A 72,089-nucleotide genomic window follows, 5' to 3' on the forward strand; every position below is an offset into this window, starting at 1 on the left:
TCTCCCGGAGGTGGGAGTTGAATATATCCCTGGCAGAGAGCTCCACCAGACGTTCCCAGCAGACCCTCACTATACGCTTGGGCTCGCCAAGTCTGTCCAGCTTTCTCCTCTTCCAGCAAATCCAACTCACCATCAGGTAGTGATCAGTGAACAACTCAGCCCCTGTCGTCACCCGAGTGTCTAAAACATGCAGTCTGAAGACACGACAACAAAGTCAATCATCGACCTCCTGACTAGGGTGTCCTGGTGCCAAGTGCACTGATGAATATCTTATGGTTGAACACGGTGTTCATTATGGACAATCTCTGGCTAGCACAGAAGTCCAATAATGAAACACCACTCGGATTTAGATTGGGGAGGCCATTCTTCCCTATCACGCCTCTCCAGGTGTCACTGTCGTTTCCCACAAAGGCTTTGAAGTCTCCATCAGAATAACGAAGTCTCCGGGAGGGGTACTATGCAGCACCCCCAACAGGGACGCCATGACGGTAAGACAGCTTCAAATTACCTCAATTTCAGTTAAAACAAGACTGAAGTAATTATGTTTGGACAAAGTGGTAATTGCAGTGCTTTTCATTCGGATCTTAATAGCCTGAAGCCTTTTATTAAGTTGCACCTTAAAACTTTGGGGATTGTATTAGACTAAAATGGTAAACCTGGTGACTCTAGTGAGAGCAACAATTACGGAGGCAGAGTTGTAGTTAAACAGATTTATTGATAAACATGAAAATGCAACAAGGTTGTCTAGGAATCCGTGTTCTGTTGGTCGGAGCACTGAGGAGGAGAAGTAAGTGATTACAGGTTGTTAACTAATGACAAGAGGACAAGAGGAGGAATAGGGAAAAGAAACTAATAAACTAGAAGAATGCAGCAAGAAACAAATAACCTAACCATAAACAAACACAGAAACACTAAATGGGAACCTAAACTAGAAAACCCAAAGAAGCAAGAGAACTGTAATAATAATAATAATAGTAAAAATAATAATAAGAGGAGAAAACCATTCTAAGTAATAAATAAATGAGAAAGCAACTACCAAGGGAACTATGGGCGAGGGGAGAAAGAACTACTAAAACTAGGAGGCAGGAGAGAGAACAAAACTAACATCAGGGTAACAGAAGGAATAAACAAACATAACTACTAAACCCAAAGAAATAGAAACACCTAACTGAAGAGTAAATAAACACAAAACCAAAACAAAGTCCACAATGGCAGATCCTGACAGTACCAAGGATCATAAACTTTAACTTGAACATAAGACCAAATAAAAACCTCTAAAGGAGTACTTTTTTCATGAAAATGATTTTTTTTTTTTTCTTTTTTATTGCTGCATGTATTCAGTTGTAACGAAAAGCACAAAAGATATAAAACTGTTCCAGATAGGCTGGTAGAAGTAAATTGTCAGTGCAGTCTACACTCAGTATGAATATTGCTGTTGGTCTTGTTACAACAACACTCTGTCATTTATTATAACAGTTCTTGTATTGTAATAAACAAAAATTATGGTTATAATGTTTTATGGTATTCATGAACACCAGTAAAAGTGTAGTCTATGTAAAATATGGCCAAAAATAAAATATTTTTATAATAAAGCAAAAACTGTAATTGCACTAAAAAGTATTCATTACTCTGTATCAGTAAGTACTGAAATGTGCTTACCAGTACTTGTACTCAGTTTGAAAAAAATGTGGTATCGGTGCATCCCTTTTAATAAATATAAACAAACATTTTGCATAATTTGTGAATGCCAAATTTTACTGTAAAATCAATGTTGATGCACAATGGGCCACAATTTCCCACCCTTTCTTTGAACTTATCAAAAGTTGTTAGCATGCCAACATCTCTACAGGGAATAATCTCTGAAATCCATGGTGGATAAAGAAATCTCTTTAAATACTTTGTCTCAAACACTTTCTGACCTGACTGGTGTCTGTGCGAAGGAGAGGTAGACTTTTTTTAAGACTACTTTTCTCACGTGTAGCACTTTAAAATAACTTGCTATTTCATTTATTCATTTCTGTTTTTATAATTATCTTGCTTACTGAAATGAATGCAACATACATCACTTTTGATGGCCATGTAGAGGTTGAAAAATACAGATATGTTTACTTTATTTTAATGTTTACAAGTTATATTTTGATCCTGTTCAGCAATACTACAGTTGTTAGTATGATTGTGATTCACAAGAATCTCCATGAGCCTATGTATATTTTTATTGCTGCTTTGTTAATGAACTCCATGCTTTTCAGCACTGCGATCTACCCAAAGCTTTTGATAGACTTTTTATCTGAAAAACAGATTATAACTTATAATGTGTGTCTCCTCCAGAGTTTTCTATATTATTCTTTAAGTGGTTCTGAATTCTTGCTTTTGGCAGCCATGTCTTATGACAGATATGTGTCCATATGTAAACCTCTGCAATATCCAACTATTATGAGAAAAACTAAAGTGAGTATTTTCCTTGTCTTAGCTTGGCTTGTACCTGCTTGTCATGTTGTTATACTGATCATTATATTTGTTCATTTAAAACTCTGTAGCTTCACTTTGAAAGGCATTTTCTGCAACAATTCTCTGAATTATCTTCTCTGTGTGGCTTCAAGAGCAATAATGATATTTGGCTTAGTGGGCCTTTTCAATATTAGTATTCTTCCAATGCTTTTCGTACTATTCACTTACACAATGATACTTAGAATAGCCTATAGAAGTTGTGGGGAAGTCAGGAAAAAAGCTGCACAGACATGTGTACCTCACCTGCTGGTTTTAATCAACTATTCTTGTTTGTTTACTTATGAAATGATTATTGTTAGACTGGAATCTGATATTTCAAAGATTGTACGCTTTGCAATAAAACTGCAAATAATAATCTATAATCCTCTTTTCAATCCAATCATATATGGACTGAAAATGAAAGAAATTTCTAAACACCTAAGACAGTTGTTCTATCATGCTAGAGGAAAGTAACTTTTTTTAAGCTGATGTCATTTTTGGCTTTTGATGGAAATGTTTTGTTTGTTCTGGTGGTATTTCATTTGGGAACGTTTTAAAAAAAAGTATAATGATAATTATGTGAGTGGCTATGTCTCAAATAAAAAACAATAATGAATACAAGGTGCGGGTGATTAAAAGATTTCAAAATCCTGTACTTTTGAGCATGTTGGAGGGGTGGGGCCAGGCCTCAGTTTAGCTTCAAGTCATTATCAAAAGCTTTTTTCTGCATCAAAGTGTGTAGACGTGACCTAACCTAAAAAAAAATGAAACTGCTATAGCTCCTACAAGGAAGGGCACATAAACACATAATCTTCTGGGACTGATCTACATTGGCCCCTGAACAATATTCAATGGTTGAATGGTGACATCATCACAGCCCTACCCCCCGAGAATAGGAAGGTCCATATTTGATACCCTTCACCTAATCAACATAAAACTGACACCAGTGACATAACATGATGGTCTAAGTTGGTCTCTAGTACTGAAAGGTTTTGACTGGTAGGTTTTGGCCGTGGTGGCGTGGCAAAGTCTGAACCTCACGCCACGGCCTTACGCTTGGCTCTAAATTACACAAGCACGGTCCAATTTACTCCAAACTGAATATGTTTGTTCTTTGTCAACTCACAAACAGCTCTATTCAATTACATTGGAATTTGGACCTAGGAAATCATATTAATCTCCCTCATACATCATCGGATCCACACCAAATTTTGCGTGCATCATGGAGGACAAATGTTGGCACGGTCAATTGCAGACATCACTTTAGTCCTGCCCACTGACCACCAAATGACAGGTTTCTTAGCTGATTAACCTTCCCACTTACAATAGGCAGTCATATGTTTCACTGTTGGATGGCCTCCTTAAACTCTCACTCATACAACCTTCATACAACCTTCAAGGTGTCTAATTACACAGTACAAGATGATGTTGAATTCTACTCTGAACGGTGACTGTTGGCTCCACAGTGTGGGGTTGGCAGATCGGTCAATTTTATGCCTTGCTGTTTCCATACAGTGAGGTCTAAAACACATATGATGGTCCTATTTACTCCACACTGAATATGGTTGATCTTTGTCAACCCCTAAACAGCTCTATGGGATCACATTGTAATTTGGATCAACAGCGACCCCTAGCAAATTTTAAATACTTTATCTCCCTCATACATCGTCGTATCAACACTAAATTTTCTCTACATCATCGTGGCCGAATGCTGAACATGTTATCAGTTGATGACATCACTTTAGCCCTGCCGACTGACAACCAAATGACAGGTTTCTTAGCTGATTAACCTTCCTTGACAGTCTCCAGAACTTTCATACTGTCTCTGATAAGGCATAATAATTTTAGGGTTAGGGTTAGGGTTAGCAATACCAGATCCTACACAGGTCGAGGGACATTAAGCTGTGAGGGCCGCTGCTTGCAGTCTCTCCTGCTCTGCTCCTGTTCATTACTCACCTCCCACAGTTCTCTCTGCCTTCATTGGCCTCAGCTGTTCCCCATTTTTTAGCTGATTGGGTTAGGTGTATTGTATCACGTCTTGTTTCCTCTGTTGCACTCTTTGAATTGTTAGGTGTGTCAGGCTTTCTATTTGATCTGAATTCTCTTTCATGCGACATTTCTGACTTATTCTAACACATTTGCATAAACACATATTTTCTGTTGCTGCACATGATGTATGGGGACCCTCAGAATTCGAATTAGAAAACACTTTATTGCCAAGTAGAGTTTCAAACAGACAAGGAATTTGCTTTGGTTAAAAGGTGCTACACATAGACAAAAATACAGCTGACGTACATAAATGTAGAAATATATACGTTAAAAGAAAAACATGTTTTATATGAATGTTATGAAAATTGAGAAAAATAGTGCAACTTTTTATTTAAAATATATAATACAATACACTAATATACAATAACAACAATATAAAATTAAATGTATTTGTATTTACATATGCAGAGATATTTTAATTATTTGCAAGAGGAAAGTGTCAGTAGAGGACCAGGGCCTTGTTAATGAGGCCAGCTGCACACGGAAAGAAGCTGTTTTTGTGGTGAGAGGTTTTGGTCTTGATGGGCCGCAGCCTCCTGCCAGACAGGAATGTCTCAAACAGTTTGTGTCCAGGGTGGGAGGGGTCATCTGTAATCTTTCCTGCTCACCTCAGAGTCCAGGAGACATGCAGTTCCTGAAGACAAGGAAGACTGTAGCCAATCACCCTCTCTGCAGAGCGAATGATACGCTGCAGCCTGCCCTTGTCCCTGATGGTGGCAGCAGCAGCATACCAGATGGTGATGGAGGAGTAGAGGCTGGACTCAGTGATGGCACAGAAGTGTGCCCTCACCAGATGATCAATCTTCCCCCTTGTAGGCAGACTCATCCCCCCAGAGATGAGCCGAATGAGGGTGGTGTCATCCGAAAACTTCAGGAGCTGAACAGACTGGTGACTGAAGGTACAGCTGTTGTGTACAGGGAGAAGAGCAGAGGGGAAAGAACAGGGGAACCGGTGCTGGTGGTCCTGGCATCAGAAACATGTTTTCCTTGCTTCACGTGCTGCTTCCTGTGTATCAGGAAGTCTGTGATCCACCTACAAGTGGAGTCAGGCACGCTCAGCTGGGAGCTGAGCATGTATCACACAGTTTTTCTCACAGGGGTAAGGGGTTGCTAGCTTAGCATTAGATTCAGCTCTACTATGGTTAGCCGTTCTGTCTCTGTTGCTGTTTCTCAATCTCTTTCTGAGTCTCCTTCTCTTTCCTGCTCTGTGTGTCAGATATCCAGTACCCCTCTGCCTTCTTTATTGATAATGGTACATGTAATAAATGTATCATTTTTGTAGCTTTGGAGGTGAGGGTGTTGTGTTGGAATTGGAGGCCTGGCTCCGTGCTGTTGAAAAATCAGCAAAGTAGCTCCCTGTAGCAGTTCCCCAGAAGATACAGTAAGATTGTTATTTACACTGGCAGTAATAAAACCTGGTTACGTCTAGAAGAGATCACTAAATTTGGTGTCGCTTCAGTGTACAAACATTGTACACTGTACACAATGTTGCCAAAACATTATTGCCCATGTTTTGGCAACATTGTCTGCCAAACAATGTTGGACTACAATATGATTTTCTCTGGTCCCCTCCCTGATCTGACCTGTGACGACATGTTTAGCCGCATGCTGTCATTCATCCACTGGTTGTCTAGGTGGTGTCCTGAAAACAATGTGGGCTACACTGATAATTGGTGAACATTTTGGGAAAAACCTGTTCTGATCTGAAAAGACGGCTTTCAGATGGAGCTGCTCTTCTTTGTAGGAATCTGGATTATTAATTCTCCGAAACTCTGAAAATCCAGGTTCCAGAACAGGAAGAGTTCAGGTTTAACATTTCTCTCTGCCTTTTCCAAAAGGTCTTTATCTTTATTTTCACATTAGTTGGTGTCTGAAAGTGGTATTTCAAGTACTGTACGGCTTGTAATGACACTGGAAATAATAATGTATAATCCTCTTTGCAATGTACAGCTTTAAAATAAAATTTTATTCTTAACACCTCAAATAGTTTTAAAAAGCTATAGAAAGGCTTTCTGTCATTTGTGCTATTGTTGTTTGGCCTTTTATTTTAAATCGTATTTATGAAAATTCCTACATATTTTTATTATCAATCCTTATCTTTGGTGGGATTTTATTGAAGCAGAAATATGGTTTTGACCATAAATATTTATGGTCAAAAACAACAATATTAGAAATTGCAGATTTCTCAGTTTGATGAATATATTTGCTGAACAACATTCATATAAGACACTTTGTTGAAAAGTCAAATAGCCATTTTTAACAATAAAAAGTATCTTGCAAAATTTGTAAAACTTGAATGTTTTTATGTTTTATCATGTTACAGCTACAAACATAAGTGTAATTTAAAGTATGATGGGCCAACACAAATTAGTGCATATTTGTGAGTTTGAAGGAAAATAATCCATCCTTGACAATAAATGTGAAAAAATTCAGCCTGGTTTAAATCTCACCATAGCACACAATCAGCACTTCCAGGAGTAGACTGGACTACTGCAACTCTCTCTATAGTGAGAGTGACCAGTCTCTTATTCGCCATATTCAGCTGGTAAAAAATTCAACTGTCCATCTACTAATGAGGACAAGACAAATAACCCAGATTTTATATTCCCTCCACTGGTTGCCTGTTTCTTTTAGATTTGTTTTAAAGATTTTACTTTTAGTTTTTAAATGTCTAAATGGTCTGGCACCTCTTTATCTCAACAAGTTTTTAATCCTCATATTCCCAGTGAAACTCAAAGATCTCCAGACCAGAAGCTTTTAGTTGTTCCCTGGACTCGGCTCGTGACCAGGAGAGACAGAGGAATTTCAGCCGCAGGTTCTAGGCTACGGAACTCTCTCCCTCATTCTGTAAAGTCTGCTGGAAGATGATTTTAAATCTTAAACAAACTAATCTTTTTAAACTGGCTTTTAGTTTCAGAGAACATGACCATTAGGCCAGTCCTTGTTTCTTCTATGCTTTTTATTGCAGCTTGTATTGCTTATATTTTTAACCTTGTATGTTATTGTTTATAGGTTTTTTATTAGTGTTATTTTTATCTTCCTTTTCAGTTTTTTTATTTACATATACAGCACTTTGGTTTCCCTTTGGCTTGTAAAGCACTTTATAAATTAAGAGGATGAAACTCTGCTATTTTAGTCCTTCTAAATCTTATTTCTGCTTTTGTTTTGTAGACCACAATGGTCATAGTTTTATAATAGCTATGACCCACATGCAGAGGAACATTCAGGAGACGGAGAAAAGTTTAACAAGTTTATTTAAGGTTTAGTTAATGGATCTGGAACCAGAACTGGAGTCGTCACTGAACAGAAACAGAGGACTGGTGAACAGGTGGCAATTGTAAATGGACAGGTCTGTGATAGAACGTAGGGTGATGCTTACAGGTAGTGGAGAGGAGTCCAGCTTAAACATGCATATATTCAGAGCCTGGAGAAGGTGGTTGAGAAGCCGCCACCTGGTTCCTAGTGGAACTTCTTGGTGAAAAGCCTGAAGGCTGGGTCAGTTTGAGGAAATTCAGTAATTCAAACCACTACATGCTTTACCCTGAGCAAGCCTTGATAATGCCGGTGCCAATGAGGTTTGTTGGAGGGTGGGAAGGATTCGTAGAGGCTGGCCCAGGGATTGAGAACCCGGGGGCAGTCAGCTGGAGCTTGATCAAGAGAATCTTTCAGGTTTCTAGTACATATTTCTGTTGGATGGGTGCGAGGACTTGTTATCACTCATGTAAAAAGGCACCTGCACTCTGCTTTGTATCATACTTTTGTATGCCTTCCTCCCTGTGTGTGTGAGATCACCGTTATCTATTTCACACACTAGGCCGTGAGAACCAGCCTCCTTTCGGCCTCACACACACACACATACACGCTGTCTGAACTGTCTGTTGAACTGTGTATATTAATAAAGAGATAGGGTGTCAAAACTTTGTAGTTGCACTGCAAAGTGGGCTACCCTTGCTACAAGTAACTCTGACTGTATCGTTCTTGCCTCTGAGTTGACTAAATAATACCTAACATTTATTGGTCCTTCGAGCCGGATTAATTCAATAACCTTATTTATCTTTGCTTTAACAATGACTCTGGGATCCGTGGGGGAAGCCTGACGTCGAGCGAAGCACTGCTGCACAGCCTCCATTAGCCGGAGTGGCTGAAAGTCCCGGTGTGTGTGAATTCACACCTGGCCAGTGGGTTATCGCCTTCCTCAGCGCGTGGTGACTCTCACCAGATCCAGAGAGTCACCAAGAAGTCAACTCCGAGGTGAGACAGTTTTAAAATACAGTTCATAAGAAAAGTACTTAACAGTACTTGGTAGTGTGTCGCCGGTAAAGGACACTGCATTGGTATGGTTTTATTCCACCATGAAAGGAATAGTGACAAATTAAGGTAAGGCCCCACCAAGAAGGGGGCCAAATAAAACGACTAAGGGTTATTCCCCTGCAAGGGAATAGAATAAGCGCTATAAAAGTAAAAAGAATGGAGTAAATTGAGCTCATAAAATAACACCAAGTTAACTTAGAAAAAATTACAAGGTACCTGAAACTAACTGTGTGACTGTGTTGTGTGTGTATGGAGGACTAAGCATTTTAATAGAATCAGCAGGATTCTGCTAGTCCTGTGTTTTCTTTTGCCCAGATTAAAACTACCTACTGGTGACTTTGGAGATTAAGGTCGGATTTCATTCCAGAAAATTAACACCGCTGCGAATTAGTCGCAGTAGAAGGCCGTGTTAATGTCCTCTCCATAAGTCTCAAGCCAGTGACCTTTGATCTGGGACATTCATACTACAATTAAACTAACACGAAAAATAATGGGAAAAAAACTGAAAAATAATTTGGAGCGAGATGTAAAATTTATGGAGAATTATGTGGAAGGAGCAGGCATGATCTGCCGTAGGTGGAATAAAAAACATGGGTTTTTGGGCAAATTAGATACAAAGGATGTCTTAAAATTACAAGGGGATCTAAAATTAGAAATAATAAAAACTAAAAAGAGACAAAAGGAAGGTTGAATATAAACTCTCAGAAAAATGGTTGGAACAGAGCAAGTTGAGAGACATACAGAGACAGGATAAGAGGGAGAAGCGAAAAGAAAAGTTAACAGCCGCAGTTATGGTGCGGCAAGAGGAGGAGACTACAGCTGCCTTCAGACAGCAAAGGCGGCAGCCTCCAGGAGAGCAGCCGCCTGCTACACAGGCAGTGGTACAGCGTGAGGAGGAGGAAGAAGGCGCAGCAGCACCTCCTCAAACCCCCGAGAAAAAGCCAGATAAATCAAACAACCCTTTTAAAACAGAAGAACAGAGCTCCTGGTCTCCTAATTTCTGGGGGAGCACAGGCGTACAAACTAGGAGTAAAAAAATGAAAACCACTACTGACCCCGGCTTATACCCAAATGAAGCCTTAAAGGCTCACGAACAGAAATTTCATCCATCTGGAAAAAATATAGAGGAAGACACATTTCCTCTTGTTGAAGTGGCCAATCCAAACATAGGTAACGCTAATAATCCACAGCCGCCAACCATTCTAGTATATAGGCCATGGACGCAGGAAGACAGAACTGCCGCTTTAAAAGGTATTCCAAACATACAGGAAGGTGTACAGGAGTTTTTAGCAGCTATCACAGAACTCAGAGGAAGTTTCCATCTTAATGGCAGAGAAATGCACCAGTGTCTTTCTCGGCTCTTCGGCCATCGCTGGTGTAGAGTAGCCGGAGATTTCACTGGAAATGATGCCCAGGGAAATTCAATGGCGCACAATTCAGCGGATTTAAGAGATGCCTTACGCATCCTTCACGACAGAATCAGAACAGAATACACACAGACAGCAGATTACGGCAAAATCTCACAATGTAAACAGAAGGATGAGGAAGACCCACAAGATTTTTTGGATAGAATGAGACGTGTTTTCATAGCAAACTCTGCTTTACCATACAATGAGGTAGAATGCGGGGCATATCAACAGCAGCTGAAGAGAGCGTTTTTGCAAGGATTAAAACCTGAGCTCAGACGGTACATAGATAAACATTGGGTACACCAGAATACAGGCACTGTCAACCAGGCGTTGGAATATGCAGAACATGCACACAAAACGCAACAACACAGGAAAACAGACACATTCACAATGCAAGATGGTTTAATAACATTGCAACAAGTGTCAGCACACTCATCAAGGGGGAGGGGAAGATTTAGAGGCGGGGGGAGCAGAGGAGGAGGAGAATTCAGAAACACACAAAGCATTGTGTGTCGGAGGTGTGGCAAAACAGGGCATTACGCAAGAGGATGCAAAACAAACTGTTGGCTTTGCAACAAGCAAGGACATTTTGCAAGAGATTGTCAGGAGAAACTGGTATACAACCCCAACTCCAACCAAAATTGACAATTACAGCCTCAGCCCCCTGCAGGGGAAGAAGATAACTCTGATATGGAGGAAGTTGACATACAAGCAGCCTTAGAACTGATAGCGTTAAGCAAATCACAAGATTTACCCTATAAGAACATAATAATAAATGAAAAAGTGTACAACTGCTTTTGTGACACGGGGGCATGTAGGACAGTATTAAACTGAACCCCCACCTGGAGTAAAATATTCTAACACTGCAGTACATGTTAGATCTGCAGCCGGTACATCAGAGATCCATTATCTAAGCACACCGGTGATCATAAAAGAGCCTGAAACAGGATCCACATGCCAGGCTCCCGTTCTAATTAGTCAGAAATGTCCAGTAAATCTGCTAGGGAGAGACATTATGCAGAAGTTACACATAAACATCGTGTCTACAGAAACAGGCATGAAAGCTATTGTTGAGGAGGGAGCTGCACACGGGTCCTCACAACCACACTATTACTGGTCTCTAGATCTAGGACCCACCCCAACAGCTCGAGAGCTGCTAAGAAAAACAAACTTTTCAACAAACTCAGTACATGCCAGACACTGAACTCCATGTGACTATGAGATACAAAAACACTCCAGGGCCAGATTATCAATATGACACTGTTTTTCATAGAGAGAATAATCAAACCGTTACCATACAGCATCTGTATGTTGACCCCAAAACAGGGAAATCCTCTGCCTCAGTCCTACTGTCGGAAAAACAACTACAACTGTTTAAAGACCACACCCCTCATCTATCACTGACTAAACCTGTAGGGGGTCAATGGAAGAATTCAGAACATTTTCTACAAAGAGCTGAGAGAGGGAGATATGAGGCATCAACAAACTGACTGGAAAATAGATCATAATACAGGGATCTGGAAACTCACTCTAGGGTGGGTGATCAAAGTACATCCAAAAACGCATATGGATGAAGCTGACTGAAAGCTACAGTGTCTGGCTGAAGAAAAACGAAATCTAAAACACTCTGCCTTGAAAGCTGTCCCACCTGAACTGTGGTCCCAATCATCAACTGATGTAGGGCTAATAAAGGGGTTCCCACCATACAAGGTTAAACTAATATCTGAAAAAAGGCCATTAGTCCATCAATATCCCTTAAAGCCAGAAGCTGAGGAAGGTATTGAGCCAGTAATACAGGACATGTTAAAATCAGGAATATTAAGAGAAGCCCCTGAAGCTACATGTAACACACCTATTTTTCCAGTGCAGAAAGCCAGCACAGGAAAGTGGAGAATGGTCCAAGATCTCTGACAAATAAATGATATTGTACAGCATGCAGCTCCAGATGTTTCAAATCCACACACATTGCTGCATTCACTGACCCCAGATAAAAAGTATTTCTCAGTAGTAGATCTTAGCAATGCTTTCTTCACAGTACCACTGCATGAAGAATCACAGCATTTGTTTGGTTTTCAGTTTAAAGGAAAGAAATACACCTATACTAGGCTTCCACAAGGTTTCAGTGAAAGCCCACATGTATATACACAAGCATTAAGGTACTCAATGAGCACCTGCATAATACCAGAACAGTCAAGTTCTGCTATATGTGGATGACATTTTAGTAGCATCAGACACAGAAAAACACTGTGAAGAGGCCACAATTACTGTGTTAAAGCACCTACACCAAACAGGCCACAAGGCTTCAAGAGACAAGCTGCAGTTTTGTAAAAATGAAGTGGTTTAGAACGGACGCTCTCTACTGGATAGTAGAAAAACAGCCATACAGGAAGCCCCAAAACCAATAACAAAGCAGCAAATGATGTCCTTTTTAGGACTTTGTAATTTCTGCAGAGAGTGGCTTCCCGACTATGCAGCCATAGTGCAACCATTACAATCTATGATTTATGGAACAAACATGACATTAAGGGACAAAATTATTTGGACAGAAGAGGGGGAAAAAGCATTTATTAACTTAAAGAACTTACTGCAAACCACAGTTACATTAGCCTTACCAGACTACAGCCAACCATTCACGCTGTGCGTGGACTCATGTCAGAATCAGAATCAGAATCAGAAAAGCTTTATTGCCAAGTACGTTTTTGGACATACAAGGAATTTGTTTTGGCGTAGTCGGTGCAATACAGTACAAATTAAACAGTATAAACATATCTACACTATAATATAAATATATGTGCACAGTTTTAAGTGAGTGAGAGTAAATATAGAGCAGTATAAGATGCAAGAGCAATACAACAGTGCAGGTGATCATTGTGCAAGTAAAGCAGGAGTCCAAGCTGAGCGTTAATGTAACGCATAAAGTTACAGGTTACAGGTGTCCTGTCAGCAAAAAAAGGGGGGGTATGGGGGAAAGGGAGAGTGTCAAGGTGGTTTCCGGGCTTTGTTAACCAGGCTGGTGGCAGATGGGAAAAAACTGTTCTTGTGGCGTGAGGTTTTGGTCCGGATGGACCGCAGCCTCCTGCCAGAGGGGAGAGTCTCAAAGAGTCTGTGACCGGGGTGGGAGGGATCAGCCAGAATCTTCCCGGCCCGCTTCAGGGTCCTGGAGGTGTACAGTTCCTGGAGCGACAGTAGACTGCAGCCAATCACCTTCTCAGCAGACCGAATGACACGCTGCAGCCTGCCCTTATCCTTGGCTGTAGCAGCGGCGTACCAGATGGTGATGGAGGAGGTGAGGATGGACTCAATGATGGCTGTGTAGAAGTGCACCATCATAGTCTTTGGCAGGTTGAATTGCTTCAGCTGCCGCAGGAAGAATATCCTCTGCTGGGCTTTCTTGATGAGGGAGCTGATGTTTGGCTCCCACTTGAGATCCTGGGAGATGATGGTTCCCAGGAAGCGGAAAGATTCCACAGTGTCAATTGTGGAGTCACAGAGGGTGATGGGGGCAGGTGGGGCTGGGTTCTGCCTGAAGTCCACAACCATCTCCACTGTCTTTAGAGCGTTGAGCTCAAGGTTGTTCTGGCTGCACCAGTCCAACAGATGGTCCACCTCCCATCTGTACGCAGACTCGTCACCATCAGAGATGAGTCCGATCAGGGTGGTGTCGTCCGCAAACTTCAGAAGCTTGACAGACTGGTGACTGGAGGTGCAGCTGTTGGTGTACAGGGAGAAGAGCAGAGGAGAGAGAACACAGCCTTGGGGGGAACCGGTGCTGATGGTCAGGGAGTCAGAGACGTGCTTCCCCAGCCTCACGCGCTGCTTCCTGTCAGACAGGAAGTCAGTGATCCACCTGCAGGTGGAGTCGGGCACACTCAGCTGGGAGAGCTTCTCCTGTAGCAGAACTGGGACGATGGTGTTGAAGGCAGAGCTGAAATCCACAAACAGGATCCTGGCGTAGGTTCCTGTGGAGTCCAGGTGCCGGAGGATGAAGTGAAGGGCTAGGTTGACTGCATCGTCTACAGACCTGTTGGCTCTGTAGGCAAACTGCAGGGGGTCAAGGAGGGGGTCGGTGATGTCTTTTAGGTGTGAGAGCACAAGGCGCTCAAAGGACTTCATTACCACAGAGGTCAGGGCGACGGGTCTGAAGTCATTAAGCCCTGTGGTCCTTGGCTTCTTGGGAACAGGGACGATGGTGGAGGACTTGAAGCAGGCTGGCACATGACATGTCTCCAGTGAGGTGTTAAAAATGTCTGTGAAGACTGGAGACAGCTGATCAGCGCAGTGCTTCAGGCTGGCTGGTGAGACAGAATCCGGACCAGTAGCTTTCCGGGGGTTCTGTCTCCTGAAGAGTTTGTTGACGTCCCTCTCCTGGATGGAAAGAGCCGTCCTCGGCGTGGGTAGGGGGCTGGTGGGGGGGAACTTCAGGGTGGGGGTTGGAGGTGCCAAGGCCCCTCTTGAGGTTGGGGAGGTGGGGGTGGTGGATTGTGGCTGCAGCTGTTGGGGGGCGTCGTGGGAGATGGTTGCAGGACTGTCCCTTTGTCTTTCAAAGCGGCAGTAGAACTCGTTCAGGTCGTTGGCGAGGCGTCGGTCGTTGATGGAGTGGGGGGCTTTTGGCTTGTAGTTGGTGATTTGCTTGAGCCCTTTCCAGACAGACGCAGAGTCGTTGGCTGAGAACTGGTTTTGGAGCTTCTCAGAGTACAGTCGTTTGGCCTCTTTCACTGCCTTGCCAAACTTGTACTTAGCCTCTCTGTATATGTCTTTGTCCCCACTCCTGAAGGCCTCTTCCTTATCCAGTCTTAACCTTCTGAGTTTAGCTGTGAACCAGGGTTTGTCGTTGTTGTAACTCACCCTGGTGCATGATGGTACACAGCTGTCCTCACAGAAGCTGATGTAGGAAGTCACAGCCTCTGTGTACTCGTCCAGACTGTTGGTAGTAGTCCTGAACACATCCCAGTCTGTACAGCCTAAACACGCCTGGAGATTCTCCACAGCCTCACTGCTCCACTTCCTTGTCGTCCTCACAACAGGTTTGCAGAGCTTTAGTTTCTGCCTGTATGCAGGAATCAGGTGGACCATGATGTGGTCGGATTGGCCCAGTGCAGCACGTGGGACGGCGTGATAAGCGTCTCTAATGGTGGTGTAACAGTGATCCAGAATGTTGTCCTCTCTGGTCGGACATTTTATAAACTGTCTATATTTGGGGAGTTCGTGGGTCAGATTACCTTTGTTAAAGTCGCCAGCGACGATTACTAAGGAGTCCGGGTTGGTCCGCTCCACACTCAGTATCTGGTCGGCGAGCATGCGCTGTGCGACCTGCACGTTAGCTTGCGGCGGGATGTAAACACCGACCAGGATGAACGAAGCGAACTCACGGGGGGAATAGAAAGGCTTACAGTTTATGATGAAGGATTCCAGGTCTGGAGAACAGTGCTGCTGAATCACTGTCACGTCGTTGCACCAACCACTGTTGAGGTAAAAACAGATTCCTCCACCTTTCGCTTTGCCGGAGAGTTCCGTGTCTCTGTCCGCTCTGTAGAGCTGGAATCCTGCCAGCTGCAGCGCAGAGTCCGGTATTAATCCACACAGCCACGTCTCCGTGAAGCACAAAACTGCCGATGAATAAAAGTCCCTGTTTTTCCCCAACAGCAGTTGTAGTTCCTCCATTTTGTTGGGAAGTGAGCGCACGTTAGAGAGAAATATTCCAGGTAACGGTGTTCGTAGTCCACGCTGGCGAAGTCGTACCAGCACCCCAGCCCGTTTCCCTCTCTTCCGGCGTTTCACCGCGTGAACAAAGGTGAGCGCACCTTTGACCAGAATGTCCAAAAATTCCAGAGCAGTAGGCAGAAAAGTGGGAAATAACTCCTCTGGTGTAGTAGCCCTGATGTTCATGAGTTCTTCTCTGGTGAGAGAGCTCCGGGTACCATCACAGAAGACCGTTTTAAAGCAAAAAACAAAACAAAACAATGCGCACCAACACGCCGAGGCGACCATCTGCGGCGCCATCTTGTTCTTCCACAGAGGGCTATATGAAAGCTGTACTGACACAACCCTTTGGGTCTAAAGATAGACCCCTAGCCTTTTACTAAAAGAAACTCGACGCGGTGGCCAGGGGTTTTCCTGCTTGTTTGCAAGCATGCTCAGCTGCGGCTGAAGTAGTGAAGCAAACAGCTGAAATAGTTTTATGCCACCCGCTGCTGTTAAACGTTCCCCATTCTGTCTCACTTGTTTTACTACAGACCTCACTTCCCTTTTTGACACATGCAAGACATATTGCATTAACTTCTCTACTACTCTCACAACCAAATATCACCTTGCAAAGATGTGGCCCATTAAATCCAAGTACCTTAATACCTACGGAAGAGGACGGACAGCCACATTCATGTAAAGCAAAAGTAGAAGAGGACACCAAACCCAGACAGGACATTTCCCAAACGCCACTGCCTAACTCACAAACTGTGTTTGTAGATGGGTCAGCATCAAAAGATGAATATGGGAAAAATAGAGTTGGTTACGCAATGACAACCATTGACAGCGTAATAGAAGCTAAATCCTTGCCCAAAACATGCTCAGCCCAGACTGCAGAGTTGTATGCTGTAGTGAGAGCATGTGAACTACATGAGGGACAGATACTTACTATATACACAGACAGCCAATACGTTTTTGGATCAGTACATCACCATGCTAAAATCATCAGGAACAGAGTTAACACATTTTAATCTTTTGAAAAGATTATTATCAGCAATACAGCTACTTGGTAAAATAGCACTCTGTAAATGTAAGGCTCACCAAACAGATTCTAGCACGGAAACAAAGGGGAATACTTTTGCTGACATAACTGCAAAGAAAGCTGCAGCAGAACCCCTAAAACTAAAAATGACTGACCTGCTATTTATAGACATGTCCTTACTAAAAGATGCGCAACAGACAGCACCCAGTACTGAAATAAAGGCCTGGCTGAAAAGAGGAGCTGAGAAAAAAGATGATATATACCACATAGAAAACAAACCCGTTTTACCAAAAAATCTATATAAAACGGCGGCGGTGGTGACTCATGGCAAATGCCACGTGTCACAGAGAAATATGTCACATCTGGTGAAACATCAATTCTACGCTTTAAATTTTTCTGACTATGCAAAGAATTTTTGTAGATCATGTATTATCTGCTGCAAACATAATCCACAGGGAAATATGAGACCCAAAAGAGGCCAGTTCCCAGCAGCAATTCATCCCTTTCACACGATACACATGGATTTCATAGTTATCATGGTCAGGGGGAAAGAAATATTGTTTAGTGGTTATAGATGCATTTTCAAAGTGGGTTGAGATGTACCCTACAAAACACTGTGATGCGCTCACGGTGGCAAAAAGTTTAGTGACACATTTCTTCCCCACATATGGTATCCCACAAATTATAAGATCAGATAATGGGACTCATTTTGTAAATAATGTAATAGAACTGTGCTCTAAAGCATTAGGGTTTCAGTTAAAAAAACCATTGTTCTTACCACCCAAAATCTGCTGGGCTGGTTGAACGAACAAATGGGACAATAAAAAACAGACTGAGAAAAACAGTTGAGGAGACAGGCAGACCGTGGCCAGACTGTCTGTCTCTGGTCAAACTATGGATGAGAATAACTCCAAATCAAACTGGCCTCACTCCATTTGAAATAGTACATGGCAGACCGTTTCCTCTGCCTTCTGACATGAATGAAATAGAGAAAGCACAACAGGAAACTTCATTAGCTGAGTGGATGAATAAAATGTTGCAGACAAAAGAAGCACAGATGTCCAGTGGTCTGCCGATAACCTCTGCTCCTATCCTACAGAACGAGCTGAGGCCTGGAGACCTAGTCCTGATTAAGACACTCCACAGGAAGAATTGGAGCACTCCTCGGTGGAAAGGGCCGTTTCAAGTGCTCCTGACAACGCCCACAGCTCTGAAAATAGCAGAGAGGCCTTCCTGGATCCATAAAAGCCGCTGTAAGCCAGTTTTGCCGTTACAGGAGCCAGATCAACCGACGGGGTAAGCAGAAGGAAGTCCGGCTACAAAGGAGTTGGAGGACCCATATGGCCCAGCGTCTCAAACCGGTGAAGAAAACAGCTGATCTGCGCCCAGTTATAAAATGGCTCTCTGTAACATGTGGACAGGACTGATAATCCTGAGCTTAATTCTGGTAGCAGGACTCTTTCTCTGTCTAAAGCAGGATCCACAGGAGGCGATACCGCACCAGAAGAGATGGACATCAGACGGGACCCATCTCAGACCACTGACGGAAGGACATGACACACACCCATTTCTGCAAAATTACTGGTATCGTTATGTGTATGACACAGCTAAAACTCAAAATAAAACTGATTGTTATGTGTGTTCCATAATGCCCGTGCATTCCCAAGGCCCCACCATATATGTCAAAGCTATGAACCTCACCGAGACAAGTTGCGCCATATCAATGGGCCTGATAGGATATACAAATAAAAAGTTATTTCTTATGCCAGACCAATCTTTCAGTAACCAGAGATTAAATTATAGTTGTGACCCAGAAAACTGCACCTGCGACAGAAAACAATGGCAACCTCTCAACATTACAGGGAAATCAGAGCCATTCAAAGCACATGTAACAGACCCCGGAAACAATCGACACTGCATAAGGGAATCATACTCATTTTGTAGGGAATACTACGAAATGTAACTACTTCTATACTTACCGGAATAATCCTGGAAACGGCACATACTGGATAGAAGGGGTGGCATGGTTATGTGATAATAACGCTTATATTGTACTTCCACCCAGCTGGTATGGTGTATGTGCCCCAGTTTTCACATCAGATCACACTGTGGTACTTAGTAAGCAGACTATAGTTATACCACATAGGAGGTCCAAAAGGGAAATAGATGTTAAACCACATGACCCCATTTGGGGAACAAATGTAACCAGATGAATTTAAACTTTGGTCTAAAGATGATAAAACATTATTATCTCTCGTACCCTGGTTAGGTGTGGGCAAATTAATGCTGCGCGTGGAAACTTTAAGTTATCGATTTGGATTGTTTCTAAATAACTCTATAATAGTAGAAGAGGGTCAAAACACAGAAATGAGCGCTATGCGAGCCATGATAATTCAGAACCGCATGGCTTTGGATATTCTAACAGCATCAACGGGGGGCGTTTGTGTTCTATTGAATAACACCTGTTGCACATATATCCCAGATAATATACACTCTGCAGACCTTTACCCACTTCCACATCTAGGTGGGAGTTAATATTTCATTTGTGCTTTGTTCAGTGTAACGCAAAGCCATTGATGCACAGAGGACCCAGTTCAAGTGAATTGATTTTAGACTGCAGTAGAGCTACTTCCTAAGGCTTCTCAGAATCCAGGGGGAACTCCTGAAGACCCTTTTCTGGCTGTGGTTGCATAGGCCATCTTCTATTGTGTAGTCTCTTGGAGCAGCAGTTTATTGACAGCTGATTTAAAACAGCTGGATGAGATCACCAGGAAGACCAGCTCTCTCCTAGAATGCCACCTCAACCCACCGCAGGTGTTGGGGGACAAGAGAACTTTACTAATTAAAGCATCACTGTTGGTACTGATACTGTAACAGCACCTCCTTTAGTGGCAAGCTCCCAAATGCAAGACTTAGACTTTGTCTGGTCTTTATTGTCACTGAGATTTGCATTGCCAAATACATATCTGGACTAGATTTTATTGCAATGGTTCAGGAAAACGGTGCGGGAACAAAACAGCAGCTTCATTTTATATATCAAATATACAATACAAGAAAAATCCAACTAAACTACCAAGCAAAATAAAAAAATAAGGAAGACCAACTGTATACAATATGAACAAAGGAATCAAAGATGGTAAAAAAAAAGATGCAACATTACCATTCAATCTGAAAATGAGGTTAAGTTAGTCTTGGAACTAACTTAGAAAATTGGTATACTTTCAAACAACCATTCATAATGCAAGATTGGATAAAACATTATTTTAATAAAATAATATTTCAAAGAATGATTTTCTGAATAAAACCAATCTTCTGGATGACTAATTATTAATTGCCTTTCATTAAATGCCTTTATTTAGTACAATAATTATTTATGGAAATATTATTCTTTTAGATTGGAAACTAACAACCTTTCTGGATAAATTATTCTTAATGGATTCATAAGATGGCTGTGAGTTACTTTCCACCTTAGCCATTAGCGGTTAGGGGGGATTATGTGGGGATAATCACCAGTAGGGATTATGTTTGAAACTTCTCTACCTGGCTATAATTTTATATACTGTAGGTACATGATTCAGTTATCACTGCAGAGTATACCAAGTGAAAGTTCTTGAACTGAATAGTCAAAACAAAAACTGTTTTCAAACAAGCCTTGGTAATGGAAGCTCAGTTCAACAACAGACTACACATCCATGTAAAATTATTGCAGCAAAAACTGCTGAAAAACGGAATCTATTTTGTCTATTAGCATCAATCTGTCTAGAATCTATCCAAATGGTCCTAAAAGTGTTATTTTGATCATTAACCTAAGACAATCTCATGTTCTAGCAAATGGTTCTCTAATTTAGCAGCCCTGTCTTGAAGCTTATTCAGTTTCATGCTTCTGACTCATATTTAATTAGCACCAAAACCTCCTACTAACTGTACCTAAGTCTGTAGGTGGAGTTCATCCTTTCCACCTGCTAAACCGAAATGACTAATAGATTCATAGCTGAAAAACATCATATGCTATGCAAACTTATGAAAAACACGTACAAGTATTAATCCACAGCAAGTTTGTATGCTCCCGATGGCAGTTTTCATGTCCATGATCACATATGACCAGCATCAGGTCTGTCTATTATGATAACCATCATTTTTAGTCCAACTAGAATACCTCATACAAGTTAAGAAAACACCCACATACTGCAAATAAAATTCCGATTCAGTGATCAAATCGGCAATTAGAATTTATGCTGCTATTCAGTTTAACACTGAAGGTTTTTAGACAGGGAAGTGGAAAACCCCCGAAGTAGAGAAACGTTTTAGTGATTGCAGACAAGTAACTGTGATTGGTTTATTTTTTCCCTAACACAAAATTACTGCAAGACACATCTTGAACATAGAACCTATAATCTAGTTAATTTTACATAATTAATTAAAGAGAAGCCATCCTCTGATCATTTTAGATTTATTTTTAATAAGTGGCATCATAAATTATAAGTTTTTTATTTATCTTTTTTAATTTATTTATTATTATTTCTTTTGTGGTTTGAACCATTCAGGGCCTTCTCTTGACACCCTGAAGACCCCGAAGGCCCTGAAAGCTTGCCACTGTCCTATACATGTAGGGACTTGAAGTTCTGAATTATGGTTTAGGAGAACTTAAAAGCTGTATTTCTGGTCTTTACTGATTGCAATTATGTATTCCTGAGGTATAATTGTATGAGCATTTATGTAGTGAGGCATCTAATACGGACTGTCCAGCATCTTCTGAAAGGTTAACGCTTACATAAGGTGGGCTCTTCACTGGTCATTTTCACAAATAATTTGTCTTTTTAGTAAATTGTGGTACAATATTTAGTATGAAAGTCTTGTGAGACACAAATTGTTATTCTTTAACAATTCTGTAAAGCATTTATTCCCATCTCCCCCGTCTATCAAAAATAAGCTTGCACCCTATCAAGAAATCCTATAATGAACGGCAGAAATCAGAATACCAGGGAGTAAGAAAGTTACCACAAAGTTGCTCATAAAGTGATGAAATTTGGTGTTTTGAACTGTGAGTGTGTCTGTAAGATGAAAGAAAAATGCCAGTTCCACTTAGTATGATGCAATGTGTTTAGAAAACTTCAGCATGGTCCTGTGAGACAGATTTGTGATTTGGAAAAAGAGACTACGAGCTAAACAGTGTCTCTCGACCTGTCGTGGAGGTTCAGTAATGGCTTTCATTCGTGTCATTTGCTCTGACCTCCCATGTGTTTTAACAGCACTGAGGTAAACAGGACAGGCCTCAGAGGACCGGCCTGACTACAGCCAGGCAGAAAACAGTTAATTGTCCCCCAGTGACCATAATGAGATGGACCATTGGGCTGTTATTACAACTGCCTCTGTCATCAGAAAGTGTTTTTAAACTAGTCCAGAATGTTTGATTATGAGAAACTTTTTGCCCCTGGCAAAAAAAGAATTTGTTCTTTACCCTGTTCATGGTTTGTATTGGTTCCTTTGCACTCTCCAATTTATTAGTTTCTTTTCTGTTACTCCTCTCATCATTAGTTTTCCTCTTTTAGTTATTAATTTCTCGGTTTTAGTCCCCTTTACATTCATTGTCCCTCTTAGCTTTGTTTCCTCTAGTTTATCTTTATTCTGCAGTCCCTCCTTTATAGATTAGCTTTAGTTATTGTTTACTTTTATTCTTGTCCTCATTTCCTCTGCTTCATTCTTAGTTTGTTCTATCAGTGTTGGTCTAGGTTTGTTTACTTTTGTAGTCAGGGTTTCTATTTTGCTAAGTTCTTAGGTTGTTGTGTTCCCTCCAGTTTCTCAGTTTCCTTCAGTTCATGTTTATTCTTGATTCTTATGCTTTAATTTATCTTGGTCTATAGTTTTATTTAGGTTTGCTCACTGTCTTGTCATTTAGTCCCTTTCCTCATACTTTAGTTTTATTAGATTCACCTGTTCCTTCTGCCTCCCTGCCTCTTATCACACCTGTTCCCTGTTCCTTTGATTACCTACGCGTTGTATTCCCTTTGTATATTAGTTAGTCTGGTTCATGTGTTCTTTGCTGGTTCCTCATTTCACACCCAATCGCAACCCTCTGATTATGTCCGATCCTTTCTACGTTTCCTGCAGCGTGACTTCTAGTAAGTTATTGGCTCTGAACTCTGTTTATGTACCTGCAGTGATTTTTTTGTGACGCTTTTGACGGATTTGGAATAAAGCTCAAGAGCTATTCAAGATTCTGCTACCGAACTCTTGTCTGCACTTTGTTCCACACCAAAACCACACCGTGACATGTACAAACAACAACAAAAATAAATAAATCATTGGGTTTATTTTTACAACATCCCTCAAAGAATAATTATTCCAGCTGATCAGAGTCCAAACTGAATGTGTCAAAGAAAAACATTTTTGCCATTATTTTGGTAAAGAAAAGGACATGGCAAATACAGCTGGCTTTTAGTGCCCAATATTATCATTGCTGGTCATGGGGCTAAAATTAACATTTAATTAAATTAACATTTACGTTTGTTACTAAAAGCAGTGAGGATAATATGGCTGAAATATGAACAGACTTTCCCTTGACACTTGGAAACCATCAGTGTGCAAAATGTTAATTTTACATCTTTCATTAACATTGCTTTAGGTAACTTAGATAACCTATAAATGAAAATTGTGACATAAAACTAAACCATACAAAATGCCTTTGTACAAAGTAGCCCCCACATGTAGACAAAGCTTCAAGGTCGAGCATGTTAACACATTTTTTGTAACCATGCTGCTCATCAGTACAGCAAAAACCTTAAAGCATGAAGTGAAAGCAGGGCCTTACACAAAGAATAGAAAAACATAAACATGGACAAAGACAACAACTTGGGAACCGTTTTAGAAACCAGCACTTATTTGTACGCAATATGTATCTATGTATTTATACGCAATCATGCATATATGTGTATGTTGTACGCAAGGCAGATACGACAATCAAAAACTACAACAAAGTGTATAGATGCATAAAAATAGCACAGAGTATGAAATAAAACCGATAAGCTCATTGGCATAATTCAAACTAAGGACCACAAGAATTAACAATATATTGAGAATATAGATTTCCAAGATTTTCAAAATATTTGCCAAAATAACACCAACAATTTGTTTTTATATATATATTTTTTTTTACATTGAAGGTTTCACTTTGCTGTAACTGCCTCTATATCCCAGACAGCATCAAAACAAATGAATTAAAATTATGATTTACATAGTTTGTTGAGCTGTTTGGCAAATTAAAACTTGGTTGAAGCTGCTGCAACATTATCACTTATGTATGATTGAGGAATAATCACTTGGCATCCTTACTGGCCAGCTCAGTTTCTCAACACACTTCAGGCAGTGCATAGATTCACATTCTCTGTGTGGATGAGTGTTGTATTGCCGAAGGACTCAACCAAGATGGTCTTAATATTGGTAAGATGTGCGGATGTAGAGCATCACTAATGTAGCTCTGTGCTTTAAGATTTTTCCAATCTCTTACTGAGGTGACCTGAGAAACCTGTAGCACTTTGACCCATAATCCAAATGCCATTTATTGAGGCACATTGCAGGATGACACTAGATACTGCACAAAGTCCAATCCCTGTATGCTCATGACAGCAGCATTGGGTGACTATAACACCTTCATGCCTTAGATGCCAGGCATTTGCATTATGTCATCACCAGGCCTCATGCAATCAGTTAATCCATCCCCTATAAAACTCAATTAAGAGTTGGTAATGTTGTCTAATACATGTACAAAGAATCTTGTGACCTGTGACCTTTCCTCACTAGTTTGACTGACTCTTGGATGTTCTGGTAGCCGTTTGTAACGTATGGTTCCACACCTGATACCACCACTTATGTTATCAGGTGCTCATTCCAGATGTTTCAGCTTCTATTAACATGAAATAATTTCAATAACCATTGCTAGTGTGTACAAGTACCAACTTATGACAAAATTATGCCATTCTGTCTGGGTTTTTAAACTTTTTTCCCTTGAGTGTAACTTACTTTTTTTCCTAAAATTAAATAATATAAGCTCCTTTAAGAGAACTCTTTAAAGCCAGGATGTGAATGTGTTTTTGAATTTGTTATAATTTTAAAGGTTTTTATTGGGTTTTATTGACTATACTAGTAATGATATCAATAATAATCTCAAACACTGGAAAAGTGAAATCCTTCATATATTATTCCAGACTCTACTTCTATGGGCAGTTTGTTTACAAAGGACCAACATCCCTTGAAGCAAGTGTGTGAAACAAAGTAATAGTTACATATTGACATTCTGGAAACTTCATGGCTGTCATTAATGTCCTCTGTGGGCACTTTGGTAAACAGGAAGCCATCCCTCAGGAGTGGGATGTCTACAGCCCATCTTTAAACAGCTAATGAGGACCCAGATGGCCACTGTCAGATGGACTCTTAGGATGTTCTTGCATACGTCTACGTGATCAGAACTGACCTAATTTGATAGGTCATTACAAATCCCCTAGATGATACCCAACCACTTTGTCCTTAATTACTTCTTTAATCACCCACAAAGTTAATTGTCACAGTAAGAGCTGTTCAACAGGTCAATGTCTCATGAGATTCTTAGCAGGCCAATAATTCAAGCAAAACTGGAGCCTACACTGTTGACCAGAAGTTATTTATATGCCAATAGTATATAGTATAGCATAGTACAGTATAAACCTATAGTATTTACTCAAGCATCAGTTTGAGAAAATACTATTTAATAAAAAATTGTTTTGTTGCAGTACCTAAACAGTTTGAGTAAATGAAGAGCCATTGGACAGTTATTGGGTCCACTCATTTTTAGTTTTTTTTTAGTTTAACAAACTTAAAAAAAGTCAAGTTTACATCAGGCAAAGTGCTGCCCTGTTGTGATTGGCTAAAACCTCAAGAGAAGTTTCAGGCCTCTGCATTTTGCATGCTACTTGGACAATAAGTTTTCATCTGCCAGCTATTTTACAGTTTTTCACAAGTTTGCACTCTTTTAAACAACATTTGCCTGCAGTTCATTTACAAAAAATGTGACCACTGTGGGGAGGATGAAACAATAGAACATGTTATATTGGAATGTCATAAAAATGAGCAAGAAAGAAGATATATGAGGAGAAAATTTGAAAGGATTAAAGAAAGGTTTTATATAATAGATACATAGCAAAGGAACTTAGGTAGCAAACATACACATTATTATGCAATTTAAAAAGACAAAATTATTTAATAGAATTTGATTATACAGTAAATATAGACATACAATTTGGATATTAATCCACAATGAACCAAAATCCATACCAGTTGGTGGCAGTAATGCACACCTTCAGTTATTTTGACAACCACCAATAAACACCAGAAGAAGTTCATACAGTTTTCTGCCTGGATGAGGTGAGTTGTTTTCTTTATTTAATTTTAGTAATGAGAAATGTCTGCAAATGTCCTAGTTTAAAGTTTTGAGGTGGACATTGATGGTTATTTCATTCATTTTACAAAACTATCTCTCTCTCCTCATGTAGTGTTTCTCTAATTGGACAAATAAAGTGATATAATACACTGCTCAAAAAATAAAGGGAACACTTAAACACAATATAACTCCAAGTAAATCAAACTTCTGTTAAATCAAACTGTCCACTTAGGAAGAAACACTGATTGACGATCAATTTCACATTCTGTTGTGCAAATGGAAAAGACAACAGGGGGAAATCTTTGGCGATTAGCAAGACACTCAATAAAGGAGTGGTTCTGCAGGTGGGGACCACAGACCACTTCTCAGTACCTATGCTTTCTGGATGATGTTTTGGTCACTTTTGAATGTTGGTGGTGCTTTCACACTCATGGTAGCATGAGACGGACTCTACAACCCACACAAGTGGCTCAGGTAGTGCAGTTCATCCAGGATGGCACATCAATGCTAGCTGTGGCAAGAAGGTTTGCTGTGTCTGTCAGTGTAGTGTCCAGAGCCTGGAGGAGCTACTAGGAGACAGGCCAGTACACCAGGAGACGTGGAGGAGGCCGTAGGAGGGCAACAATCCAGCAGCAGGACCGCTACCTCCACCTTTGTGCAAGGAGGAACAGGAGGAGCACTGCCAGAGCCCTGAAAAATGACCTCCAGCAGGCCACAAATGTGCATGTGTCTGCACAAACGGTTAGAAACTGACTCCATGAGGATGGTATGAGGGCCCGACGTCCACAAATGGGGGTTGTGCTCACAGCTAAACACCGTGCAAGACGCTTGGCATTTGCCAGAGAACACCAGGATTGGCAAATTTGCCACTGTTGCCCTGTGCTCTTCACAGATGAAAGCAGGTCCACACTGAGCACATGTGACAGACGTGACAGAGTCTGGAGACACCGTGGAGAGCAATCTGCTGCCTGCAACATCCTTCAGCATGACTGGTTTGGCAGTGGGTCAGTAATGGCGTGGGGTGGCATTTCTTTGGAGGGCTGCATGGCCCTCCATGTGCTCGCCAGAGGTAGCCTGACTGTCATTAGGTGCCGAGATGAGATCCTCAGACTCCTTGTGAGACCATATGCTGGTGCGGTTGGCCCTGGGTTCCTCCTAATGCAGGACAATGCTAGACCTCATGTGGCTGGAGTGTGTCAGCAGTTCCTGCAAGATGAAGACATTGAAGCTATGGACTGGCCCGCCCGTTCCCCAGACCTGAATCCGATTGAGCACATCTGGGACATCATGTCTTGCTCCATCCACCAACGTCATGTTACACCACAGACTGTCCAGGAGTTGGCGGATGCTTTAGTCCAGGTCTGGGAGGAGATCCCTCAAGAGACCATCCGCCGTCTCATCAGGAGCATGTCCAGGCGTTGTAGGGAGGTCATAGAGACACGTGGAGGCCACACACAATACTGAGCCTCATTTTGACTTGTTTTAAGGACATTACATCAAAGTTGGATCAGCCTGTAGTGTGTTTTTCCACTTTAATTTTGTGTGTGACTCCAAATCCAGGCCTCCATTGGTTAATAAATCTGATTTCCATTGATGATTTTTGTGTGATTTTGTTGTCAACACATTCAACTTTGTACAGAACAAAGTATTCAATGAGAATATTTCATTCATTCAGATCTAGGATGTGTTATTTGAGTGTTTCCTTTATTTTTTTGAGCAGTGTATATGTTTCTTTCTTGACATTCATGTGTGTATTATACCTTCATTGCAGATCACTCAACCAACAGTCATTAGTGTCATTATGTTCGAAATAGCTCGGATATGTGACATCTATTTACTACCACACTTGCTCAATGACCACTGAAGATAGGCAGAGATAGGCTGTTGATGTCGCTAAAAGTGAATCAAAAATAGGTCCATATTTTCAATGCATGTATTATGCGTGGTCCTTAGGTTACAGTCTGGATATATGACTCATATTGGTGCATTGACACACATATCACATAGTGTCAAAGCAGTTTAGAAGTGTCGCTTCCCCTGTGAAAGCCATGTTTTCTTACATCTATCTCTGTGCTTTTGCCTCGCTGCCTCTGTTTCTGTGATTGTGGGATCAGTCGTAATCTCCGAGAAGGCGAGCCACTGACATTTGCACGGGAATAACCCCAAACACACATACACTTAAGCACACAGCTGTGAGCAGCTGGCCTCTTCAGTACCCAGATGTTCCAATGAGATCAAATGTAACGTAGCTATACAGTTATTGCATTTAGCCAGTGTCACATGTTAGTGCTTACTGCTGCTGTTTGTGTACTTGCTAAGTTTGCATTGTGAGGGAAAGTGGGAGATATGTATTCTACCAAGTAGAGACACTGGAAAAGTGAGAGTGTTTTTAGTTATTACTTTCAGAAAGATAAAGGAACGTTTGCTTATAGTTTAAGTATTGGTTTTGGGGATTAAGCTTTAATCTCGTATCAGGTTAGGTTAATGGATTATGTAAACAAAGGTCCTCACAGAGAACAGGCTTTTGTGCTGTGTGGGTTTATGTGTCTGTGGCTAAAAGCGGTGACCGACTAAGAAGCTTTGTGATCCACTGAGCTACATAGAACAAGTGAGACAGGAAGGGAAGGGAACAACATATGAAAACCATTCCTTGACAACAGGAAATTGTAAAAGAAAGAGTTAGAAAAATTGATTGAGTTGTTTAGAAAATAAAACAAGGGAATAATTTGTGAATCTCAGAGAGAAAGAGGAATGCAGTGGAGGCGGAGAGGGAAATGTTGGTAGATTAAGCTGGGTTAGAGAGGATTAGTGTCAGGTTTGGTTTGGTTATAAACTCACATCCATGTCAGTCACTTTTGGTTGTGGCTGAAATGCTCACACTGCTGATTCACTCCATCTCAGAGATCAAATTCAGAATCAGCACTCTCAGGAAAACTGGACCACAAGGAGAGAAGGTACATTGGTTTTGATGCTGTTGGCTGTGAGTTGACTGGATGTGAGCATATATTTTTGCTTAAATGTGTTTCAATGTACAGATGAGAAAATACAGGCTCAACTGATTAACGTAAGACCCAGTGTCTTCTGTTGGTGTGATTATTCTGTAAGGTGTTCACAAATGCAAGTTTTTTTTAAGTATAGTTATCTTTGTCAATATACAAAAGGCCAATAAATTGTTTATTTGTATTTTGTTTATTTTACACAAATGTGATCTTAAGGCACAAAACAAATAGATCCAACTTATAGACAGAAGTAAATAATCAGATCAATGCAATCAAATAGACATTTAAATTCAATTACATTAGTTAGAATGCAATGCAGTAAAAATCAGTTCCTAATAATAACTGATGAAACATGTTTCAAGGAAGCAAAATTAGGTTGATTTTTATACTGGTCAGAGGTTCCCACACTCTCACCATGGGCAAAAATGTCATATTCATTGGTAGTTTATTGGTAGATTTATTATAACCTTTTTTTTTTTCTTTTTTGGGATTGCTTTTGAATTTTAATGATTTTCAAAAGCAAGAATTGGATTTATGGTTTAATTAAGTGTGGATTTACTCTAATCCTCACATAGTCAAAATGATACATACCGGTTCAAATACAAGCTTGTGCTCTAATTTTGTATAGGTATTTGACAACTCTTCTTAGCTGAATTGGTAACATTCTTTTAAATTGGTTGGTGTAGTCCCTACATTTTCAGTTGTATTGATATCAAGACTGTTCCAGAAACTAAATGTTAGCCTGCTTTACTCATTCTAAAATCAATCTAAATCTGTCTTTGGGATTAATGCCCTGCTGGAATACCCAATTTTGTCCAAGTTCTGATTATCAAACACATCAGATGAAGGTGAAGAATTTTTAAAGGTTGCTGCCTTTCTTTATTATTTCATCCACTACTACATCAGCACTACTAACCGGAAACCTTCCCCTCAGCATGATGCCACCAACATCATGCTTGACAGTTGGTACATGGTTCTTCAGCTAGATGTCTTACTGGCATTTGATTTTTAATTGAAGCCTCCTGTAGTTTCAAGGGAAATAAAATGTGAGCCAAAAAAACACTAAAGAATTGATGTGCCATTAAATCCATTTGTTCCAAGTAACCTATGTCAAAAATAGTATGAAGCACAAAAGCAACATAAAATCAATTAAAAGAAAAAATGTTTCACTGTCTTAGTTTTGCTACTTTTGTTTCACACCTCACCTTAAATGCATTTGGGCATGTTATACATTTTAAATAAAAGTAACATTTCTGGGAAAAACAAAGTTTTCATACCTATCAATACAGTCAGCAAAAACCATCACTCATTTTGTAGAACCCTGTCTAGCAGCAATAAGCTGAAATAGTAATTTTCTGTCTGACTTTACTGGTCTCTGACATGGTTGTGGATTAATTTCAGCACTCTTTTACATTAACGAATCTAATAACCGTACTAAATGGAATCGTACTGCCATGACCTTTAACATACTAACGGAGGCCTTAAAATGGGGCTACTGTTTTGTTTTTCAGTTTTTTTCTTGCTATGGTCACTGTTTGATATGTTGAATTTGCAACTAACTGTCTTAAGTGTTTTATTGTGTTTGTGATTATTTTTCTCAGTGTAAAATGAAAGACTTCAAATTGTTTGCTAATGATCCTCTAGTCCTCCCAGAGTGAACGTTTTAGAGATTAAAAGGCAGTTAAATATTTTAAGATATAGAAAGGTCTTAGAGAGTGTTAGGGCATTGTGCAGAACATCATTATACTGCAGATACTTGTTCTTACACAGACGTATTGAAGCCAGCAGCTGCAGTCAGTCTTTCCACCTCAATTTAATCTGGCAAAAACAGCTGCTTTAGACTATTAAAAAAAGCTGATGCGCCATCTGTCAGCAGCTCCTGCCAAAAACTGAAATCAAAACCAGGAACCAGGGTGTCAATAGAGTAACAAGAAAAATCTGATTACACTGGAGGACTTTCAGACCATCTTATTGTGATTTACTTCAATCTCCTGACCTCACAGAAAACCTTTGAAAACATGTCTGAAACTAAATTTAGGTCCAGAACTACAAAGCAGAACTGTTGTGTTTGAGGATGCTGAGGTTTTATTACATTATTTGATGTCCATGTGTTGCTTACATTTGCTTCACTTGTTTTTTACTTCAGGCAATATCATGGCTCTATTTGGCACCAGCTGACCTGTGAAAACATGCATACATAAATGACGTGTGTTAATGTGTAAATACAAAGTTTTAAGTTTGTATTATACACAAATATGCTAACCAAATAGGGCATAGGCTACTTGTTCTGTAACATTTCTCTGTAAAGATGTCTGGTAAAATTTGTGTGATTTCTCTATAGGGGAAATAGCAATTTCTTCCTCTAAGGTGGCTCTGGATGATAACCATAAGACAAACTATGGAAGAAGGTGAGAAAACTAGCACACATTTGTGGCTTATCTTCTATAGACCCTGATATAGTTGCCCGCTTTTGTCTGCTGTCACTATATCATAGCTTTAGTTTTGCTTTGATTGTAAACTCAGGCCTGGGTTCGATTACAGTACCCTCTACACTTAATACACCTGGCAAAGATGTGTTAAAATCTTTAAAATAAATAAATATTGTTGTTTTTTTGACATAATGACTCTTACTGTTGGTACTTTGTACAACCCTCTTGCAGAGAGAGATCTTTGACCATTCCTCTTTGACCTTTTTCTAGATAGCTTAGGATCCTGGGTCCTCATTCTTTTCTTCAGCTCAGCCCACAGGCATGTCAAAGGATTTATTTATGGGAAGTGACATGGCAATGAAATGAGGTTATTTTTGTTCAATAATCAATCGCTTTGTTGATTTGGCCTTATGTTTTCCATCATTGTTGTGCTGATTTTCGGTTTTTATCCACTGGCTTTGTATTCAAAACTCTCCTGATATTTCAGAGAGTTCATGGTGCCATGGACTGTATAAAGTGTCCCAGGACGTTTGGAAGAAAAACAGTCCCACAGCATTGTATGCCCTCTACCTATGTATACTTAACAGAGGGTATGAGGTGCTCTGCATCCTTTGTTTCATGCCTATACACTGCTTTGTGTGTGTCTTCTGCTGCTACATGTTAAGGGCCAAGACTTATTAGAATAATGTGTAGGTGTCTGACTACAAAGCCTTCTGTGTGCTAATGATCAATTAAGAGGCTTCATTACAATATAACGTAAGCTGGACATTAGACTAAGAAAAACTAGAAAGATCATAGAACATTGGCGTACTGATGCACGCAAATCTTTTACATAGGTCTGCTTCGACATCCTGATGTAAAAATGTCTTCTCGCTTATGGAGGTGAATTTCTCAGGGAAGCTAATTATGTCTTTTTTAACTTTTCTTCTTTTAACTCAAACAGTAACTAGTAGTGTTATGATGCTTTTAAGGTCTCTGTTATGCTATGTTTGCAGGGGTCAGTGAGGTGTTATCTAGCGTAGTGGAGGATGTCAGTGAAGCCGTCAGTAGAAACATTGATGGTGCTCAGCTTCTGCATGAACTACTCAGTGCTCCATGGTTGCACGCCTTACTAAAGGTAATAGTTTTGCAATGCATCCAACCCGCTATCTAGCTGGATATTGCTTATATGATTTATTTTTTTGCCTCTTCAGATTTATGAGTGCCTGTTGCAGTTTCAGAGATCGACACTGAGCCCACTTCTACCGTGTGCCTCTGGACTGTCACTTGAGGTGAGTATCAACAACATTAAAGTTCAAAAGATGGCTAAAGCAGTGTTTTCAGATATTACCATTTTCTCTCAATCATTAATTTTTTCCACAAGTTTTTCACATTTGAATCTTAATGGAATAAGATAAGATAAAATAAGACTTTGTGGAAAGAAAGCAATACAAGGTCCATTACAATTTACTCAGGTACAGTTTTCCAAAGCCAGGTAGGGACATACCATAGATCTAAAAGCAGGTGCTCATGATTAGGGGAGGCCAAAATGTGACTTTTTGTCCTACATGCAAAATGCTATGGTTAGAGGAAAACTAATACTGTACATAACTCTGAGCTATATATGGGATAATACTAGAAGAAATCCTGTTAAGTCGCAAAAGATCTGAAACAGGGGCAGACGTTCACCTTTTAGCAGGACAATCTTTCAGAAACAGCCAGAATTAAAGTGAAATATTTAAGATCAAAACATATTCATATTTGCCCTAATTCAATTAAAGACTTTTTTTCAGACTTTTGTCTGTAATCAAATGATAATCTTTGGCAACATTTACAGATGTTCTCCATCCAATCTGGCTTTTCTTGAACTATTTTGAAATGAAGAATGGTCATAAATCGGAACACAGATGCACAGCGCACATTTTAAATTTCTGTTTGGAAAAAATATGATCCTTTTTCTTTTATTATGTGATGGTCTATCACACAAAATCCTAATAAATACACTGAGTGTTTGCAGTTTCAAAATGAGGGGTAAGTTTGCGATGCGCTCTTTTCCTTGTTATAATAATTGAGTTGTTGTTGTCAGAATGTTGGGGAAATGTATGATTCACTATCCATCTTGCTTGTTCATCAGATCATGGCCATAATACAAAGAGCACACCGCCCTTCAGCCGAAGCTTGTGAGCTCTACAACCTCCTCAGCTCACCACATGTCCAGGTTTGAACTTAGATTCAACCAAAACCTTCATCTAACTCAAATTTGATGTCAATTAAAGATATTTGAATAATATTTGTGTCCACTAGGCCTTCCTATCATCTCATGACAGTGTGGCACAGTCTGACTATTTACCTCTCCTTCCTCCGCTGCCTGATGAGTTACCTGAGGATGAGGAAGCCATGAGGATTGTTTGTCTTGTGAAGAACAACCAGCCTCTAGTGAGATATGAGTTTTGCTTTTTTTTTTTTTACTCTGGAATTAAGCCTAATGGAGGGCAAATAAAATGTTTTAATGTTTATTAGCTGACATACTGCCTTTTTTAATTTAGCCCTTCATGATCCAAATGAATTAGAATGTTTCTGTTGTACCGCTAATTCTTCAAGCAAAAAAAAATCTTAATTCTTTGTTACATAACCTTTATTCTGTTGAGATTGGGATGAAGTTGTTTGGAGTTTATCATGTGACCAGATTTAGACACAAACATTGAGTCTAACAGGGATCTCTTCAAACCCTAAAAAACTGAGTTTTTTGTTCTTCAAGAGTGGAAAGGGTTGTGGAAGTGTAGAAGATGGAGTTGGAGTGATCCATAGCCGACCCAAGTTGGAGTGCTTCGTCCCCACAAGGAAGGCATGGTCAGGGGAGGAGCTCAGAATGACTGAGAATAAAGCCATGCCTCTGCCCCCCCTCGGAAATCTTCCATGCCACTTTCTTCCGTGGTACAAGTTGACAGGAAGTTGTCATTTATGTTCACAAAACACAGAACTTTGGAAGCAAGGGCTCAACCACTCAGCTCCGGCTGTCCTTAATCCAGACACATGTTCCGGTAAGAGAAGGATGGGGAACCAATCATTCTTTTGTCTGTAACCAAGCTTAATTGTCACCAAAGTCACAATGGTGAAAATTCAGCCCATCACTCATCATACAGATCATCATTACATTCATCCAACCTTTTTGGCATTAACTTTTTACTGTTATTCCATCTTTATCATTTCTACATCAAAAAGGAACATCATTGGTGCATCAGACATGCATTTTCATGTCAAGCGCATTCTCATTCTTTTCTTTATTACGGTTTTGCCACCATGTAAACTTGGAAAAAATTATTTCAGTGCTGTGGGAACGAAACTTCATTTGTTTTGTTGTATTTTCTAAACTTCTGTACTTTTCTTCTTTTGCTCTCACCTGCTGGTTTGCTTCAGAGAGACCCAGACCCAACAAAGAAGACGATGCTTCTAGCAGAGGAAGCAGTGATGACTATTCTTACCCTCCCCCTCCTATCCCAGCCTACAGTGTCAGTCTTCCCAACTCTCCCCTCGTGTACAAAAAGGGAGCTCCGGGAACAGAATCAAGGAGCATTCCTACTTCTGATCGGGCCCCTGTTAGAGTCCACACAGCACCAGCTATTCTTGCAAGGCAGCACTCTAGTTGGCAGCAAGGAGTCAGCACTCTCCCAAATCCTGTCCGGCATCGGCAAAAAGAGCCTTCAAAGAGTTCATATATACTTAACCCTTCTGTGTTGCATCCCAACCAACCACAACAGCTGCAGAATACCTCTCAACAGCACCAACATGAACATTATCAACCTCCTTCGGCTCCTGGGTTCAACAAAACCTGCAGCTTGGGAGAGCTCAGGTCTACTGTTCACACCGTGGCCAACAGTATTGAGCACAGTAGTCAGGATGCACGCCACCTAGGACAGAAAATGGTGGCAGCAACAGAAATGATAACGGATCACATGGAAGAGAATGTCCAGGCCCTTAACCTCCTCGCTGAAGTGGTAGATAAGCTCCAGGGGATTGTTGTAACCAGAAACCACTCGGAAGCATCTCCTCCATACAGGCCCAAATCAAATTGTCACCCCACACCACCTCCAAGAGTCTCTTCGTTATCTCCAAAAGTGATTCACAAACCTCCCACACCTTCTCTATGGCCACATTTGCACTCCCCTGCTTCCTCCAGCTCCACCTCTTCTTCTTCTTCATCCGCCGGTTCCTGCGCAGATGGTTTTAAGGGATACCACTGCCCAAAAGGACTGCATGGAGGAAACAAAACCAGCAAGCATTTGGAAGATGCAGACAATTATAGACATTTTCAATTCAACAATGGAACAGTTACAAGAGCTCAACAGGAACACAAACAGGACTGCAACATCACGGGCTACTTAACAACGAACAAAAAAAGGAAGAAAAATAAGCAGCCAAATTGAAAACATGTTCTACATCTGCTGTCTGCTTTGATAGAAACAGACTAAAATTGATTTAGCAGGTCTTGTAAACCAGCTTTGTTCTTAGCAAGTTTTTCATATGTCATAAGTGAAACAAATTCATAATGAATTTTTCTTGCCATGAATTGAGATGGGTTTTTTTTCTTTCACTGGATCAGCTGAAGGAAGCAAAAGGAAAATAAATTAAAAGGTACACAAAACTTTTATTTTCCCTAATTTACTGTAATTGCAATGATTGTTATTAAAATCTTTGCACCTTCATGTTGGCTCCATTTTACAAGTTCTACTTATACTAAAACTGCAAATGCTCTTAGAGTGGAAACTAGCTTTCAAAAACTTGGGATTGTTTTAACAATTGGCTGACGATGTTATAATTACAATATATTGAAAATGTATACAAACAAGCTGTTCCTGACCATTTTTTTATTATGTTAAATATATTTATTCCTCCTACTTTTCTGACGCAAGGTCCAAACAAATTGTTTAAAGATCCCCAGAGGTGTACCTTCCCAGATACCTCTTCCAGCTCATCTGAAGGAGTCCTAGGTGCTCCCAAGCAAGCTGTGGGATATAACCTTAAAAGAACTGTAAAGACGGGCTCCCCCATAAGGTTTAAAGCAAGTGTTGCACACTTTATTGCTGTGAACCAGCTGCAAAAAGGTGTAGCTAAAAAGGAGGTCTAAGATGTCAGCAACTTCTAGTAGTACCAACACAGTCCTCCACCTGTCACTACAATCTATATGGCAAAAGCATTCTCTCATAGCAGCAACCAAACGCCCAGAAGGACTAACATGGGTTCTGTAAAAACTCCCTACTAATGACTTCCACTTCACATATTTCAAGCTCATCGGATACAAATGATATATTCAGCATGACTAGGAAGCATATTCCACAGAAACCCCACCCTGAAGCAAAATGTTCTTTTTCAGGCCTGAATGAAAGTTGTTTGATGATAAAAGAAGAACCAACTTAATGCCAGGCAGGTGCTGACCATGTTTACTGATCATAGGAAATATTTGACATTATAATGTGAGACATGGTGAGCTTTGAGATGACCCAAAAAACCTACAGACGAAAATGCTTCGAATTGGACATTCCTTCTTTTTAATGGTATTTGTTGGTTGGTTGCACACTTTAACCAACGCCCAAACTTTTGGTAAAAAGTATCACACTCTTTTAAATTCCTTCCTTCCTTACTCTTCCTTCAGAAGCCATTCTGACTGTCATCATTTTCTCAATAAGTGTCTCTTTTCTCCCACTACACTATTGCCTTTCTGCTTGTTTTTTACTTTCCTTTGCTACAAGCTTTACAGTAGCTTCTGAAGATATGACAGTTAATTAATTTCAGTCTGTCTGTCAGGGGGCGACCATAAGGAGGGATGCAGTAACGGGAGACATCTACATTGCCCGAGTGATTCATGGAGGACTGGCAGACCGAAGTGGTGAGACAAAACTCTTCATAGCTGTCTGAGAAAGAAATGAAAAAGCAAAAATTTCTATGAATTACCTCTGATTTGTGTTTCAGGACTCCTTCATCCCAGTGATCTGTTAGTGGAGGTGAATGGTAACTCAGTGGTGGGGCTGGAGCCAGAAAAGGTCATACAGATACTGGTAGGTTTGTCTAAATGTTAATAAATCTGCCTATTCATGGTTGTAGCCAATTGAAATCGACTGGAACTTTAGGAGCTTCACACTTTTACAAAGCAGCCAACCCACTGATCACAACTAAAAACATTGTGTAGCCTGTAAGACACTGTGTGAACTAAGAAGCCACTTTGACTGGTTAGCAAAAGAAGAAAAGGACAAATAAAAGCACAGCATAATTTACAGAAAATTGCTATTTTGCTTGAACATAAAGACTGCATCACATTAATTCCATTTCATCATTTTTGGTTTTTGCCACTCTAACACTCAATTTATCTTAAAAACTGGATTTTTGATGTGTTGTAAAATTCATTCAGTTTTGCGAAATAAATCAGAAAATTATTTGGCAAAATGAAAATTAGATTTTTTATTTACTAAAGCATTGCGTCATTTACTCCTACTGATCAATTAACCTTATTTTAAAAATGAGGCTACATGTTGACCGTATTTAGACACGATTCAATGTTGGGTCCATACACAGCCCTGATATATACCTATATATTTGAGTTCAGACCACATTTAGACTGAACAGTTTTGGCAGGATATGTTAATTTATATGTCTAAACCACTTGGTTATAATTTTCATAAGTACCACAACTGAAGTGTGTCAATTATACAGAAATGCCAGCAAGCACTCACCAAAACTAAAATAAATCTTTGTTTTATGTAGTATAATTTCATCCTGTTTCAATTTGGGATGGTATCAGTGTGCGGAAGACTGTAATTATGTTTCTGAGAGACACAGAGTTGAGGGAATTGTAAATATAAAGACAAATCTGCATATTTAAACTGTGCTGGTGGCTGGAGAGCTTTAAGAAGTCACAAAAGCACCAAAAACAATATTTAAAGTACTGCCGGCCTCAGTTGCTGTCGGTAAAGCTGCGGTAGGTACAGTTGAGGACAAAATTATTAGCCCCTCTTAGAAATTGTAAATGTTTTTTCAATAATTTCTCAAGTGCTGTTAAAAAGATAAAAACATTTTTAACACAGCTTTTCTTAGTTTCTTAGTTTTATTTTGGATGCTTTACTTGGAAACAAAACTATGTCACAAAACCAAAAAACTATTAGGGTCAAAATTACCAGCCCCCTAAGAACTGACCTTTTTATTGAGCCAAAGCAAAAACCACTGTTGTCCAGTCATGTGCTTTGACTCTGTAATGCTCACTTTTAAATAAAAGACACCTTCAAGCCAGACTGAAGTACGCTAAGGAGAATCTGGAAAAAGATTGTGCATACTGGAGGCGTGTTCTTTGGTCAGATGAGACCAAACCAGAGCTCTTTGCCCATAGAGAGAAAGAAAGGAGAGGCGTATAACCCAAAGAACACCATACCCAGAGTAGAACATGGTGATGGGAGCATCATGCTGTGGGGATGCTTCAGTGCGGGAAGTTTGGGTATCTCGTTAAGGTCGGAGGAATTCTGAAGAAGGAAGGATATGTGAATATTTTGAAAGAAAATCTTAAGCAGTAAGCAGCAAAGCTTGGTCAGGGTCGTTGCTTTGTCTTCCAACATGACGACCCGAAACATATGTCACACCTGGTGAAGAGCTACCACTAGACAACCAAAGTAAACGTTATTGACTGGCCAGCATAAAGCTCTGACTTGATTCCCATTGAAAATCTGTGGGGTGCACTGAAGACCAGGGTCCAAGCAAGAAGACCATCAAATCTGGAGGAGTTTGAAAGATTTGTGAAAGAATGGTCTGAGATTCTTCTGGAGATGTGTCAGAGACTTGTCACAAACTACAACAAATGACTACATGCTGCAATTCAGGAAAAACGATTTCTAAAGGACTATTGGCATCAGGGGGGCTGACAATTTTGACCGTGGTAGAGTTTCGTTTTTTGTGGAATAATTTTGTTTTGGTTGTAGGTTCAAAGTAAAATACAGGTCCTTCTCAAAATATTAGCTTATTGTGATAAAGTTAATTATTTTCCATAATGTCATGATGAAAATTTAACATTCATATATTTTAGATTCATTGCACACTAACTGAAATATTTCAGGTCTTTTATTGTCTTAATACGGATGATTTTGGCATACAGCTCATGAAAACCCAAAATTCCTATCTCACAAAATTAGCATATTTCATCCCACCAATAAAAGAAAAGTGTTTTTAATACAAAAAACGTCAACCTTCAAATAATCATGTACAGTTATGCACTCAATACTTGGTCGGGAATCCTTTTGCAGAAATGACTGCTTCAATGCGGCGTGGCATGGAGGCAATCAGCCTGTGGCACTGCTGAGGTCTTATGGAGGCCCAGGATGCTTCGATAGCGGCATTTAGCTCATCCAGTGTTGGGTCTTGAGTCTCTCAACGTTCTCTTCACAATATCCCACAGATTCTCTATGGGGTTCAGGTCAGGAGAGTTGGCAGGCCAATTGAGCACAGTGATACCATGGTCAGTAAACCATTTACCAGTGGTTTTGGCACTGTGAGCAGGTGCCAGGTCGTGCTGAAAAATGAAATCTTCATCTTCATAAAGCTTTTCAGCAGATGGAAGCATGAAGTGCTCCAAAATCTCCTGATAGCTAGCTGCATTGACCCTGCCCTTGATAAAACACAGTGGACCAACACCAGCAGCTGACACGGCACCCCAGACCATCACTGACTGTGGGTACTTGACACTGGACTTTTGGCATTTCGGCATTTCCTTCTCCTCAGTCTTCCTCCAGACTCTGGCACCTTGATTTCCGAATGACATGCAGAATTTGCTTTCATCCGAAAAAAAGTACTTTGGACCACTGAGCAACAGTCCAGTGCTGCTTCTCTGTAGCCCGGGTCAGGCGCTTCTGCCGCTGTTTCTGGTTCAAAAGTGGCTTGACCTGGGGAATGCGGCACCTGTAGCCCATTTCCTGCACACGCCTGTGCACGGTGGCTCTGGATGTTTCTACTCCAGACTCAGTCCACTGCTATGCCAAAATCATCCGTATTAAGACAATAAAAGACCTGAAATATTTCAGTTAGTGTGCAATGAATCTAAAATATATGAATGTTAAATTTTCATCATGACATTATGGAAAATAATTAACTTTATCACAATATGCTAATATTTTGAGAAGGACCTGTAATGTAAGGATCCTAAATAAAACAGAGATTTTTGTAAAAGCTATGTTAAAACTTCATTGATCTGTTTACCGGAACTTGGGAAATAAAAAATAAAAACCTTTTTACATTCTTGTTATTACTGTGACTATGACCAACAGTACTTCAATCCTGTAAGACTCACAATGAAAAGACACATAGGTAGCGATTAGAGAAGTTTATTTACAAATATTTATTTCTTTGGTGCTCGGACCCCGGAGGAAGATACGAACACTGAGAATGACGTGAGCTTGAATAAACAACTTATGAATAGAATTAGAGATGTCTTCCCCTGTGATCCGACTGATGGTGGAGTAGAGGCCTGAGGAGGTAGGGAAATCGGGAGGAGCTAGGAAGCCAGATGGTGGAGATGGGTAAGAGTAGAGTCGCAGCTCAGCTTGAAGAGCGAGGAAGTCCGTGAGTGAAGATCTTTAAAGCGGAGTTTGAATGGTGATTGGCTGAAGAGGAAATGCGGACTCGATGCTGATTGGCTGGAGCGGGGACGCACGGTGGAGTCATTGGACGGCGCAGAGAAGGGGTGAGTTTTCCAGATTGAATTTTCGTCAAAACTCCATAATATGAGACAGATGATCTGTGCAAAAATCTCCTCTGGTTCCTTCAAGTGGTCCTGCTGCCATTTGCAGAAATATACTGCTCCCGGTCAGAACCAATCAATCAGAACCAGCAGGAATGTCTTAGCAGTGTCAGTCACGCTCCTGTACGCGCTGCTCACACCTCCACCACCCCGCACAGCGCATACCGTCTTTCAAGCTCAAGATTGAGGGTGTGCTGCACCTTTGCTAATGGAGTTGTGCTGATGATTTGAGGCCAACATTGTAGTCAAAATATGGGCCAGCTATAGTCAATGTAAAGCATATCGTCGATGTTTTGACCATTGAATGTGCCATAGCTGTTTATCTGCCATCATAGGTGGCGCTGCTTATTAGCCTGTGCGTTCACGGCAGGCTCTGCTGTGGGGAAGGGCTGTAGAGGGAGGGCTGTAGCACAGCAGTGAGCAAGGGGGATGGACCTGTAAGGTGTGCTTGTTCAAATTGTCAGGCTAAGTCCACCGTTTCCTCAGAAATCTCTACTGCAGGTTTAGGGTCAGTTTTCATGGCTGGGCAATAACATTCATGGGAGTTCTAAGCAGAAAACAAAGACCCATCACACATTTGCCAGAAAACATCTTGATGATCAGCATTTGTGGAAGATATTTAATGAAGTGACAGGACAAAAGTGGAGCTTTCTGAAATGTGTGTGCTTGGATACAAGTAGAGTAAAACCAACAGGGTGCCACAACCTGTTATTAGGTTCATCTTTTCATATAGGGCCAGGGAGGTTTGGTTAGCCCTATTTTCCCTTAATAAATAAAATCCTCATTTGAAAGATGCTTTCTGGATTTACTGAGGTTATGTTTATCTGTAAATGGGGCAATTACTTTTTCACATGGAGCTCATGTTAGCCAAGATACATTTTTGTGTCCTATCCTGTCAAACTCAGCTAAAACATCACCAATCAACACATAAGGCTGATTTAGATGTTTACAGTTCTTTTACTGTTGATGATTTGGATGATTTAGACATTGTTTGATTGTATATTAAAACAAAGAATTTCCAATTGCATCTGTTGTAGATATTATCTCAGCACAATTGTCAAATTGTCTTCTAAACGACAAGGTCACAATAATTGCTGAATTCATCGCAGCTAAAACGATATTCATTGGACAGTAGCGGCAGAACTGTAATAACGTAACATTTTTCATTGGAGGCCAAATTGAAGCATAATTTTGACCCGCCAGGCTGTGCAACAACACATCAAAACATATGTGTCCAGTAAAAAGTGATTAGTTAGGTCAAATTTAATTGATTTTTGAGAAATTCCATTTGGTTTTTCACTTTGCTGCTGTTAAATTTTAAATTGTGGCTGGCTTTTATTATTTTGGTGATGGATTTAATTATGTATTAATTATGTCATAAATAACATATGTTATTAATAATTTCATTTAAAAATCAGGTCGGATAATTATTTTTCTGTTGTAAATTTGATGTCTCTAAATGTAACCTTCTGCTGGATAAAGGTGTGCATATTTTGTCATTTTTCACATATATTTATTGTTCTGTGTTTCTCCCTGTCAGAACAGTTCGATTGGAACTATTCTGTTTAAAGTTATTCCAAGGTCCACTCACATCACCAGCAACCAGAAGCCGGTAAGAAAAACCCACTGCACCACCTTGTTTCAGCTATAAACTCAGTCTAAAGAAAGTATTTAAAATAAATCTGTAAATTGTTGACAAATTTAATTGATTCAAGCTGCACAGGGCTCCTTGACATTTAATATGCATGTTGGTGTGTATTAATGTGGCCCGTTGGTAACACAAGGAATATATGCCTGTAGTCTCACACATAATTATTCATCTATACAACATGTCAAGATCGGTTTTTCTATTTGTTTCGCCCTTTTGTTGGACGTTTTTGTATCACTCAGAGCCAAAAAGTCTCAATTTTCAAGATAATTTAATAATGAGTAAAACTGCTGCTCCTCTGCATCAAAAGCAGCCTGCTAAGGTGGGTTGTGCATTTGACCATAATGCCTCCTGGACACCTTTCTTTAGAGGTTTTCTGGACACTCTGAGATAAGTGGTTTTGCCACCTCTACCAGCAACCAGCAGATTTGGCTGTATACTTTGAGTCATTGTCATGCTGAAAGTTAAAGCTCCTCTTTATCTTCCTTCTGTAAGCGGAAACCTGAAAGTTTTGTGCAGTTGATAATCAGCAAGACCTATTGTTTTTTGGGCTTGTTTTTGGACATGAATTGCTTATTTGGGCTTAGCTTTGTTTCCCCTTGCTTATCTCCAAGCTCTACACAATAAAGCGAAACACTAGTGGTAGGTAGTTTGTCCTTTCCACGCCCCAGTTTCCCGGTTATCGCACCCGCCCAAACACAGAGCCACGCCGAAAGAGCCACGCCAGATTCCAGAGTGACAGGGAAACAAGTGACGAGACAGCATGAAAATGAGTTGCAGTAAATGGGGAAAATATGTGAAAAATATAAAATCTGTGTCTTTTTTTCTAAAAGAGAGTTTAAAGAAAGTTTGTTGTTGACTGTTTACTATCATTTTGCTGTTACACATCCAAAATGCACTTTTCTTTCAGTTTCTTTTTCTTTCAACAGTCATCAGTTTAAAAGTATTGAAGTTATTTAAATAATTCAATGTATTTGAAATTTGTATGCTGAGAGTAATTACAGTAATATTGCTGTTGCTTTTGTATAATGCCATAATAAATGTTTAGATTTATACTGTTTACAAGCAGCTGCTATTTTACATAATGTGATGGGTTGCTCATTGGGCCTTTATTGGGCTTGTTTCATAGAGCTGGTTGCTTGTTTCTCTTGGGAGATCTGGCAAGACTAGAGGCTTCATCTGGCTATCTGACTACTGAGAGACAGATGAGGCAATCTTCAGATAGGCAGAGCAAGGGTTAATCTCTAGATATCCAACGGGCAGTAACAATCCTTCCTGGGCAAGGCAAAAGGGAATAATCCGTGGTCATTGAACAAGTTCGATAAGTAGAGCACAAGAGAGCAGGAAAAAGAACACCAGATTACTACTGGCACAGGGCGGTCGATAATCTGGCGAGGAGACAGAGGCTGAGAGGCGCTTAAGTAGTGCAGTGCACAGGTGAAACGGAGACAATCAGGCATGGCAAAGGTTGTCTAGATGAGGCTGAGTATGGTGGCACAAAAACATGACATGAAAAAACATTACTACAATAACATTACAACCTTGCATTATAACACCCAACCTCTTCTTGTAATTGGTAAACAGCTTTTTGCCTGTTTCTACCACTACTTTGATGATTTATTTTTGTGGATGAGATCCAAGTGGAAAGACCTCCTTGTCATCACCCTAATTTTTAGCTCCCTCCATAGATTTTCTATCAGACTCAAGTCAGGAACTTTTCTAGGCCACTCCAAAATATTAACATTACTTCCAGTCTTAAGAAACATATTGGTGAAATTAAAATATTACATTGTATTCAATAAATTCAAATTTGACCAACACTGTGTGTGATTTTATTTATTTTTTTAACCAACTTTAAGGAGGTTGAGATCCAATAATGGGCATCCACTTTAAACATGTAACCTCAGGAGATAATAGATTTGAAGTTAAAAATGTTTCACGTCATGTGTGTTGGTAAAGCTTTAAGCCAATCAGGAAATCGCTGTGCCATCATACAGGAGGGTGAAAGGCAACAAATCTGGGGTAGAGCAGCAGTTGACCTCGGGTTAAGGTTACTTTATTTATAACCAAGCTACCACACACAGCTCAGCTCTAGTTTTATTGAAAAAATGTTAACATAATCAACATGTGATAAATTACCTAAAGTATCATCAACAAATATGTTAACAATATAAAAACAAAGTAATATAGATGGCTAAGTCTGTCCTGTCAATCATGTCATGATTTCTTTTCCCCTTTTATATTTGATTGTTTTACAGCTTCAATAAAACTCTGGGTGGCTGACCAACAAGCATACTGCAAAGCCAATTACATAAAATCAACATAATACGTATTCAGTACAACCCTGCAAAGACAAGCAGGCATAGATATTTAATGGATGGACAAATGTTCTCTAAATTTGCATATTACTTTGTAATCTAATACAGAAAAGCATGAGATATGATTGAGTAGAAACATTGGTACAGATGAGACATTGTATCATGATGACTACCTCATCAGATACAAGGTATGATCACTACCTCACACATGTAAAAAAGGATCGTAGGAGTTTTTGTGTAAACTGGCGACTAAAACATTTGAAAGTAAAACAAAAGTGTATTTACTATATGATTCCACAGGAGAATTTGTCAATGTGTCAATATAGGGTTGTATTTATCCTGCCTAAAGTATTTTTAAATGAGCAGATTATATCCCTCGGTAAAACCTTTAAAATCAAATTCAAAAATCACCCTGACTCTAGAATTGTTAATCATTTTATATTTTCGGTAGCTGTCAAGGTTGATACTATGTAAAACTAGAAAGTTAAAGTTCTATATTGATTAAATGGGCTCTTCACAAAGCTGCTAATCATAAACTTTTGTTTATTACAAAAAAGTCACCCTAACCAATCATATGTTGGGGCAAAGTATTAGTTTGTTATTTCATAAGCATGTTCTTTGATTTTCTTTCTGATAAAATAGAAAAATATTGTGCATTTATCATTTTTAAAATGTTAGTTTCTTACCTCTGATCATTTTTCTAAACAAGTTTTCATCAACTGCTGTCAAGTTTGTGTTTTTTTTTTTTTTTTTAAACAACTTTTATTCATTCCTAATCATCCATAGACATTTTGAACATTTAACATGAAAATGGCAGTGTTGACTTTTGGACAAAAAGAAAAAATCCTAGCTACATTTATTTAAGTATCTTGATCTTTGTCTCTAAGGTGTACATGAGGGCGATGGTGGACTACTACCCCCTGCAGGATGCCTCCATCCCATGTCCAGATGCAGGGATGGCATTTAACAGAGGGGATCTGCTGGAGGTGGTTGACCAATCAGATGCACTGTGGTGGCAGGCCAGAAAGCTGCCCTGTGGGGCTTCCTTCGCTGGTCTAATTCCCTCTGCTAACATGCTGAGGAGGTGATACACACGCACACACACACACACACACTCTCTTGTTTTGCTATATGTAGTGAGGACCATGTGTTGACTCCCATTGACTTCCACTGATTTTCAGTCATTGTCAACCCTTTCTATGCCCTAGCCCTGACAATAACCCTAAACCTGACAATTACCAGTGCATGCCTAACCCTCACCTTAACCTAAACTCAATTCACACCTTAGTCCTAAACCTAACCGTTAGCAAAATAGGTTGTGAGGACCAGCAAAATGTCCTCACTTTGGTACAAATGGTCCTCAATTTGATGGTGATACGGGAAAATTGGTTCTCACTGTGATACCAATACAGGAACACACACAAACACACACACACGTATCTGCAAGCAGTTCAGTCTGCCACCAGAGGGAGCAATTGCTTTACAAAATGTTTTGAGCAGCTTATAGAAAAACAAAACCTTTCAACTTCATATTATCCACATTTCAAAATAGGCCATTGTTGGATTTCTAAATACTTCAAAAAGAGTCAAGAGGCATTCAGTATTATTTCTTCTAGCACACAACTTCTACTTTTAAACTTTTTCACATAACTTCTTTTATACTTTTTTATATTGCTTTAGAAGCTGATGGTAAAACATGTTCATTGATAGTTCTGCAATTAGCTAGTCATACTTTTAGAAACTCTATTACTGCTCTTTGGGCATCTGTGAAGTAGAAACAAATGTCCATTAACTCATATCTGCATAAATCTAAAATTACTTTAATAGCGTATTTCGGCTCCTAACAATCTTTCACTGAAGTATTTTTGTTTCTTTGAATAATTCAATTCTTTGACTGAAATTACATGTGCCTTAACTCTTGCATGACTATGACTGCATGATTTGTACTTCAGTATTTTATAACGTTGAATTTTTACTTGGTAGCTACTGGTTGTTTACAGCTACAGCTGTAATTATTTACCTATACGTCTCTCTATTTTTTTCTTCACAGTAAACAGAAGGACCAGTGGTGGTGTCAACCATCCCACGTTCATAGCTGCATCAGGCCTCGTGAGAATATTTATCATTATCTCTAAATTAATGTAGATTTGTCTGTTCCTATTAAGACCTGTCAGGCATCCATTCAGTTTGTTTACACCAGTTTAATCAGCTGTTCTCAAGTATCCAACACATGGATTAACAGTTCCTAACTTCAGTCTTCAGTAAATGCATAGCTGCTGCAAACAGTCCACATGATTACAAAATCCTCATTGGAAGAATGCCAATAACGCTCACGTAGACAGACAAATACTCTTGGCAATATACTGTATATACGGTTTACTTTGTTTCAGTGAAGTTTGTTACTAGTCTTTTTAAATGGTGTACAACATAATTTACCATGTTGCATTACAGGTATAATTTTTAATTATCTAGTCAAAAGAAACAGTCACTTTTCATCACTGTGCAGCTTTTCTTCATATTTCTGCCTGTGTTGCATTTAAAGAGCAGTCTCATCAGGTGTGTGTTTCCTCCCTGCTTACTGAAGATAACCTGGCTGATAATGGTGAGTGTCACACCTGATACTACAGTTCTGCAACCTTTGCCACATTGAGTCACTGCACAGTGTTTAAGTGAAACATGTCAGAGGAAGATGGAAGCAGCTGAAAATGTTTTTACGTACCTGTGTAATTTCACTAAATACTAAGCGTTATACCTGTAAAGGTTATTTGCATATAAGGAAAAGCATTTTCTATGATCATCTCAAGAACAAATGGGTCTTTCATTGAAGAATGCCTCCTTTTGAGAAATGAAAAACTGAACCATCAGGGTACTCATACAATGCCAGATTTGTCATGATTTGTTTTGTGTCATTAAATAATTTAAAAATAATCGACATTGTGTATTAGTTGAAACTGAAAAATTTATTTTTGCCTAGACTAAGAAAAACTAATTTAACTGGATATTTATATGTTGTGTAAAAAGAACTAACAGAACTGGTGAAACAGAGTCGGGTTTGTAGGCCACCTTGCTCATCCATGATGGCTGCTCCAAAACTCTGAGTATGCTTTCCTTAGTATGCAACTTTGTAATTCATTTGCTGGTACGGTTTGGGTCATTGTCAACTGGGAAGTCCCATTTGTGCTTGAATCTCCTAGCTGATGTCTTCAGATGCTCTTTTGATATTTCCAAATAATGTTCTTTCCTCTTGATGCTTTCTGTTTATCTATTTTCATTCTTTCTTTTATCAAAAGACCCTCACAACATCAGGGTGCCACCTCTGCACTTAATAATTGGGTTCTCAGACTTGCAAACTTACCCCTTTTTCCTCCAAATGTAAAAATGGTTACTATGACCAAACAGTTAAATTTTACTTTCATTAGACCACAGAACATGTTTTTGAAAGTTTTTTGGGTTTTTTTATCTCTTAGAATAAACTATAATCCCACTTTTTATATTGCTTTAGCAGTGATGGGTTCTTTTTCTCTGAGTGGCCTTTTGGCTATGACTACACAGGACATTCTTTGCTGTGGATAACAACATTCTCTTGACAGCTACAGCTACTATCTTCACAGGATTTTTTGCATTTGTTCTATGGTTCATGCATGTGTTTCACACCAGAATACACATATGCGTGCAGGTCTACTTCCTGATTGGTATAATTGCTGGACATTTCCATGCTGTTTATACTTGCATATAGTTGCTTGAGCCTGGGACCTTCAGCAGTGTGGAAATTGTACTGTGGGATAAACCAGATCTGAGGACCTTCATAATTCGCCTCCGGATATCTTGTGATGATGTCAGACAGGCAAGCAGATTGTTTGAGGTGTTGCCTAAAAATACATCCGCAGGCATGTCTCCATTTAACTCAAATGTTGTGAATTAATTACTCAGAAGCTTACAAATGACATAAAAATCTGGGCTTTCCCAAACGTTTATAAACACTGGAATCTTGGTGTATGTAAACTTATGACTTAAAAAAAAAAAGAGTAAAACAATTCTCTCACTCGTTATTCTGGCATTTAGTAAAAAATATGTTGCTGCATTTAATGGATGTAAAAAATGAAAAGTTTACACTGATTTAATGTAGAACAGGCAATACTAACATCTTTTTCCACAGAGTATGTAAATATCTGGTTTCAACTGTAGATGTCACATTAGATCTATGTATATAAAAGCGTGGATGAAGTATGTTCTGGTATTTATTTAACATAATGTTAATTTCGTTTAAACATCTGCTCAAAAATCTAATTAACCTCAATAATAAACATGTTGGTCTATTAAACCTGCTTGATCTGTGTATGACATTGCCTAAAGTAACCACATTCTGGGGATCTCCTGTCATTGTTTCAAGCGCTTTTTGCTTTCTTAATACAGTCACCAATGTGCTGTGTCGCCTTATTAAAACACAGCTTTGAGGAAACAAAGTTTAACTGTTATTTTTTCTGGCTTTTAGAGAAGGATCTAACTCATACTGATGGCAAAAGGATCTTAACAGGTAATGGCACCAGTTTGAATATATGAGACAGTTCGATTGATTGACGTTTGCCTCTTATTAAAGAAATGCTGTTTCTCTTCTCCACAGATATGGAAAATAATAAAGACATAAACTTTGGTGGGTAAGTTTGTCCAGACCAGTAGTTCCCCTGGTTACGATATTAAAATAGTATTTAGATAAATCCTTAGTAACAAGGATTTTCTCTTTTTTGACTCTGTTAAGTCTGTAGAGTTTCTTTATGTTTGTTACAAATGAACTAATAGAGAAGTCTGTGATGACTGAATAAACTAAATAAGAGGCCAAGTTGTTCAAAATAGTATTTGGACTGAATAGTGAACCAGGCATCAACCTTTAAGTTTGGGATTTTATTTATTTAAGATAGAAAAAAAAGATAGTCAAGAGTTTGGTTTCAGCTAACATTTAAAGCATAACCCTGTATCAGATCTATCTTTCTTTTGAATATTCAGTTTTCCTTTTTGAAAAAAAATAATTTCTGGCATGAGAGTAAAGACTTTACATGTTTCTTTTCTTCAGGTGAGGCAGACTCAGATGTTATTGAAGGAATATACCTGGGTAAGTCACCCACTCCCTGGATCTGCAGCAAGATACACTTTTTAGTTAGATGTTGTCCTGTAATATCAACTAATCCAGGCTGTTTATTTGATAAATCAAAGCTTTTTGTCCTTGTAAGTTTCTCAAAAAATAAAATACAATCTAGCATTTACCTCCAAAATGTTAAACGTCTTCTGTCAAACTCACCACATCTTTTTCCTGTAAACGTGGTGAAGCTTGAGAACAAATTGTATTCATAGCATTAAAATGAATGTATTCTTTGAACATGGATGTTGCTATTTTTAGTTGAAAGCATAAGTTTTTTTGGCCCTCATCAGCTGGCTTCCGTCGAAGTTTTCGTCTGTGGCGAAGGACGTCCTTTAAAAGGAGGCGGCAGTCCTGCACCTCCTACTCGCCCAGCAGCAATGCTGTGTCCACCCCTTACGAGGAGGTGGCGTTGTACCAGCGCCTTCCGCAGGAGAGCCACCGCCTCATCATCCTAATTGGTGAGGGAAGACTCTGAGATAACTGAAGATTGAAAATCACTTACAGCAGTTAAGCTTAACTTTATTTAGGTGTTAAAGCACAGCAAACTATTTTCTCAGGGAATTATAAGGTAGAAAAATTAAAAAATCAAATCTTTGCAAGTGTTTAGAATTGCATAACATGCTTTTCAGAGTATGCACTACTGTGCTGCAAATATAATATTGTATAATAATGTTAACTTGCTTCTCCATATCGCTCATCATAATCCACATAAATTCATTCTATTGTAAGCATGCATGGACACAGGCCTGGGTCAATTCATTCAGTCCCCATTTCATACACATGCATTGTGTCCCTTTCTACTTCTATTTCTTACCCACAAACAAACCATTTTATTTCGGTGTACAGTAACATATCAGTTATCAGTTTATTTTACCGAATAGAGAAATAAACTGATGTTACTTTTTACTTTTTGGTTGGATTCAAATGTTTCAGGTCATCCAACAAATTTTTATATCAGACAAAAAAAGCATGTAGCTGTTTTTAAATTATGATTTTTATTTATTGAAGTAAAAAAGATTTTCAAGACATTTTCTTTTGTGTGTAAAAACACAATTCTCTTATTAAATTATCAGCTGTCCATATTTTGTAGACCTCAGTTCAATGTCATTGACATCCATCATTCTGAAAATGGTTACAAAGCCATATCTAATTCTTTGGGACTCACTGAAATCACTGAACAGTCATGAACTTTCCAAGAGGTGGTTGGGCAACCAAAAATGCTCCAAGAGCACTTTGATGACTTAACCAGCGGATCCCAAAAGAAACCAGGACAACATCTAAAGCACTACAACCTTGTTTGCTTCAGTTAGGGTCAGTGTTCATGACTCATCAATAAGAAAGAGACTGGGCAAAGAATTGGACCTATGGGAAGGTTCTAGGGCCAAAACCACTGCTGACCAAAAAAAAAAACCTTTTAAATCTTGATCGCCAGGACTTCTGGGAAAACATTCTGTGGACTGTCAAAACAAAAGTGGAACTTTCTGTAAGATGTGTTCCCGGTTACATCTGGTGAAAAACTAAGACATCATTTTAGGGAAAAAAAAAACATAAAAGCAGCCTGATGATAGTTGTTGGATTAAAGCATGGCACATCAACTTATTGTATTTACTCTGGCCATCTTTGTTTGATAGAAACATTTGTTTGAAGAAGCGAAACATTTCACTGTGACAAAAGTGTAAAAAAAATAAGAAATCTGTAAGGGGCAAATATTTTTTTATTGCACTTAAAAAAATTATGAAAATGCTAAAATGTTATGTAAAATTTAATTTGATTGCCATTAATATATCATGTTTTGAAGACTTTATATTTGACCCTATTTCCATTGATTGTAATTAAGCCTAAACCTGATGCATTATGACTCTAAATCCAATCAGCTACTGTATAAGCAACCTCCAGCTGCTAGTTGTTATTTACTGGAGTCACATAACTACCTTTCTCTCTTGTAGACCATGAGTAGATAACAGAAAATTATGTTTTCATTGCAATAACAAACCAAATCCAAAGTGAAAAGTACTGATGCATGGCTGGCACCAAGTATCACTTGTTGTATATTTCCTACCAGGGAAATCAGCTATGAAAAGTGCAGCTATGCAAAAGTACACTGCTCAAAAAAATAAAGGGAACACTCAAATAACACATCCTAGATCTGAATGAATTAAATATTCTCATTGAATACGTTGTTCTGTACAAAGTTGAATGTACTGACAACAAAATCACACAAAAATCATCAATGGAAATCAAATTTTTTAACCAATGGAGGCCTGGATTTGGAGTCACACACAAAATTAAAGTGGAAAATCACACTACAGGCTGATCCAACTTTGATGTAATGTCCTTAAAACAAGTCAAAATGAGGCTCAGTATTGTGTGTGACCTCCACGTGCCTGTATGACCTCCCTACAACACCTGGGCATGCTCCTGATGAGACGGTGGATGATCTCCTGAGGGATCTCCTCCCAGACCTGGACTAAAGCATCACCAACTCCTGGACAGTCTGTGGTGCAACGTGACGTTGGTGGATGGAGCGAGACATGATGTCCCAGATGTGCTCAATCGGATTCAGGTCTGGGGAACAGGCGGGCCAGTCCATAGCTTCAATGTCTTCATCTTGCAGGAACTGCTGACACCCTCCAGCCACAAGAGGTCTAGCATTGTCCTCCATTAGGAGGAACCCAGGACCAACCGCACCAGCATATGGTCTCACAAGGGGTCTGAGGATCTCATCTCGGTACCTAATGGCAGTCAGGCTACCTCTGGTGAGCACATGGAGGGCTGTGCGGCCCTCCAAAGAAATGCCACCCCACACCATTACTGACCCACTGCCAAACCGGTCATGCTGAAGGATGTTGCAGGCAGCAGATCGCTCTCCATGGTGTCTCCAGACTCTGTCACGTCTGTCACATGTGCTCAGTATGAACCTGCTTTCATCTGTGAAGAGCACAGGGCAACAGTGGCAAATTTGCCAATCCTGGTGTTCTCTGCCAAATGCCAAGCGTCCTGCACGGTGTTGTGAGCACAACCCCCATTTGTGGACGTCGGGCCATCATACCATCTCCATGGAGTCGGTTTCTAACCGTTTGTGCAGACACATGCACATTTGTGGCCGGCTGGAGGTCATTTTGCAGGGCTCTGGCAGTGCTCCTCCTGTTCCTGCTTGCACAAAGGTGGAGGTAGTGGTCCTGCTGCTGGGTTGTTGCCCTCCTACTGGCCTGTCTCCTGGTAGCGCCTCCAGTCTCTGGACACTACGCTGACAGACACAGCAAACCTTCTTGCCACAGCTAGCATTGATGTGCCATCCTGGATGAACTGCACTACCTGAGCCAATTGTGTGGGTTGTAGAGTCCGTCTCATGCTACCATGAGTGTGAAAGCACCACCAACATTCAAAAGTGACCAAAACATCAGCCAGAAAGCATAGGTACTGAGAAGTGGTCTGTGGTCCCCACCTGCAGAACCACTCCTTTATTGAGTGTCTTGCTAATCGCCAAAGATTTCCCCCTGTTGTCTTTTCCATTTGCACAACAGGATGTGAAATTGATCGTCAATCAGTGTTTCTTCCTAAGTGGACAGTTTGATTTAACAGAAGTTTGATTTACTTGGAGTTATATTGTGTTTAAGAGTTTAAGTGTTCCCTTTATTTTTTGAGCAGTGTATTATATCACTTTATTTGTCCAATTAGAGAAACACTACATGAGGAGAGTGAGATAGTTTTGTAAAATGAATGAAATAACCATTAATGTCCACCTCAAAACTTTAAACTAGGACATTTGCAGACATTTCTCATTACTAAAATTAAATAAAGAAAACAACTCACCTCATCCAGGCAGAAAACTGTATGAACTTCTTCTGGTGTTTATTGGTGGTTGTCAAAATAACTGAAGGTGTGCATTACTGCCACCAACTGGTATGGATATTGGTTCATTGTGGATTAGTATCCAAATTGTATGTCTATATTTACTGTATAATCAAATTCTATTAAATAATTTTGTCTTTTTTAAATTATATAATAATTTGTGAAATTGATTGTCAATCAGTGTTGCTTCCTAAGTGGACGGTTTGATTTCACAAGTTTGATTTACTTGGAGATATATTGTGTTGTTTAAGTGTTCCCTTTATTTTCATGTCCTCCTAAACAGGTGCTTCAGGAGTTGGAGTCAATGAGCTAAGGAAGAGACTCATCCAACTGAATCCTTCAACCTTCCAGGGACCCGTACCTCGTATGTGCTCTTCACTCTTTTATGACTTTAGTTTAGCAGCTCTTTTCCGTTTTTATAAAGATAACAGAAATTCATGGAAAATAGCATAAAAACAGAACATAAATGTGCTCTTATTTTACCAGAAATATATGTATTTAGTTATATAATATTCATATTTCTACCTTGATAATTTCTGTGTCTGTTTTTGAGACTTTGGACATCTACATTAAAGAATAGGAACAGAACAAATTGTCTGATGTTTTTTAACTGAACTTTTAAACTGAACTGAATGATGATTTATTAATCCCCAAAGGGTGCTAATAATGTGTGGTATACAATAAATTGTATATTATAAAAGGTGGAAATATAAATAAGAAAAAAACACTATATTCACAGCTATTTAAGGACTAAAGCAGAAAACCTAGCTAAAACATGAAAAATAAGATGGCAAAGAGGTTTTTTTTTTATATTCATACCATGAATAAATTATGACACACTGTGTTCTTGTAGACACAACTCGTCAAATAAAAGAAGGGGAACAGGTGGGTAGAGAGTACCACTTTGTTACCAAAGAGCTGTTTGAGTACATGGTCTGCAACCACAGGTAGGAATCTCTACTTTAGGAAAGCTGCTTATCATATTTTTCCAACCTTATGAACTGTTTGTTATAAACTGCATATATTTCTGTGTTCAGATTTGTAGAGTATGGGGAGAGTAAGGGCCAACTGTATGGAACCAGCATTGATGCTATTGACGAGGTGCTAAAACAAGGCCGGATGTGCATCATCGACATTGAACCACCTGTAGGTTCATCAAAGAATCCAACCTGTCCAAGAGTTTTGCCTTTTAGCCGTAATGGAGTCAATGTTGTTTATTTACACCTCCTAATGTTTCTATTATGTTGGGCTCCAGGTCAGTCACCCTATAAACATTCAAACTCCATTTAAAATCTACGTATTTCCATTTTATCCTTTTCATAATTCCATTTTATACTCTTGTACTTAAACCACTGCATATCATTTTTAAGTATTTTCATGACTCAAGGAGGCAGGCTATAAATGCTCAAAAGTCATATCTTTTACTTTATATGTAATTTTTTCTGTTTAAAATATGATTTACATTGGCCCTGATCCTTGTTTGGGCCAGCTGTCTTATGAAATATATTACAAATATATGAATGAAACGCAACATCCATCACGGTAGAGAGAGAGAGAGAGGAACATACAGAATAAGCAGAAGTTAGAGTGAATAGTGCTGTATAAATAGAGAATCTGAAATAGAACAGTAATCTAAAGAACAAACAGTAGTAAAACAGTCTTAAAGCAGCTCAAATTACAACAGTATGTACCTGTCCCCCTTTACGGGTTGAATAGGTATAAACATATGCAGCACTATTATAGACAATGTGAATTTACATATTATAAACAGTAAGTACACATGTAAAGTGCAGTGGATGATAATTACCTGTTACAGAGGGGAGATTTGTTTTACAGTGAGATGGCAAATGGGATGAAGGATTTCCTGTAGTGTTCTTTGCTGAATAAGCTTTCATGTTTATCTCTTTGATTCTCAGAGCATTCATTTGTTACGGTTAAGAAACCTGAAGCCATATGTGATTTTCATCAAAGCCCCGAGCCCAGAAAGTCTGAGACAAACTCGAAGGAACTCCAGAATCATCACCAGTTACGCCATCAACAGGGCATTCACAGTAAGAGCACTCATGATCTCGTTGTATTTCATTTCTATAATGATTTAAACTGGCAGCTTAAATAATGTTGCAGCAACCCAATCAATAAATCACCAGTGCTGAATTCCATGGACAGAGTCAAAGCAGGAACATAATCAAAGATCTACTTTTCTTGTCACTCAGGAGGAAGACTTTTTAGAGCTTGAGGAGACTTCCCATCTTTTCGAGGCCAAATACAAGCAGTATTTTGACAGCGTTGTGGTGAATGATGACTTGCAGGATGCCTGCATGCAGCTGTGCTCCGTCATCCAGCAGGCGCAAAACGAGCCTCAGTGGATTCCTGTCAGCTGGCTGCATGCAGAGGACTAGCACAGGAGAGGATGGGGAGGAAGGCAGAGATGTGCTACTGAATTATCTAAAGAGAAGAAAAGTGAAAATGATGAGGATGTAGCGAATGGTTAGGGATGTCTCACTTAAGCTTGCCATCGATGTATGGGTAGAATCAGTATGTGGTACATTTTTATCAGTCTCATTAAATAAAAGATGTTTTTATCAGTCTTAAATCTATCAGCATCTTTCTGTCTTATGCTGCAAGGGAAAGAGCTTTAGAAACTTTCAGAGATGCAGAATAAGAGCTAAGATAAGGAAGATAAAAAGATTAATGCAGGAAAATTACTGATTACTGTCTAAAACAGTGATGTCCAAACGTTTAGCCACATGCTCCAAAAGGTGAAAAGTACCACAAAAATAACATACCTCGCCCCTCAGATATGCCAGTTATTAAAGACTTCCAAGGATTCACCACTTTTCTGTCACACACTTGAACCTATCAAATAAACACACCTATTTGTTCACACATACGCACATGTACTTACGCACTCACACACATACTTTCCAAATAAACCAACTATACTTTCATTCATATGCATTAATCACTGAGTGCAAACTTGCTTTGATAAAAGCCATTTCTTTGTCAAATGTGCAAACACTGAGAAACTTGTACATGATATAATCTCATTTGGTAAGGTATTCCATTGACTCACAGCAACAACAGAGAAGACAGATTTAGCAAAAGAGGTCTTAGATTTTGGAATGCTGCACTCTCCTCTAGAGGTCGCCCTTGTTACTCTAGTTTTTTCAGTGTGACAAACCTTAGAGGAGGAGCAGCAATACAATGAAGAATTTTAAAAAGTAAGCAAATGTTTGCATGCATAATAAGGTTATTCAAATTTAAGAAATTGTATTTGGAAATAATATGACAGTGGTGATATTGTCTAGATTTCTTGTCGTGAATTTTTATTGTGCTTTTGAAGGTTGATTCAAGAGGGTTTAAGGCTGTTTTGCATGCCTGCGACTAGCTAGTCACGCAATACAGAATACGGGAAAAAATCATGGATATTAATTACATATGTGAAAAACAAACATAAAATTTGCCAGAGTAATTTTTAAAGAGTTGCAAATTTTTTTAAAATGATTTGTAAAGGTCATGGTTAAGTCGTACTCCATATATATCAAATAGTCAGTCAGTCATTTTCTACCACTTATTCCATAGTGGGTCGCGGGGGAGCTGGTGCCTATCTCCAACAGTCTATGGGCGAGAGGCGGGGTACACCCTGGACAGGTCGCCAGTCCATCGCAGGGCAACACACAAACAACCATGCACACACTCATTCATACACCTAAGGGCAATTTAGAGTGACCAATTAACCTAACAGGCATGTCTTTGGACTGTGGGAGGAAGCCAGAGTACCTGGTGAGAACCCACGCATGCACAGGGAGAACATGCAAACTCCATGCAGAAAGACCCCTGGCTGGGAATCGAACCCAGGACCTTCTTGCTGCAAGGCAACAGTGCTACCAACTGCACCACCGTGCAGCCCCATATATAATCAGTTGTTAATCTGGTTTTGATCAACTTTTTTAGTGAAGCATCTTTTCTTCATTAATTCCCAGAATTCAGCATTAAACCACAGTAAACTCTGTTTTTTAAGTTTTATTTTTTTGGTCGTAAACTTTAATAAATATTTCTTAAAACTGATAAAAACTGCTTTATATCATTTTCCAATTACTAATCATTCTTTGAGATGAATTATATATATTGGTTCTTTTTATGGTTTATTTTGGTCCCTATATTTGGTTTTATTTACTTTTTTGCAATTAGTTTAAAGTTATGGTCAGATAATCCTGTTTCTAAATTTTTTTTTTCCTATTCTTTCCAGCTGGTTTGTAAAGACTAGGTCTATGAGTGTTTGAGTAGTTTTTGTTATACTAGTTGGTTTATTTATTATTCATTCATTTTCTATACCGCTTCTTCCATAGTGGGTCACGGGGGAACTGGTGCCTATCTCTAGCGGTCTATAGGCGAGAGGCAGGGTACACCCTGGACAGGTCACCAATCCATCGCAGGGCAACACAGAGACATACAGGACAAACAACCATGCACACACTCATTCACGCCTAAGGGCAATTTAGAGAGACCAATTTACCTAACAGTCATGTTTTTGGACTGTGGGAGGAAGCCAGAGTACCCCGTGAGAACCCACCCATGCACAGGAAGAAACTCCATGCAGAAAGACCACCAGCACGGAGTCGAATCCAGGACCCAGTGTAAAGTTATGGTCAGATAATCCTGTTACTAAATTATGTTTTCCCTATTCTTTCCGGCTCGTTTGTAAAGACTAGGTCTATGAGTGTTTTTGTTATGCTTGTTGATTTATTTATTATTTGTCTCATTTGTAGTAATTTCATAATTTCTTTGAGATTCTTCTTGAGCATTTTATCAAGCCAATTTATGTTAAAATAGCCCATAAGTTGTCACGGCTGGTATGGTGGAGGACCCCAGAATGCAGACAAGCAGGAAGCAACGTGGCATGGTGAGTTGAAAAAAGATTTAATAACCAAAAAGAAACTTGCAGGCAGACAGGTAGTTGCAGATGCAGGCATGGACAAACTTGGGCTAAAACAGGTTTGGCGTAAACGGATGAACTGTGATGTTTCCGCGAGGAATGAACAGAACAGATGTGTGTGTATATATGGAGCAAGAACCAGGTGAAATGAGGAGACTGAATATTAGGTGCAGGTGAACTGAATGAAGATGATTGAAAACAGACAGGAGAGAACAAAACGTGGCTGGAGCAGAAAAGAGACTCTTGAATACAAACTAATAGAAACATAACTAGAAAAACTAAACTAAAGCATAACCAGATCCAAAAACCTAACTTGACAAAACATGAACTAGAAGGCAAAAACTAAAGCATGACCAGGAAAATAATAAACAGAAGCATGATTCAAAACCTATCAAGAATAAAAAGAAGAAGAACCCAAAATCACCCACAAATCATAACATAAGTAAGATCTCTTTTTTTTCAGACATTTTAAAATATTTAAAATGTATGTAATATATAAGGGTGTGAAATAAAGTTTGTAGGCAACAAAATGACCACTGGAGATTGGCTACAGCCAACCCAGGATGGATGGATATTTCTCTTTTTTTAAAGGATCTGCAATAACTCATCTAGTTCAAAATCTAAAATACTGATCAAGCCTAAACTGGGTAATGCAACAGGTTGAAATGTATTAAGCTGTTATTCTATTTGTAAAATCAGTTAAAACAAATTTTTTGTATTAGGAGCCCCTTACATTGAGACAAGCAAGAAAACTAGTAAAGAAGGGCCCAATCTGGAGTAGATTATTACAGACTGATCACATATTCCTGAAAACACCATTATGATTTGTTAATCAGCTATTCTCTTTATAAGAAGGAAAGAAATGAACACTAGTGGCAGATGGAGGCCCTCTGTCACTTCATTTGATTCAATTCAGTTTCAATTCAGTTTATTTATATAGCGCCAATTCACAACACGTCTCAAGGCACTTCACTAAAGTCAGGTTCATACATTCCAATTAATCCTAATCATTGAACAGTGCAGTCAGATTCAGTTATTTATTCAATGTATTTGATGTTAAATAAGAACCCAAAGGAGACATTCCAGAAGAGTCCAAAGCAACATAATCCAAACGGGGATAGAGGAGTACATGAGCTGGAAAGGAAAACAAGGGGAAAAGATACTTCTAAGCAACACAGGGAAATCCAAATAAGGAAAATGTAAAGAGAAAATTGTACAAATTTGATAAATGCAGAAAGTGTAAAAATCTGAGGTAAAAGTAGGGAATTAAAAGGAAAACCTACAATGAAACACTGTGAGATAAAAACACCACATGAGGCTTTGATTGTTTCTAAGTCTCCAGTGTTCTTTCTGGCTGCCCCCCTGATAGGTGAAAAAACCGTCATGCACACAGGATGTGGAGCAGCTTGTGACATCCCATGTGTGGGAGGAGGAATTTATTCATTTAGCTACGCAGATAAGGTGTGAAGAATTCCTAACAAGAGCCCTGTTGTTATCCTGAGACCTGCCCTGACATTTCTTCTTCAAACTAATTTTAGATTACACACATTCTTTTTAAGTTATTACATTAAGTTAGAGGGGCAGTTTCAGTACACTTTACCTTAAGTTTGTTTAAACCTGTAATTTACTGGAATAAACGCAACAGCACATAATATGTCTCAAAGGTCAGCAGACATGTATGACCTGACCAAGAGACTCACAGAGAGTCTGAAGGTTGAAGTGGCCACAACCTATTTCTCTTAAACCTAACTAATGCCACTTTGTCTCATAGTGCAACCAATTGCTTTCAGAAGTCCCCTGATTGGTTAATATACACCACCTGTGTGACATTTCATCTCAGTATAAATTCAGCTATTCTGCAAAGGCCTCAGAGGTTTGTTAGAGAACCTTAGTGAAGAATCAGCATCATGAAGACTGAGAAATACAACAGACCGGTCAGGGAGAACGTTGTGGAGAAGTTGTAAACAGGATTAGGTTATAAAAACACAATCTCAATCTGTGAACATATCACAGAGCACTCTTCAACCCTTTCATCTAAAACCGGTATGGCACAATTCCATGGTTGGCCCATGCTAACTTGGAGGAGAGGTCCACATCTCAGGTGGGAGAACCTGATGACAGGACAAATATTAGTTCTACACACCACAAGTCAGGTCTTTACAGAAGCAGAGAAAGAAGAAACTCATTGTTAGAGAACTATAAGAAATCCTGATTTCAAGTTTGCCACCATTCTTGTAGTGGACACAGCAAACGTGGAAAAAGGTGAAAAATGTTACTGCACATCGCCACATCCCCACAAACACACCATATTCACTATGAAAGATGAAGGTGGTAGCATCATACTTTGTAGCTGCAAATTACTTAAGATTGTGGTGGATGTTCATCCTCCAGCAGGACTAACCTAAAAATGCAGCCAGAGCAACAACTGAATGGTTTAGTTTAAAGCAAATGCATGTTTTGCAATGGGTTTAGTCAAAGTCAAGACATAAATTCAATTGAGAATCTGTGGTAAGACATAAATTACTGTTTACAGAAGCTCTGCATCCAATCTGACCAAGCTCAAGCTATTCTAAAAATAGAAGAATGAACAAAGAATTAATTTTAACTAAACAGAAAGGGTGAGAATACTGTTGCATGGCCCTGTATAGATGGCAGGGTATAAATTATTTTTTAATGCTTTTTGTGTCTGACCTGTAACAGTCATGCTGTAGCAGCAACAAGGAAAACGACATTAAACAAATTTAAACAGAATTGTTTTATCTGTCCTTGAGCAATAAACTACAACTAATTTGTACCATAAAATCAGAAAATACCCCATGGTGATAACACCATCTCAGAATGTCACACTTTGTCATGACTTCTATTGTTGACTCATGATTTCTCTGGTACATTGTTACAAAAGTTACAAGAGAACAAAAGACTTCAGCATGTTCAATGAATGAGTCTGTTTTATTCTTATTGATTTGTACACATCATTATGAAACTTAAAATGAATAAGGAAATGCATACCTGTTATTGACAGCAACAGTATTAACACACTGAATTTATTTTATAGCTGTCCTCGTCTTTTAAGGCATAGATGGGAGGCTAATTCATTTTAATTGCTTAATCTTAAAGCTATGGATTTCAGCACAATTAACTCAGTCATGATGCTATTTAGTGTCAGACTCTGCTCAAGCCTCTAATGTCTTTACAATCCTAAGAGAGAAAACTAATTACATTACAGTTACATTTTTATATCTCTTGGAAGGAAACCGGTACGTTCTTAAACATCTGCTACACGTAATAACAGTGGGACACAAGTTCACCCTGACTACGTTCTGTGTCTGCTCCATCATCCAACCATCAAACTGTGCCCTGCATACAAACTGGATCTGTTTTTGTGTTTAGGATCCGTTCACGCATCTGACAACAGCTCCGTCACCTGTAAATTTCACCCCAATTACAATTCACGCATTCGTGCTCTGTCATTTGTCTAAAATAGTCTCGACCTGATTTCTGATGGACGATGGAGGATGGCTCTCCATCATGCCACAGCGCCGGTGCACCAGTGTGAAAAACAGCACTGACTAGAATGACTTGTATTTGTGAGGGAGTGCAAAATGCTCTGATGATGGAGCCTATGTGAATGAGAGGTCATGACCACATGGTGACAACACAAACAGTCTTATTTTCCTAATCATTAACACACAAAGAATTCATAACTTCTTGCAACTATGGGAACAAAGCATGCTATAATTAGATCTAAAGTCATTTATTCTTATAGATCATCTGTACACCACTGTGCTGCTGTCGCCAACCTTGGGAACCACTGGTTTGATTAACGGTTAAAATGTATTAAATTTTTTAAAAGAAATCTGCAAATTGGTGCTACACATAGAGCAGAGGTAGATCCGGTGTCCCATATACAAAGGCTATTAGTCCTCAACACAACTGTCCATGGTTTGGTCCCTGACCTCGGGACCTTTGCTGTATGTCATCTCCCCCTCTGTTTGCCCATCTTCTGTCTGATTGCTGCATATAAAGGGCACTATGGCCACAAAAATAAAACAAAAACATATCTAGAAAATGCAGAATGTTACAGTACTTTGTATTTCTTTACTGTCCTTTAATTTAGACTTTGTCTCCTGAGTCCTGCTTTCTCTCTCATAATGTTTTGCTGACAGGTATCAGAACTGTGTGTAGCTGGAAAACAATGGCAATATTCAGATAAGTAATGTTAAATATTTTAAATTCTCAGATATAATTAATTATACATTTTCTGGAGAATATTTCCATTATTTTGATTCTGTGTTGGTTCTCAACCCCAGATCAAGCCATAGCGAAACTGATGGTAGGTATTATCATATGACCTCATTTTTTACTGTAACTACGAACAGATGATAAAAACATACTTTTTAATAATTGGTTGTCAAAGCGGGTATTATACTTGCTACTACATCCCATATTTAGGGTTAGGGTTAGGGTTAGGGGGTTAGGTATACATTACTATTTCAGCCAAGACAAACCTTGGGTGATAAAGGTGAGAAATGACCCGCACCCTGCTATTAGGTGAAAATGTCGCAATGCAATTCGGATGTTTTTTTTTATTTTTCATTTACTGCTTTTTTTAATGCAAGAATGATAAAGTCTTTGGAGAGGCAGCTTTTCATCATAGCTTGTGGCAAAGTTAATATATTTGTAAAATATATTGTGCACTATATACTGTGTACTGTGTAATATATTTGTAAAATCTAGCTTTCAATGCTTTAAGAAATGAGAAGAGATTAACATATTTTGAAGTAGAAGTAGAATAATTATAATAACATGATATGATAATTATGATATAAAGCTGAATATGTGTAAAGTTAGTTATTTATGACTGCAATTTCATTTGTGTCCAAGCTGAGCTCCAGAGAGCCCTGGCTCAGTTCAACCACTTCTTCTTCAGCTGCATTGCAGAGTCACTGCAAGTGATGCCTTTCCTATTGGATTCATAATTTAAGGTTGTGACAACAACAACAAATCTTATGCAAAATATACCTATTTTTTTATTCAGTGTTATGTTTGCTTAATTATTTTTTTTGTTTTTGTACATGTCCGCTAATGAAAAAGACTGCAGGACTTTTCTGAAAAACTACAAGTGAGTTATATCCAAACTTTAAAGAAAATCAAAACAAAGACTGACCTATGTCCAAACAGTTTGAACAAAATAAATACATTTTAAAATATTAAAAATACGATGAATGTGAACCTGTATGTTGCGATTTTTACTTTAAAAAAAATTCTATTACTATATGCAAATGTCCAAAAAACAAAAACTTAAGAAAGGACACAAACTGCTTGTTCTTGTCATGATAAGTAAACAAAGGGGGATTTGGTAGGTAATCATGCACCACATGATTCAGAGACAGTTAATATGGTAAAGATAAGTCATATCCGTGAAGTAATCAATTTCGAGCCTCTTTGGTTTCACACACATGACGAACCCATATAAAGCTCAGGGAGCAGCGAGTAAGACCAACAAACCTTCATCAGTCTCAGTGCCTTACACCAAGAACTAACTGGCTAGTTTGTAACCATGAGGACTCTGCTGCTGGTCTCCGCTCTCATTGGGTCCCTGACTGCCATCCCTATTCCTTACCATGCTTTTTGCAGTTCTCTTTGGTAAGTACAAGCCACTAATTTCTGTGAGAGGATAATGTCAACACAGATTTATTGTAAGTCTTATATCACTTGTTTCCTGTTCTAGGCTCTTTGAAATGCCCTGTGCAAAAATCAGCACCACACTTGTTAAGCAAATCGAAGCCTTCAGCCCTATGATTGGCTGTGAGAAATGCCATTATCAGGTAAAAGCTTGTCAAAGTTGATGTTCTTGTTAACTTAAATTTTATCCATCCTTACCAAAAAAGATGTATTATCTCTTCCAGCTTGTGTCAGCCACACCTGTGGTCATCAAAGCCAATCACACTTCTCCAGATGGTCTCCAGGCTGAGAACATCACTTTTACTCTGAATCCCACCATCATGGCCAGCGGTTGCCGTGTGTCTGTAAGAAACTCCTCTTTGTTTTGTGTTCCTATTTGACTAACAACACCTTCATTAAGCTTTGCAACTCTTAAGGCGTTACTTAGAGTAGCCATCACAATCATACATTTTCCCTGCTGTTTTTCAACACCTTTAACATTTAGCTTTTAATTCCATGCATGACTCTATTGAAGACAATATTAATACAAATAATAATAATATACATTTATCTTTCTCTGAAAACTACTTCTTTGAAAGTGCCCACAGCTTCTGTGAACTTTTGAATAATGCTGCCATGTTCAACCTGTAGTACCTTTATCTTCCACTAGAGGGCAAATGACAAGACTCAATACAACAGTTTCTTTGAGAAAGGCACCTTGATAAACAGGAAAATTTACAAGAATATCAAAAATGATACATTTCACCTTAAAAAGTAGAGGTCTCAAACAAGTATAAAAATAAAGCGTTTGGCATCATGGAGGGAAGTTGGTAGGATTCGGACTTGGTGTTAAAGGATTTACACCATGTGGCTAAAATGTGTGCATATTAAACCTTTTAGAAAGCCCTTATTATTAGGTAGATCATCATGTAAATGCTTGAAAACCTAGTAATTGCTATATTATTTTACCAGGGCCAGTCCATTTCATTGAGCTTTACCAGCCTTCTTGATGATGGACTCAACTACTGCAACCTCTACAACCTGCTGTCAGGTAAGTGAACAACCTGAACCATTTATTTTTCCACCACCATCTTGTCTTGGCATCTTGACAGTAAGTGCTTGAACAAATCTGTTTGTGGCTTACTACTGACTATACCCCCGTGTCTCATCTAAATCCTATTAAAGGTAACAAATGGATGCATTAATGTAAAATGCTGTAATATATCTGTCATAAATGTCTTATTGTAGCAAGCGGCCTCACCTCAGCTCCAGGGTTCATAGAGATGACAAACGAATGGGCCTGCCTTGGATACGGACTCTCCACTTGCAAAATCTAAAAGCCAGTTTTTACATTTTTAAAAGAAGACCAGGATCCAGCTCTGCAAGCTTTAGTGTAATAAAAACATATACACATTTTCTAGATAAATTAGATTTAATGCAGCTACATTTAAAAATGACCACATAACTTCTTCATATTAGACTGTCAATATTAAGAATAAATCTTCATTACAAGGTCATTATGATACTGTTGCACCTGCAAAGCTACGTCTTGTGTAGTATGTTACTAGATATCAGTTCACACAGCTCCTGAATGTGGCTGTTTGAGTGCCTTTATTGAAATATTGTGTTAAAAGTTGCTGTGTCTTTTGTTGAACTTGTTTGAAATAAGTCTATTAAAATACTTCACACACAAACAACTAAATCTGAATGTAATGTTTCATTACGTTGTCACTGACTACATAAAGCTTCTGTATTTATGTAGAAATCAAGGGAACACTAGACTGGTTGAGATTGATTGATTTCCTTTTGTTAATGTCATTGATTAACCTCACACACCATGGTTACCTGTGGAGTACCACAATCTTCAGAACTTAGGCTTAATTTACAGAATACATGCTTCCACTTGGTAAAATTATCTGTATGGGATAAGTTTCCATTGTTAAGGTGATTCATAAATCCTGATTAATCCAACCAGTTAGATAGACAGCAGGCATATCTTAAAAACATAAAAACCTAGTTGACTTTGAATTATCTGCTTTTAAATTCTGACAAGATGGAAGTTACTGTCAGTGGACCAAAACCTCTGAAAAACAAACTGCTTAGACAGTCACTTATTCAGGATGGCATGAAATCAGCATCTGATGAAAAAAAGTAAGGAACCTTGGTGTTATTTTTACCAGCGATCCAGCGCATGTGAAAACCCGGCCTTTTACACTGTTGTTAAAACGTTCCGCATGTAGTCAGTTGCTCCCACCACAAGGGTAGTGCATTGCACCAGCTAATAAGAAAGAAGAATCCCATTCTCAAAGCATGCTGGACAGCTGAAGATGTTGACCTTCAAGTTTATAAGCTATGTTTTTGTGTGTTCAGTTTTATTATAGCTGTTTCAAGAATTGATTTTAGCTTTGTTACTTTTAAAGTATTTTTGATAAGTTCGACTGAGACTGAGTTTGTTTCAGATTGTATTACTATGTGCTTACCATGGTTTTTCATTGATTTTAGTGATCTGAATCTTAAACAAATGGTGGCTACATCAACTTGTGAAACCATCAAGGATAAGTCTGTTCTGTGTACATATGTATGCCACATATTTAGTCCTGCTGACCTGACATAAAACAATAATGAATTGAAAGAAGGAAAGACCGGTGAGCGCCCTGGTCTCTTTGAGGGTGGTGTCTGTGTGCAGGAACATAAGTTTCTCTTCATCTTTATTTCTAAGTGTGTTAATTGAGTGTATTATGTGTGTAGCTTGATTTTCAATACAGACACAATCATGAAAGATAAATGTCATAGCTGAACAGTTTGATTCCTATAATGGGGCAGAAGGTAATTTATTCTTTTTAAATAGAGTAGTACACCCAAACCTTCAGGCTGTGCAAAGGAAATCACCTTTATTATATACAAAGTCTTGCACAGTGTTTTGCAATGTTTGTAAATTTAGGACTTTTAGGTCACCACGTATCTCCTGTACTTGCTGTAGACTTGGTGTCCCTTGCTTTCAGAAGATAAGACAAGTAAATGTCAACATTTAAAATGTTGTTGTCCACATATATAGATACACGAGATTAGGTAAATGCTACTGCATTCAATTTTGGATATTTTCTAAATGGACAAACTAAGCCTGCAGAAAATGTTAAACTTTCCCCTAAAATATCATTATTCTATATTTAAGACTTAAAAGAGTTGTTCTGGATTAAATAGGAAATGCACTTTGTTCTGTTTTTTAGGATCTACTTTCCTCATAGGGAATATATCCTCTTTATTGTTGTTCTCAATAGAGGTCAAATAATAAAGTTTTGTCTTTACCGATACCATTATTTTAAATTTATTGTGGATGATTGCAGATATTTTAGTCTAATAATGTTTATTTTGTTTAGTCTAGGCCTATATGTTTTTTGGCATTCTTATTATGTTTGGTCTGTGATTAAAATCTTGCAATTTTTTTCACATGTTAGGTGAAGAAGCTGGTTGAAGTAGTAGCAACTTTTTTTTCTTTCTATAATTCTATTATTCTGGATATGGAGTCATTTAAGGTGGCAAAAAATTCATATTTCAGCTCCCATCTGTATGAGATTTATTTAAAAAAACGCTCAGCACCACAAAGATGTGCTTCTTAAATTGCAATTCCATACTGAATGTGACATTATATTAACGGTTTTGTTTTGGTATTGGGATATTTATATATATATATATATATAGATATAGATATATACAGTGGAATAACAAGCATTTGATACACTGCAGATTTTGCAGTATTTCCCACTTACTGCACCGTATTGAGGGGAAGATGGATGGGGCCATGTATCTGGAGATCTTAGCCAACAACCTCCTTCCCTCAGTAAGGGCATTGAAGATGGGTCAATGCTGGGTCTTTCAGCATGACAACGACCCGAAGCACACAGCCAGAGCAACTAAGGAGTGGCTCTGTAAGAAGAATCTCAAGGTCCTGGAGTGGCCCAGCTAGTCTCGAGACCTGAACCCAATCAAAAATCTTTGGAGGGAGCTGAAGGTCCATATTGCCCAGCGACCGCAGCGAAACCTGAAGGATCTGGAGAAGATCTGTAGAGAGGAGTGGTCCAAAATATCTGCTGCAGTGTCTGCAAACCTCGTCAAAAACTACAGGAAACATCTGATATCTATAGATGCAAACAAAGGTTTCTGTACCAAATATTAAGTTTAGTTTTTTTGATGTATCTAATAATTATATCATGCAATAAAATGCACATTAATTAAATAAAAATAACACAACGTGATTTTCTGGATTTTTGTTTAAGGTTCTGTCACTCACAGTTGAAGAGTACCTCAAATGAAAGAAATATATATATATATACACACACACACACATACGTAAAGTGGAGAGAACAAATACTTGATACACTGCCGAGGACGGCTCTTTCCATCCAGGAGAGGGACGTAAACAAACTCTTCAGGAGACAGAACCCCCGGAAAGCTGCTGGTCCGGATTCTGTCTCACCAGCCAGCCTGAAGCACTGCGCTGATCAGCTGTCTCCAGTCTTCACAGACATTTTTAACACCTCACTGGAGACATTTCATGTGCCAGCCTGCTTCAAGTCCTCCACCATCGTCCCTGTTCCCAAGAAGCCAAGGACCACAGGGCTTAATGACTTCAGACCCGTCGCCCTGACCTTCTGTGGTGATGAAGTCCTTTGAGCGCCTTGTGCTCTCACACCTAAAAGACATCACCGAGCCCCTCCTGGACCCCCTGCAGTTTGCCTACAGAGCCAACAGGTCTGTAGACGATGCAGTCAACCTAGCCGTTCACTTCATCCTCCGGCACCTGGACTCCACAGGAACCTATGCCAGGATCCTGTTTGTGGATTTCAGCTCTGCCTTCAACACCATCGTCCCAGTTCTGCTACAGGAGAAGCTCTCCCCGCTGAGTGTGCCCGACTCCACCTGCAGGTGGATCACTGACTTCCTGTCTGACAGGAAGCAGCGCGTGAGGCTGGGGAAGCACGTCTCTGACTCCCTGACCATCAGCACCGGTTCCCCCCAAGGCTGTGTTCTCTCTCCTCTGCTCTTCTCCCTGTACACCAACAGCTGCACCTCCAGTCACCAGTCTGTCAAGCTTCTGAAGTTTGCGGACGACACCACCCTGATCGGACTCATCTCTGATGGTGACGAGTCCGCGTACAGATGGGAGGTGGACCATCTGTTGGACTGGTGCAGCCAGAACAACCTTGAGCTCAACGCTCTAAAGACAGTGGAGATGGTTGTGGACTTCAGGCAGAACCCAGCCCCACCTGCCCCCATCACCCTCTGTGACTCCACAATTGACACTGTGGAATCTTTCCGCTTCCTGGGAACCATCATCTCCCAGGATCTCAAGTGGGAGCCAAACATCAGCTCCCTCATCAAGAAAGCCCAGCAGAGGATGTTCTTCCTGCGGCAGCTGAAGAAATTCAACCTGCCAAAGACTATGATGGTGTACTTCTACATAGCCATCATTGAGTCCATCCTCACCTCCTCCATCACCATCTGGTACGCCGCTGCTACAGCCAAGGATACGGGCAGGCTGCAGCGTGTCATTCGGTCTGCTGAGAAGGTGATTGGTTGCAGTCTACTGTCGCTCCAGGAACTGTACACCTCCAGGACCCTGAAGCGGGCAGGGAAGATTCTGGCTGATCCCTCCCACCCTGGTCACAGACTCTTTGAGACTCTCCCCTCTGGCAGGAGGCTGCGGTCCATCCGGACCAAAACCTCACGCCACAAGAACAGTTTTTTCCCATCTGCCACCAGCCTGGTTAACAAAGCCCGGAAACCACCCTGACACTCTCCCTTCCCCCCCTTTTTTTTTTTTGCTGACAGGACACTTGTAACCTGTAACTCTATGCGTTACATTAACGCTCAGCTTGGACTCCTGCTTTACTTGCACAATGATCACCTGCACTGTTGTATTGCTCTTGCATCTTATACTGCTCTATATTTACTCTCACTCACTTAAAACTGTGCACATATATTTATATTATATTGTAGATATGTTTATACTGTTTAATTTGTACTGTATTGCACCGACTACGCCAAAACAAATTCCTTGTATGTCCAAAAACGTACTTGGCAATAAAGCTTTTCTGATTCTGATATATATATATATATATATATATATATTTTATTAAATGTTGGTTATAAAATATATACCTTAATTATCTTTAAAACATTTGAGACCCTTACACCAGACTTGATTGATGTAGATCAAACAGGTTTTTTTAGAGGAGGCCAAACGCAAGATAATACAAGGAGAGCACTCCATATCATCGACAATGTTCAAAACACAGAAATTAAGACTTAGTTAATTAGTTTGGACCAAATAAAAGCATTTGATAATGTAAGCTGGTTGTTCTTGTATGAAGTATTAAAATAATTTGGATTAAAAATGACTCGATTCAGTGTATTAAAACACTGTATTATAAACCTACAGCCAGAATCAAGATAAATGGCAGTTTATCAAACATAATACAGCTTGAAAGAGGCAATAAGCAGGGCTCTGGGTTATCTCCCTTGCACAGGCAGTAGGGCAATGTGCAAACATACAGCGTGTTACACTAGCAGAACAAGAGCATTGTATAGGACTTTTAGCAGATGATATTATTGTCTTCCTCCAGAACCCAAAATCCTGTTTCTCAAATCTAGTGGACTTATTTTAAACACATGAACACTATACCAGTTACAGAATAAATTATATCTAAAACACAAATCCTATCGTTCAATTATGTACCCTCTTAGAAAATTCGAGCCAAATATAAACTGAAGTGGAACTCTGAATCTCTTAAATACTTAGGTGTGATCTTGACTAGGTCATTTTTTTTTACAATGTTTGATGCTAATTAAACAGCAAAATTGAAGGTGACATTAAAAGGGATTTAGACAGGTGGTCTACCTTGCCAACAGATTTTAGTTCCTGAATACAAATTATAAAAATCAACGTTTTTGCCTTGTATTTATTCCAATCGC

At 39.3% G+C, this 72,089-nt stretch overlaps 2 protein-coding genes across 7 annotated transcripts; both read left to right on the forward strand.

The window, feature by feature from the left end:
- Positions 1-1,960: 1,960 nt before the first annotated feature.
- Positions 1,961-2,961, forward strand: LOC124871407 (olfactory receptor 4D6-like). Its single transcript, XM_047370674.1, has one exon. It carries the CDS (start codon positions 2,047-2,049, stop codon positions 2,959-2,961), a length of 915 nt encoding a protein of 304 aa, XP_047226630.1. The 5' UTR covers positions 1,961-2,046.
- Positions 2,962-5,283: 2,322 nt separating this feature from the next.
- Positions 5,284-57,110, forward strand: LOC124871734 (MAGUK p55 subfamily member 4-like). 6 transcript variants are annotated; one of them, XM_047371245.1, is made up of 21 exons: positions 5,284-5,435; positions 31,730-31,796; positions 32,813-32,934; positions 33,011-33,088; positions 33,931-34,014; positions 34,101-34,232; positions 37,599-37,680; positions 37,764-37,849; positions 43,106-43,177; positions 46,419-46,615; positions 47,582-47,640; positions 48,074-48,133; positions 50,024-50,065; positions 50,153-50,182; positions 50,600-50,638; positions 50,956-51,123; positions 54,801-54,881; positions 55,371-55,464; positions 55,555-55,663; positions 56,434-56,568; positions 56,731-57,110. In XM_047371245.1, exons 2-21 carry the CDS (start codon positions 31,766-31,768, stop codon positions 56,914-56,916), a joined length of 1,887 nt encoding a protein of 628 aa, XP_047227201.1. In that variant the 5' UTR covers positions 5,284-5,435; positions 31,730-31,765; the 3' UTR covers positions 56,917-57,110. The 6 variants fall into 6 exon arrangements, 5 of the variants coding, with proteins under 5 accessions (XP_047227201.1, XP_047227199.1, XP_047227198.1 ...); XM_047371243.1 differs by lacking the exon at positions 5,284-5,435 and adding an exon at positions 26,315-26,373; XM_047371242.1 differs by lacking the exon at positions 5,284-5,435 and adding an exon at positions 29,223-29,343.
- Positions 57,111-72,089: the final 14,979 nt, after the last annotated feature.

Source organism: Girardinichthys multiradiatus, chromosome 7 (assembly GCF_021462225.1).
Source record: "Girardinichthys multiradiatus isolate DD_20200921_A chromosome 7, DD_fGirMul_XY1, whole genome shotgun sequence".
Lineage (NCBI taxonomy): Eukaryota > Metazoa > Chordata > Actinopteri > Cyprinodontiformes > Goodeidae > Girardinichthys > Girardinichthys multiradiatus.

What these genes read in the sequence shown, in the direction of transcription:
- LOC124871407 (XM_047370674.1), top strand. Translation starts at nt 2,047, where the DNA reads ATGAATGCAACATACATCACTTTTGATGGCCATGTAGAGGTTGAAAAA.
- LOC124871734 (XM_047371245.1), top strand. Translation starts at nt 31,766, where the DNA reads ATGATAACCATAAGACAAACTATGGAAGAAG. An exon ending in AAGACAAACTATGGAAGAAG is followed by an intron (nt 31,797 to 32,812) that starts GTGAGAAAACTA and finishes CTATGTTTGCAG; the next exon opens with GGGTCAGTGAGGTGTTATCT. An exon ending in TCTGCTAACATGCTGAGGAG is followed by an intron (nt 46,616 to 47,581) that starts GTGATACACACG and finishes TTTTCTTCACAG; the next exon opens with TAAACAGAAGGACCAGTGGT.